We start from the raw sequence: 72,089 nt of genomic DNA, 5'->3' as shown, positions 1-72,089 counted from the left end.
CTTCTTATTTTAGCATGAGGACATGCTAAGGTTTAAGTGTGGGGAGGTTGATAAACCCTAATTTGACGGTTTATCTTGTATTGAATTTAGAGTATTTTGATGACCTTTTCTCGCATTTAACCTATGAATTAGCATGGTTTTGTAATCTCTCCCGTATTTATGCTTAAGTGTAAAAACATGCTTTTTAAGCCTTATTTGGATGAATTCTAATTCCACTTTGATTCCATAAGATGCCTTGATGTGTTTGCTAGTAATTCCAGGATTGAAATAGGCTAGGCATGGATCAAAGGGAGCAAGGGAGGAAGCATACAAGTGGAGAGAAGCATGAAAAGTCAAAGAAGTGAGATCAGTCATGCACGCGCACGCGCACAAGGCGCTCGCACGCACATTGCAGAATCGGCCAGGGACGCGCACGCGTACCGTGCACGCACGCGTCGCAGTCCGCACATGACTTCATTAAAGCAATACGTGCCTGGCGATTTGGAAGGGTTTCTGAACCCATTTTTGGCGCCAATTGCTGATAGAAAGGAATAAAAGGATCAAGGATTGAAGGGGGAAGAGAGAGTTCATTACCATTAGTCATAGTTTAGTTTTAGAGTAATTTTAGAGAGAGAAGCTCTCACTTCTCTCTAGAATTAGGATTAGGTTTAGGTTAATCTCTCTTCTTAGATCTAGGTTTAATTCATGCTTTGATTCACTTTTCCTTTATCAATTCTTAATCTTCCCCTCTTCCTTTTTCTAGTTATGTGCTTTAATAATTGTAATTCTTCATTTTGTTTTGGATAGATTGTTGTTTCTTTGTTTTCTTTCAATAATGCAATTTGAGGTAATTCATGATAATTGTGACTTCCTTGATTATTGTTGTTAATTCTTTGCAATAATTGTTGTTAGATTCTATTCTTGTTCTTAATTTACTATGCTTTTCTTTTGTGCCTTCCAAGTGTTTGTTGAAATGCTTGGTTGGATTTTAGTGTAGGTTTTGTTCCTCTTGGCCTAGGTAGAGTAATTAGTGACTCTTGAGTTATCTAATTCCCTCGTTGATTGACAATTAGAAGTTGCTAATTGATTTGAATGCCTCTAAAGCTAGTCTTTCCTTTAGGAGTTGATTAGGACTTGAGGAATCAAATTGATTCATCCACTTGACTTTCCTCCATGGTTAGAGGTTAACTAAGTGGTAGCAATGAACAATTCTCATCACAATTGAGGAGGATAACTAGGATAGGACTTCTAGTTCTCATATCTTGCCAAGAGCTTTGCTAGTTGTTAGTTTATTTTCTTTGCCATTTATATTTCTTGTCTAAAATCTTAAAAACCCCAATTATAACTCACAACCAATAACAAGACACTTTATTGTAATTCCTAGGAAGAACGACCCGAGGTCCAATACTTCGGTTTATAAATTTTAGGGGTTTGTACTAGTGACAAACAACTTTTTGTATGAAAGGATTATTGTTTGGTTTAGAAACTATACTTTACAACGAGAATTCATTAGTGAAATTCTAAACCGTCAAAAATGCGTTCATCAAAAACTCACTACAGCACCAATCATCACACCTCCAGAATGGGGACTCCCCTTTGAACTTATGTGTGATGCAAGTGATGTTGCAATTGGTGTTGTATTGGAGAAAAAGAAAGACAAGCTGCATCATGTCATATACTATGCCAGTAAGGTGTTAAATGAGGCACAAAAGAATTACACAACCACAGAGAAATAGCTACTGCCCATTGTATATGCATTTGATAAGTTTAGATAATACTTGATTGGTTCAAAAGTTATAGTGTATACTGATCATGCTGCTCTCAAGTATCTTATGTCTAAACAAGATGCAAAGCCCAGACTCATCAGATGGGTGCTGCTACTACAAGAATCTGACATTGAAGTAAGAGATAGGAAGGGGAGGGAGAATCAGGTGGCAGATCATTTGTCAAGAGTGCCACAAGAGGCCAATCAAGATGTACCACAGCAAGTGAATGAGAAATTTCCTAATGAACATTTTTTCCAAGTCCAACAAGCACTTTGGTTTGCTGACATAGCAAACTACAAGGTGGGAAGAAAGATCCCTCAAGAACTCTCCAAGCAACAAGTGAAAAAGCTACTCAATGAAGCCAGGAAGTTTTGTGGGATGAACCATTTTTGTTCAAAAGATGTCCGGATGGAATGATTAGGAGGTGTTTCCCTGAAACTGAGATGAGAGACATATTGTGGCATTGTCATGGTTTAGCCTATGGTGGATACTTTGGACCAGAGAGAATAGCGGCCAAAGTACTGCAAAGTGGATTCTATTGGCCAACTGTATTCAAGGATGCTAGAGAGTTCGTTCATCGGTGAAATGAGTGCCAAAGAGCTGGAGGACTATCAAAAAGAAATGAAATACCTCAAAATTTCATTCTTGAAGTGGAGCTATTTGATCTTTGGGGCATTGATTTTATCGGCCCTTTTTCTCTTTCATACTCTTTCAAATAAATTCTGGTAGTAGTGGAGTATGCCTCAAAGTGGGTGGAAGCTATAGCCACAACCACATGTGATGCACAAATTGTCCTTCAATTCCTTAAGAAGCACATTTTTACTAGATATGGAGTGCCTAAGGGTCTTGTCAGTGATGGTGGCAGTCATTTTTGCAATAAATAGATGGAGAAATTAGAGTAAACACCTAATTCGGTCCTTGTCCATTTTCACGAAGGACAAAGCGATCCCTGTCCAAAAAAAAAAAGGGACACTTCGACCCTCAACCTTTTTATTTTGGGACAATACGATCCCTCTGTTAAAAAATTATTTAAATAATAATAAAAATTGGTTTTGTGGGGGGTTTTATTTGTATTTTGTGGGGGTTTTAAACCTTCACAAAATTATTTTCAATAATATAGCTAATTACTACCACTACTACTATTACCTTCTTCATTTTCATTATTATCGCTCCTACTTCTATTATTTTTATTGATTTATCATCATCATTATCTCCTCTACTATCATCATCACTAATACCAATATTATCAACATTAAAATTCTCTTTTTTCATTTCTTATTCGATGTTATTTTCTTCTTTTAAAAAGTATTTGTACTACAATTATTATTTTTTGTGGCATCATTTTCATTGATAGTTTTTCTTCACTTAACCACCATTGGTGAAGGAATTTTTCAAAAATAAACTTATTAATAGTTTGTGGAGGTTTAAAACCCCCACAAAATACAAATAAAACCCCACAAAACCAATTTTTATTATTATTTAAATAATTTTTTTAACAGAGGGATCGTATTGTCCCAAAATAAAAAGGTTCAGGGTCGAAGTGTCCCTTTTTTTTGGACAGGAATCGCTTTGTCCTTTGTAAAAATGGACAAGGACCGGATTGGGTGTTTACTCGAGAAATTACTTCACAAAAATGGGGTGATGCATAAAGTAGCCACACCATATCACCCATAGACCAATGGCCAAGCAGAGCTTGCAAATAGGGAGTTGAAGAGGATTTTGGAGAAAACTGTGGGAACCACCAGGAAAGATTAGGCCAAGAAGCTGGATGATGCCTTGTGGACGTATAGAACAGCATTCAAAACTCCTATAGGAAGGTCCCTATTTCAGCTGATCTATGGAAAATCATGCCACCTTCCTGTGGAACTAGAACACAAAGCTTATTGGGCCACTAAGCTCCTCAATTTTGATCCTCAAGTAGTAGGAGAAAAAAGGTTGTTGCAACTCAATGACCTAGATGAATTCAGACTGGAAGCTTATGAGAATGCAAAGATATACAAGGAGAGAGCCAAAAAGTGGCATGACAAGAAAATTTTTAAAAGAGAGTTCAAACCAGGACAGCAAGTACTCCTATATAATTCCAGGCTCAAGATTTTCCTAGGCAAGGTCAAGTCTAAATGGACTGGCCCGTATTTGATCACAAAGGTTCTCCCTTATGGAAGCCATGAACTTCTAGATGAGGCTACAAAAGACACAATCACAGCAAATGGCCACAGAGCAAAGCATTATTTGGGAGGCCCTTGGAACAAAGAGAAGGAGGTTCAAGAATTAAGTTGACCAAGAATGAGAAATGTCAATCTAGTGACATTAAAAGAGCGCTTGCTGGGAGGCAATCTAACCAAAGGTAGTTTTCTTTTCCTAACTATTTCAATAAAAAAGGTTGAGTGGCTTTATCTGTATTGCAAGGAGCTAAGTTTGGTGTTTCACACCAAAACAATTTAAGGGAGAATGAAGGATGCTAAGTTTGGTGTTCCACCAAAAATCTCATTTGAAAACACATTTTCACCTTCTGCATAAATAGTTGCTAGCTCCAAGCAATCAGAGAAACTACTTAGCCATTGTCTGTTTTTTAGTTTTTATTTTTGTAACCTTCAGCAAAGGCACAAGGTTTCATATAAATGGTTGACTTGTTGCATAAGAGACATTGGCAAGGAACTAAGTTTGGTGTTTACACACAAAAGTAAGTTCAAAAGCCTACAAACAAATTCTGTATATTAACCATTTGCCTAAGGGCTTGGGAAACAAGCAACTTCTAAGGATTGTGTAGGAAAACATTTAACCTTAAGAAGGAATCTGCATCATCATCCAAAGGAGGTACAACAGAGAGAAATAATGATGACAGAAGAAAAGCTGAGAGACATTCCCAGGTTGTATTAACACTTAATCCTTTTTGCTGTGTTTTAACTTGGAGATTCCTATATGTCTTGCTGAAGTGTTCAATTAGGTGTAAGTGGAGATGTTTGCTAAGAATGCTAGCCTGCATAATGCTTGTCATTAGTCATTTGCTTAAATTCTGTTTTGTTCCCTTCTGCATGAATAAAAGAAAAATGTTTGAAATAGAGAGTAATTGTCCAATATTGTAGGAATTATAATGAAATTCAGTGGTGGTACTTGTTCGATTTAATGATTAGCTCAATAATAAAAGCTGTATAATAAGATGTTCTTTGTAGTGTGAATTAGGTTGCTACTATAAAACCTTTTATTAATGAGCATCCCTTGAGAATGAAGCAAAATAAGGAAGAAAAAGAAAGAGAAAAGCCAAGAATTGGCAAAGAAACAAACAATAAGGCTAGACACCAATAGCTTGGACCTTAGGACATATGCCTGTGGTGTTTTTTTTTTTTTTTGTACTAGGATATGCTTGGACAATTAGGTTCTGAGGAGTATTTCAAAACTTGGTAACTTGGATTAACTAATCCTGGATTACCAACCGAAAGTCCATAATCAAGAGCAACCTAGTTACAAAGCATTTAGTGATCCAAAGAGATGCTGGGCATTAATGTTCCTAGGAAGAAATTGTAAGCCAAGCGTCTGTGGTGAAGAAGTGTTGAGCAAAAATTGAGCAAAAAGGCTGCGACAACACTTGCCACCAAGCTTTCATTAAGAAATAAGCTTTCTAAGCAAAAGAAAGAAGGAAAAATCTAACAGGGATTAATCAAAGAGCAAGGCATTATAGCAGCAACCCTAGTGAACCATCAAAGAGACATTCCATATCAGATAGCTAAGAATAATTGAGCTGCATTTGTCTGCATAAAACCCCATGAACCAAGTTCAATTATCTACTAAATAAGGACATGTATGCTTCTCTATTTGATTTTATTTCTTCTCATGTTTAGTGCTTGCTTGGGGACAAGTAAGATTTAAGTTTGGTGCTGTGATGACAAGTCATCTTATGTTAGCCTTTCAAGCATTTTTCACTTGTTTCATTAGGTTTTATGCACTTTCTTGCACAATAAGTAAGTGATTTGGAGTGGATTTTCATGATTACATTAAATCAATCAACCATCATTTATTTGACACAAAATCATAGGGTTTAAGCTAGAATTAGTTGATTTTATGAATGAATTTGAAACCTTGTGAATTTAGTGATACTTTGACATGTTTGTGTGGTTGCTTGCAAGAGAAGAAAAGAAGCAAGGCCAAAATAAGGTTGGTGCTCAATCAAGTGAGCATTTGTGTGCCCCTCAACCAAGGAAGCAAGGCTCATCAAGGAACCAAGGGCCAACAAAGGGCAGCACTCACAAATTCAAGCGCTATGCTCACTCTAGTGAGCATTGTCGCGCATCGAGCCAAGGAAGGGAAGGAGCGCTCTAATAGCGCTCAAAGAAGTGAGCACTATGCTCACTTGAAGTGAGCATTTGCGTGACTCTTTGGCAAAGGGAGGCAAGGAATGCTCACACAACGCTCAAAAGAAGTGAGCACTATGCTCACTTTAGTGAGCATTATCGTGCTCAACCAAGAAAATAAGGGAGCGCAACATGGAAAAAAGGGGAAGCGCCAGGGATCGAAGCTGGGGACGCACTCAATATAAGATGTAGCACTCAAATATTGAGCACAACGCTCACTTAGTGAGCGCTACACTAAAAGCATGCTGGGCCAAGGAAAGTGAGCGCTATGCTCACACAACCAAGCGGAGCACTACCCTGGGAGCTGATCAAATGCACCTTGGTCCATGTTAATTGAACCAAGCCATCTTGGATCCATTTCTTCACAAATCAAAAAGGCCCACTCCTATCTTTGAATACAAAAATAAAAAGTATATAAATAGGAGTAGATTTGATTTAGAGAGGACCTTTACCTTGAACCTTTTTTTCCTGACTTTTAAACTTTTAGCTTTTAGCTTATTTTCATTTGGAATTTGGGGAATTGGGATTGAGATCTGGTTTTTCTCTCTATTTGTTCTTGTTTCTGCAAGTTCTACTTTCTCTTTTGAATTTTTGGATTGAGATTGAATAACTCCATTTTATTTCTTAATCTGAAATTCATCTTTGCTTTTTTTCTGCATAATTCTGAGAATTGAGGAATTAGATCTGAATTTCTTTTGCTATTTTCATTTTCAATTCTTCTACACTTTCTTTTCTGTTTGATCAAGGGAGTCATTGAGATCTAGATCTGTTTTCTGATCTCATTGCTCTTCTTTGATCTTCAATTTCTCTTTTAGAATTTCACAATTGAACTAAGTTTCTTTATGTTTCGTTGCTTTAAGTAATTTCCCTTTTCTGTTTGGTGACTGAACTGCATTTCTTTATTTCACAGTTTTCTAATTTACTTTAGCTTGCATTTTCTTGTTCAATTCTGAATTCCATCCCCCAAATCCCTTTAATCTTCAAGCAATTCAAGTTTCTCAACAATTTAGATTCAGTAATTTAGTTTTCTTGCACTTTAAGCTTCAGCCATTTATATTTCTTGCAATCTAAGTTTCAGTCATTCACATTACTTGCACTTTAAGTTTCAGCTATTTTATTTCTTTTGCACTTAACTATTCTATCAATTTCCCCTCTCCCTTTCATTTACATGAAATTTAGCTTCTTTCAATCACAAATCACTCAAATCATCAAATATTTGCTTAACTAAATTAATCACCTAACTAAAATTGCTCAATCCATCAATCCCTGTGGATTGACCTCACTCTTGTGAGTAATTACTACTTGATGCGACCCGGTACACTTGCCGGTGAGTTTGTGTGGAATCGCTTTTCCCTCATCAAGGGCGAATAGTGAGTTCAAAATTTTTCTCAAAATAGAATTGGCATTGCAAGTATAGTCTCAAACCCATAATCAACCAACATCAAAGTTTAAAATAAAGATAAGTCACAATCCAAAACAAAGAAAAACCGGGAGTTTTAAATCCCAAGTCGTTCTCCCTAAGAATTACAATTAAGTGTCCAATTATTGGCTATGAGGGAATGTGGTATGATGGAACTTGGCAAGAAATGTAAATGATAATAAAATAAAGATGCATGCAAAGAATTAAATGAAAAGTAATTAAAGCAACAAAAATGGAATTCAAGTGGCAAAAAGGGACCCTTGGCAAGCAATGGAAATTAAGGATTCCTACCATAATCATAGACCACAAACATGGTAATTGCATAGAATTAATCCTAATTAGTCAATTCTAACATCGAGAATAAATCAAAAGGGCATAATTGATCTCAATCCACAAGTCCTAATCAACTCACTAATTAACTTAGTGAAAGACTAGCGTTAGTGGAGACCAAACCAACTAACAATCCTAACACAATATCGAATGGACAGCTATAATTCAAGGTCACCTAATTATCTAATTCTAAGCCAAGAGTGTGAAAAAACTATACAGAAATAATAAGAGACATTTTATCAAACACCTAGCATGCATAAAAGGAAACTTTTGATAAATTGCAATAGAAATAAAATCTACACTACCAATTGCATGAGAATAATAATAGAAACTCAAATAATCATTAAAGAAATATAAAACATCAAAATTGCATTAATAAAACCAAAACTGACAAGCGTTCATAAACTGAAAGTGACAAAATTGAGAAAATAACAAAAGAAACTAAGAAGATCAAGGCAAGAGAGCATAAAAACAAAAATGAAACTATACTAAAACAAGAATCAAAGGCTAAAATTAAAGAGAACTTAGCTAAGAAATCCTAAATTCTAAAGAGAAGAGTGAGCTTCTCTTTCTAGAAAAACTAAGCTAAAACTTGTTAAAACCTAAACCTAATTGCTCCCCCCTTCATCCCTCTTCAATTTGGCTTGAAATAGCTTCAGAAATGAGTTGAATTTGGCTTGGAAAGCCCTAAAATCACCCTCAGCATATTGCAATTAATGAGCTCACGTGCCTGCACTCGTGCGTACGCACAACCTACCATGCGTATGCATAATTGTGCAGAGTTACATCTATGCGTATGCATGCATGCAACCGTGCGTATGAACGATTGCACAACTTCAAAACGTGCGTACGCACGCATCACTATGCGTATGCATAGATGCTGAAAACATTCAAACACCATTTTTTTCTTGGTTTTTCCTCTTTTGCATGCTTTTATTCATTTCTTCAATCCATACTTACCTTGGAAACTTGAAATCACTCAATAAATACATCAAGGCATCAAATAGAATTAAAGTGAATAAAATTGAGCAATTATAAGGCTTAAAAAGCATGTTTTTACTTTCAAGCACAATTTAAGAAGAAATCATGAAACTATTCTATTTCAATGAATAAATACAAGAAAAGTCAATGAAATCCACCTAATTAGAGCAAATAAATACCATGAAATATGGATTCATTAAGGAGCTGTATCATTTTTCGAGGATGAAAGTTATAAGGTGTAAAGGTGTCTCAAATATCAGGACGGTCTTCAAGATGATATAATGACAGCTGTGGCACCTCTGGAGATCAAGAATTTTGGTGAATTGGTCAACAAAATCCGAGTAGTTGAGGAGTGCTCCAAGAAGAGCTCATTGACAAGGGACTACCGTGGAGGTTTCTACAACAGAGAACGAGAAGATCTAAATTTCAAGAGGAGGGGCAACACCCCACAACTCCACCAAGGTCAAAACAACTATCGAGGGAATGGCAACCACCAAGGAAATAGGAAAGGGAAGCAGGTAAGGGCATACTCGGATGACTTGAGGTGTTTCAAGTGCAAGTTACCAGGGCATAAGACCATAGATTGTCCACGTAGGAAGGCTCAAGATGCCGGAGGAGCACAGTGGTAAGGTTGTGTCTTCACCCCACGGTAGGTGAAACTACTAGGTCAGAGACTCTGAATCGAGGTAAATACAAGATTAGTAATTAGAATTTTACTTAGCTTACGTGATACTGTAATGAACACATTCATTTATAGTCTATGATACTTGCCTTGCATGAAGTGGGTGAATAAATAAGTTCGTGAGGTTAAATTATCAAAGTGATGCAGTGGAAGTGCGGTGATTTTGAATGACTTTAAGGATATTATGAGGTGAAGAAAGAGTTTTAGGATATGAGATTATTTCACGGGTTGATGAAAGATCAAGAAATAAAAAGTGCGAGTATGTGGTTTATGTTACAATGGATTAACTCGAACTAAAGTTTTTAGATGTCGATTGTTAAAGATAGATATTATTGACGTAAAGTGGGTAGGATGTAAAATCCAGCAAAATACTAAACAATTAATTGACAACTAATAAATAAATTAAATGAGAGCAAAAAAGGATTAGAGATTTAATATTTATAATTTGGAGAAATAAAAATATTTAGGGTACGAATTAAAACGCTTATCTTAAAAGTTTTGGCCCAAAATTGGACCAACAGACTAAATAAATGAAATTGGGCCATACCGGGCCCAACCTCCCCCCCATATATATACCCACATTTAATGAAATTTCAGCCACCATTCTCCCCATTCTATGAGAGAGGTTCGAAATTGAGAGAAGAGAAAACCCTAACCATCCTCACCTTCAATCCATCATAACTTTTGCTACGGAACTCCGATTGACGAGCCATTTGTAGCCACGCATTCATCTCAGTTTTCTCTTCATTTCTATCGAAGTATTGTGGTGAGTAACTTGAACTCTCAGCCCCAATTTCTTATTCAATGATGAAATCATGTTTTTGTTTTGGGTATGAGGATTGTTGGTGATTTTGATATTATAGGGGTCCTCTAGCTTATGTTCTTGGTAGTATCCGTCACTAATTTCAGTGGGTAAAGGTAAGGAACCCTTTTTCCCTCTTATTTCATTAATTTATAAAAATTCTAGTTTTTAATATTATGTCAAATTGTACAATATGGTGTTAGATTAAGTAATTAGAAGCTTGGCTTGGTGGAATTTTGGAAAGAAAAGCTTGGAAGCTTAGAATTGCGATATTAAGGTACAAGTGGTAGTTTTTAGTAGGCATTATGTAAGATTATATGAAAACCTAGGTTACTTTCCCCTAGGATAAATTGAATGGAATTGATTGTTGATATGTTTGAATAATGGTTAGTACGAGTATTGAGTTGGTTGTTGTCTTTTAGCATAAAATTGAGAGTGAAAATAATGAGTTTTTCATGAAATTGAGAAGTGCTATACGATATTATTGCATTTAGATATTGTGATATATGTTGGTGCTATGTTGCATGAAAATGAGTATGTATGTTGAAATTTTAGTTGAGAATTAGATGTATAAATATTGCGATTTGTGAAAATTGGACCGGAGACTGTGATAGGGTGAGAAAATTACCTATGATAAGCTGAGGTAAGTGGTCTGAAATATTGTGTGAGAATGAGATATTTGATGATGATTGATTGTGAATTTGTTTGTTTGTGTGTGAATTTTGAGGCTGTCTTGCAAAATTGATCGAACGGGTGTTGAATTATTATAAAGGGTAGAGAATCGATAAATGTATGTTGACAGAGCTTAGAAGTGGTATTCGAACAATTTTGAACTAAATTGGAATTGGAATTGATGAAAATGGTTATGCAGAAATTTTTGGGTAAAAATAGATTTTTGACAAAATTCGACAGGCCAAAGCTTGACCCTCGGATCTCTAAATTCTGTGGAACTTGTTTTAAATGAAGAACGGGCAGAAAACAATTTTTATTGAAAAAGTTATGAACGTTTAAAAATCTAATTTCAAAACTCATGTCTGCAAAAGTTACAAAAAACTGAGGTCATGCGTGCGCATGACCCTTGTGCATGATAGGTGAAATGGAAGTGAGATGATTTCATGCGAATTTCATGCCACGCACAAAAACGGAGTTGCGCATACGCATGAGGCATGCGTACGCATAACCTGCATTTCCAGAACTGAATGTTTTTTGTGCGCATCTCATGCGCACGCACAAAAGGAAACTCGCGTGTATGTATGAGGTATCCGTATGCACGAATGTCCTGTTTTGCTAAAAATGTGATTTTTAACTAGTTTGCCTATTCCACTCTACTATTTTACTTCTGTAACCCCTATTTGAGATCTGATAACTATTTTCTATGATTTGGAATGAATCTTATGCCTCTAAACTGTTTTCTTAACGTTTCAAACTTCTATAAATCATATAATGAGTATAGAGGATAATGAGAATGAAATGATATGATTGAATGATGAAATTGAGTTGATTCAAGAGGATAATGAAGATGAGATGATATGATTGAATGATGAGGCTAAGTTGATTCGAGAAGATAACGAGAATGAGATGTTATGATTGAATGATGAGATTGGGTTTATATGAGTGAATTAAGAGAATGAGTTGCTATGAGTGAATGATGTGGCTAAGTTGATATGATTGAATGATGAGAATGAGTTGATATGATTATATGATGTGAATGAATTGATATGATTGGACGAGGAGAATGAGTTTGATTCATGTTTGAGCTTCTGGGATAGATGCAGGGATTATGGTTTCGTCCTGCTTGCTCCTAGTCGGTATTTGAGCTTCCGTGGTGAACACAAGGATTATGGTTTACTCCTGCTTGCTCCCGGTTGATATTCGAGTTTTTTGGTTGGAGGTGAGGACGGCGGTTTCATCCTGCTCACTGAGAGGCAAGTTGAGGATGAAGAATTTCCTCTCTTGTGTTTTGAGGGATGTAGGGAAGGTGGTAGGGCACTTATCCCCCTATTTATTTCTTTGCATTCTCATTAATTGTGTTTTGATGGATGTGGAGAAAGTGGTAGGGCACTAATTCCCTCGATGTTTGAAAGTGGTAGGACACTAATTCTCTCGATGTTTTTTCCTCACATTCTCTCTCTATTTGTAAGGTGGCAGGGCACTAATCTCCCGATCTATATGGCACGGCCTCACCAGGGAAATGTGGTAGGGCACTAATCCCCTGATAAGATCCCCTGGTGTTTGTCTCCAGGAGAAGGTGGTACGACACACTCCTCGGATTATAGACCTCCTAGAGATGTACAGCAAAGAAACAATATCCGGGTTAGTGATAAATCCCATTTTTAGGGTTTATCTTGTGCTTAAATTAGTAGATTTTACACATTATTCTCACACTTATTCATTGAATTCACATGTTTTACATTTTCTTTCCTAATTTTGGCATAGAAGGCGAGCGACGCGTACGCGTGACCAGGATTTTGTCAAGCAACGCGTATGCATGGGCGACGTGTACGCGTGATAAAGCGTCACGTGCTGCAGATATTAGAACTCATTGGGGGTGATTTTTGGGCTCTGTTTAGCCCAGTTCTAAGCCCAAAAACACAGATTAGAGGCTGCAGAGTGGGAGGCTGTCACTTTTCATTCAACATTCATTGACATTAGTTAGGGTTTAGATGTAGTTTTTTAGAGAGAGAGGCTCTCTCCTTTCTCTAGGTTTTAGGTTTATAGGTTTAGTCTTTCTCAATTTTAGATTTCTATTATACTTTAATTTAGTTTTTCTTCTACTTTTATTTATTCTAGTACTTTAGTTCATCTATCCCTCTTGTTGATTTCTCTATATTTCCAATTTAGTTTATGAATTCTCCATGTTAGATTCAATTTCCTTTTTAATGCAATTTGAGGTATTTCATGTTTATTACTTCTCTCTCCATTTGTTATTATTGATTCCGTGCAATTATTGGTCTTAGATTTCATATTCCCTTGTTAGTTTTCCATGTTTTTATTTTGTGCCTTCCAAGTGTTTGATAAAATACTTGGGAGGATTTTAATTTAGATTTTTATGTTCTTAACTTGGATTGATTATTTAGAGATTCTTGAGTTATCAAATGTCTTTTGTTGATTGGTAATTGAGACTTGCTAGTTGGCATAGGCTTCACTAAATCTAGTCTTTGATTAGGACTTGTGAACCTAAGATGATTTTGCTCACTTAACTTACCTTCATTGTTAGAGGTTAACTAAGTGAAAGCAAAAAGGCAATTACCATCACAATTTATAATGATAATTAGGATAGGACTTTTAATTCTCTTTCCTTGCTAAGAGCTTACTTAATTATTAGTTTATTCTTCTTGCAATTTATACTTTCTTGTTCCGTATTTTAAAAAAACCCAAAAATGTACTTTTTTTTCATAACTAATTATAAATACACTTCCATGCAATTCCTTAAGAGACAACCCGAGGTTTAATACTTCAATTAATTTTATTGGGTTTGCTTAAGTGACAAACATATTAAATTTGATTGGGGTTGAATTGTCAGTTTAGAACTATTACGGCCTGGCCCAGGCCATTCACGGGTCAACCCGACCCACTGATGACCCGACCCGAACGGTCGGGCACGTACAGCTCACTCAGCGACCCGGACATGCGTCCTTGACAGCTCTCCACTATAGCTGCGATAGGAAGCTTCGAGGAACGTGGGCCTGTCCTTGAAGGGCCCACCTCTGACACAGTATAAATGGGGAAGGACTCGACCTTCCCCTGAGGTACGTCACACACTGCCTTACCCTCTTTTTGGCCTGCACACTCGACTGACTTGAGCGTCGGAGTGTCATTCCAGGTGACACCCCCCTCCTCACCGAGAGCTCAGAACGTCGGTTTCCCCATCTCGCCCTCGCGACCCATTTCCAGATCACGCCCCAGCTATCCACACGAGGATCACTCCGAACCGTCTGGTACCCAACCAATCATATATTGGCGCCGTCTGTGGGGACTGAATGGAGATCGTGCCAGATCCAGGGGACCACGGACGTGTGGCGGGCCCCGAGGGGGCGGCCTCCGTTGCCTCCCCCTCGAGCGGTTAAGATCCCACCACGACGAACCGAGCCGCAGTTAAGAGCTCAAGAAAGGCGCCCCATCAGGGGAACTGGTAGCAACAGCGCCAGGATAATGCAAGAGCTGCACCATAGGGTGCGAAACCTGGAGCGCCAACTAGCAGATCAGGAGCATCATCAATAGACCTCCGACCCCGACTACACTCAGTCTCCCGAGAGTCAGGGAAGAACCTCCCACCGAAGTAGTCACTCCCGACGTACTTCCATCCCGAGATCGGAATCAGGGAGTATCCGGGAGAACATTGAACACCCCAAGAGGCGAAACGACACAATCATTTACGCCCGAGGTAGACAGGCGGGCGTCATGAGACGAGACCGCGAAGACTGAGAAGAGAGGTCTGGGGGAACACGGCAACCCGTCATCATGTGCGCCACCCCCATTCCATCGTTCTATCCTCGAGGTTCGGTTGCTAAAGCACTTTGACAAACCAATGGACATGAGGTATGACGGGAAACAAGACCCGCAGGAGCACCTCACGGCCTTTGAGGCCCGAATGAACCTCGAGGGAGCGGGAGACGAAGTAAGGTGCCGCGCTTCTCGGTCACCCTAGCAGGCCCTGCGATATGGTGGTTCAATAGCCTCTCGCAGGGCTCCATGGTCGGTTTCTCGGACATCAGCCGCGCCTTCTTAGCCCAATTCACCACCAGAATCGCGAAGGCCAAACACCCGATCAATCTGCTCGGTGTCACTCAGAAAGCCGATGAGACCACCAGAAAGTACCTAGATCGCTTCAATGATGAATGCTTGGAAATCGAGGGGTTAACAGATTCGGTGGCGAGTCTCTGGCTGACGAACGAACTTCTTAACGAGGACTTCAGAAAGCATCTCACCACGAAGCCGGTCTGGACGATGCAAGAGATCCAAATGGTAGCGTGTGAATACATTAATGATGAGGAAGTCAGCCGAGTGATGGCTGCCAACAAATGGCAGCCCTCCTATACTCAGCCCAGGCAACATGGCAACGGAGAAAGACAGAAGGAGCACGCCAGAGATGGCGGCCCAAGCAGGACACCTAGACCGTTTCCTCGCGTGGGGAAGTTCACCAACTACACTCCCCTCACTCTCCCCATCATAGAAGTCTACCAACAGATAGCTGTGAAGGGAATCTTGTCGAAGCCCCATCCACTGAAGGACCAGACTGGCGGTAACAAAAGCCTTTACTGTGATTACCATAAGGGCTACGGACACAAAACGTAGGACTGTTTCGACCAAAAAGACGCACTGGAACAAGCAATTAGTGATGGGAAACTAGCTGAATTCTCACACCTCATCAGGGAACCGAGGAAACGGGGGTCGCAACCAAGATGGGGAAGACAAGTCCCAAACGGCGAAGCGACGGCAAGAGCCAAGGGACGAGGACCACAGTCTCACCATAGTAAATGTAGTAACTGCAAGGAACACAGCCCCTAGATCAAGATCAGCACACAAAAAAGACACCAAAGTCTTGGCAATCTCCTCCCCACCTTCAAGCTCCAAAAGGGCCCCGTCCATTTCCTTTGGACCGGAAGACCAATGGTTCGACGAGATCCTGAAAAGCCCCCCATGGTCATTATGGCCCGGGTGGGAACCGGCCTCGTCAAACGGATTCTTATAGACACAGGGGCAGACTCGAACATTATGTTTTACAACGTCTTCGACGCATTAGGACTACGGGACGCCGACCTGACGACTCACCAACACGGTGTCGTAGGGTTAGGTGATCACTTCATCAAGCCAGATGGGATAATCTCCCTGCCGGTTTCCATGGGAGGAGAACAGGGATGGAGATCGGTTATGGCCGAGTTCGTAGTTCTGCGAGGCTCCACGGCCTACAACATCATCTTAGGAAGGAAGACCATCAACGAGGTCGGCGCAGTGATCAGCACAAAACTGCTAGTGATGAAGTTTGTCACGAACAACGGATCTGTGGAGTCCATAAAAGGAGAGTTGGAAACGACGGTCAAGGAGAAAGTCCAAAGAAGCATCAGGAGTGTTCCTCGCCGACCTGGACGCCCGGGTCGACGACAATCCTAGGCCTGAACTAGAGGGGGACCTAGAGAAGTTTAGGGTTGGGGACACAGAGGAAAAGTTCACGTTCATAAATAGAAACCTCCCGCATGAATTGAAAGAGCCTTTGGTAGAGATGATTAGGGCCAACGGTGACCTGTTCGCCTGGATGCCAGCCGATATGCCAGGCATAGACCCTCATCTCATGTCACACCACCTGGTCGTCAAGCCTAAAGCCCGACCAGTGGTTCAAAGGAGAACGAAAATGTCACAAGAAAGAGCAGAGGAGGTGGCCAGGCAAACGGCCAGCTGACAAACCCCAATTTGATGGTTTATCTTGTATTGAATTTAGGGGATTTTATCACCTTTTACCCACATTTATTCAATGAAATAGCATGGTTTTGTATATTCTCCTTTAATTGTGCTTAAGAGTGAAAACATGCTTTTTAGGTCTTAAAATAGCTAAATGTAATTTACCTTGATTCCATTAGATGCCTTGACATGTTTGCTAAGTGATTTCAGATTTAGGAGGCAAAGATTGGATCAAGGGAATGAAGAAAAAGCATGTCAAGTTGGAGAACTCATGAAGAAATGAAAGAACCGGAAAGCTGTCAAGCCGACCTCTTCGCACTTAAACGACCATAACTTGAGCTACAGAGGTCCAAATGATGCGGTTCCAGTTGGGTTAGAAAGCTAACATCCGGGGCTTCGAAACGATATAAGATTTGCCATAGTTGCTACACGTATGGTGGCGCGCGCGCGGAAAGTACGCGCACGCACCGTTGGTGCACGTGATCACTTCATGCAAACTCGTGGCTAGCGAATTTACAAGCCTTGTGGGCCCAATCCAACTCATTTCTAATGCTATTTAAGCCAAGGATTGAAGGGGGAATGAACATACTTTACCATATGTTAGTTACCATTAGTTTAGTTTAGTAGTTAGAATTAGTTTCTAGAGAGAGAAGCTCTCACTTCTCTCTAGAATTAGGATTAGGATTAGGATTAGTTCTTAGATCTAGGTTTTAATCTTTGCTTTCTTCTACCTCTACCTTTCAATTCTTTGTTGTTACATTCATCTTCTTCTATTCTTTTATTGTAATTTCCTTTATGGTTGTTCTTATACTTTGTTGTAGATCTACTATTGTTCCTTCCATTTTCTTCCAATTCAATAAGAGGTAATTCATAATAATTGTTCTTCTTTGCTTTTCTATTGTTGATCTCTTGCTTTTGTAGTTAGATCTCTCTTTAATTCTTGCATTTAATAATGTTTACTTCCATTGCACTTTATGTGTTTGTTGAAATGTCTCTTTTAGTTTTAGTGTAGATTTTGTTCCTCTTGGCCTAGGTAGAGTAATTAGTGACACTTGAGTTATCTAATTCCTTTGTTGATTGATAATTGGAGAGATTGCTAATTGGTTTGGAGTGCACTAAAGCTAGTCTTTCCTTGGGAGTTGGCTAGGACTTGTGGCTCAAGTCAATTCATCCACTTGACTTTCCTTTCTTTAGTAAGGGTTAACTAAGTGGTAGCAATGAACAATACTCATCACAATTGAGAAGGATAACTAGGATAGAACTTCTAGTTCTCATATCTTGCCAAGAGCTTTATAGTTGTTAGTTTATTTTCTTGCCATTTACTTTCATGTTTCTTATCCAAAACCCCAAAACACATCACAACCAATAACAAGACACTTCATTACAATTCCTAGGGAGAACGACCCGAGGTTCAATACTTCGGTTTATAAATTTAGGGGTTTGTTACTTGTGACAAACAATCTTTTGTATGAAAGGATTATTGCTTGGTTTAGAAACTATACTTGCAACGAGAATTCATTTGTGAAATTCTAAACCGTCAAAAATCCAATCGTCACCAGCCTCCTAGAAGCAGGTTTTATCCGAGAGCTAGACTAGTTGACCTGGTTGTCAAATGTTGTCCTAGTAAAAAAGTACAATGGGAGATGGAAAATTTGTGTGGATTACTCTGATCTTAACAAAGCGTGTCCCAAGGACAGCTACCCCTTCCCAACATTGACATGCTCGTCGACGCGACGGCAGGATACCGGTATCTTAGCTTTATGGACGCTTATTCCGGCTACAATCAGATACCGATGCACCGGCCTGACGAGGACAAAACACCATTCATAACGCCAAAAGGAATCTACTGTTACAAGGTGATGCCTTTTGGCTTGAAAAGTACGGGAGCCACATACCAGAGATTGATGAATAAGATATTCAGCAAACTCATAGGCAAGACGGTGGAGGTCTATGTAGACGACATTCTCGCAAAGACCACCAGACCAGATGACCTCCTGGGAGACCTGAGGAATGTATTCGTGTCCCTCTGACAAAACGGCAAGAGGCTTAACCCGCTTAAATGTGCCTTTGCCTTAGAGGCCGTAAAATTCCTGGGATTTATGATCACCTAAAGGGGGGTAGAAGCCAACCCCGAAAAATGTCAAGCAATACTACAAATGAAGAGCCCAGGCTGCATCAAAGATGTCCAGAGGCTAACAGGGCGGCTCACCGCACTTTCTCGCTTCCTCGGAGTATCGGCTCTACCCTTTTTCAATCTGATGAGAAAAGGAATAGTGTTCGAATGGACCCCTGCATACGAGGCGGTGTTCAAACACTTCAAGGAGATCCTGGCAGCACCCCCCGTGCTCGGAAAGCCCAAGGTCAGAGAGCCACTTTACCTGTACCTGGCCATAACGGAGGGGGCGCTCGCGGCAGTCTTGGTGCGGGATGAAGGAAAGGCTCTACAGCCAATCTACTTTGTGAGTAAGGCGCTACAAAGAGCAGAAGAAAGGTACAGTAAACTGGAAAGACTAGCACTAGCACTCTTGACCTCTTCTCGCAGACTAAAGTAATACTTCCAGGGTCACCGGATAGTCGTAAGAACGGACCAAGGAATCCGCCAGGTACTCCAAAAACCCGATTTAGCAGGAAGAAGGGTGACTTGGGCTATTGAACTCTCCCAGTACGACCTGCAATATGAGCCTCGGCACGCAATCAAGGCACAAGCGATGGCCGACTTCTTGGTAGAGGTAACAGGTGACCCCACCGAGGAAACGGGCACACGGTGGAGACTCATGTAGACGGAGCCTCAAACCAAAAGTCTGGGGGAGCCGGGGTCATCTTGAAAAGTCCTACCGCGGTCGTATACGAGCAGTCGATCAAATTTGAGTTCCTAGTATCAAACAACCAAGCGGAGTACGAAGCCCTCTTGGGGGGCCTGACCCTAGCCCGTGAAGTCGGGGCAACGAGGCTCGAGGTTTGCAGCGACTCACAGGTCGTCACCTCGCAAGTGAATGGGAACTACCAAGCCAGAGATTCGTTGTTGCAAAAGTACCTGGAGAAAGTTAGAGAAATGAGTGATCACTTCGAGGAAGTCACGGTCCAGCACGTCCCGAGGGAAAGAAACACATGGGCGGACCTCTTATCCAAGTTGGCAAGCACAAAACCAGGAGTAGGCAACCGATCTCTCATTCAAGGCATGCTAAAGGAACCAGCAGTTACCCTACACCTGGCAAAGGCAAACCCCTCCTGGTTGGACCCAATCGTCGATTTCCTCGAAAGCGGCAGACTCCCTGACAACGAGAAAGCAGGCAAAGCATTGAGAAGGGAGGCAGCCAAGTACACAACCATACAGGGACAACTGTTCAAAAAAGGACTCAGCCAGCCCCTATTGAAGTGCCTACATCCCGAGCAAACAGATTACGTGCTCAGGGAGGTCCATGAAGGATGCTGCGGCCACCATATCGAGGGCAAAGCCCTAGCAAGAAAGCTCATCCAAGCCGGGTACTACTGGCCATCAATGATGGAAGACTCCAAGAAATTTGTGAAAAAATGCACCAAATGTCAAGAGAACGCCAATTTTCACAGAGCACCAGCTTTTGAACTAAGCCTACTCACGGCCTCCCGACCCTTCGCCCAATGGGGAGTCGACCTCCTCAGACCTTTCCCGGTTGGCCTAGGACAAGTCAAATACCTCATAGTCGCCATCGACTACTACACCAAGTGAATAGAGCCCGAGACACTAGCCAGGATATCCTCAGCCAATTATAGGAAGTTCATATAGAGGTAGGTGATAACTCGATTTGGCATCCCAGAAATCGTCGTCTCGGACAACGGGACGCAATTCACTGACAAGAAGTTCATAGAATTTCTCAACGGCCTAGGTATAAAGCAGAAGTTCTCTTCAGTAGAGTACCCCCAAACAAACGAACAGGTTGAAGCCGCAAATAAGGTGATCTTACAAGGCCTCAAAAAACGGCTGGGTGACAAGAAAGGTGCATGGGCTGATGAACTCGCTTCAGTCCTTTGGTCTTACTGTACAACCGAGCAGTTGACCACGGAAGAAACCCCCTTCCGACTGACATACGGAGTAGACGCAATGATACCCGTGGAAATCGGCGAGCCGAGCCCGCGATTACTTCTGAAAGGGGTAGAAGAAGCAGTGGAGAAAGACCTGGTAGATGAGGCAAGGGAGATGGCCCACCTGACAGAAGTAGCGCTAAAACAAAGAATAGCCCTGCGTTATAATGCCAAAGTGCTCAAGAGAGAGTTCAAAAAAGACGACCTGGTCTTGCGACGCAACGACATAGGGCTTACGAACCAAGGGGAAGGAAAGCTCGCGACGAATTGGGAAGGACCCTACAAAGTCAAAGAGGTGCTCGGCAAAGGTGCATACAAGTTGGAAAAGCTCGCCGGTAGGGAGATACCGAGAACTTGGAACATAGGTAACTTAAGAAGGTTTTATTCCTAGCTCGAGCATGCCGACTTGGCGGCTGGACGAGTTTAGTGATTCATTACTGTTTAAACACTTACCATGACGATATCTCTGTTTAAATGTCGATTAATGTTTACTTAACAAATCTATTCTTCCATTTTTTGCTCAACTACACACCTTACGACAACGCGTCCCTCAAAATGAGCAATAAGTGGGACAACAACACGGCACCCCGGGATTGATCAACCCGGGAGCCAACCAAGTTAGAAAGCCATAATAAACGGCCCCGATAATACTAAAGGCAAAATGCGGCCTCGCCAAAGATACCAACATAATGGTAAAACGATTAAATGAGCAACGGGCAAACGGAAGCAACATACTAAGATAAACGGAAAATATATCCACAAATCGATCTAACGGTTAATAAAGTATGACATTTTCAAAAAGTTCTACAACAAACCCGCAAAAAATACAAGGTACAAAAGATCACTTCCTCGGCATGTCGACAATCTTGCCGTCCTTAATCGTCTTGAAAAAGCCGATCGCCGATGTATCGAAATCCGGAGCAACGATCTTTACCTGAGCCTTGAGAGCCTCTTCGGTCATGAATATCGCACTCTTTCCTTGCTCTCTAACCTCCTTATGCTTCTTCTTGAATTCCTCAGCCTCGTCCCCAGCAGTCTTAGCCGCCGCAATAGCCGTATCCCGTTCCTTCTCCAAGGCGACCACTCGACCTTGCACTGCACTCAGCTGGCTCTCCAGAGTCGTCTCCCGCTCGGTCAAATGAGACACGGAGGCATCAGCAACCTTCAACTTCTCCTCAGCAGTCGCGGCCTTCTCCTCGACGGTCTTAAGTTTCTCCTTCGCCTCGGACAGCTGCCCTTAGAGTGTTTCAACTTGAACTTTGAATTTATTATTGGCTGTGACGGTAAACTCGAGCTTCTGGCGCAGCGACACCATACCCGACAGCTCAAACTCAGCCTTATGGGCTATGGTTGTACCGCGAAGGAGAGTGCGATACATCCATCGTGCTTGTTCCGAAAGGTCAGTACCATGGAAATGTTCCTCCGTACCAGGAAGCAATTGGGAGTCTATAAACGTCCCAGCATCGAAGTTCCTTTCCATCACGTTAAGGACCCCTTTAGGACTAGAATGCGACCTTTGCCTCTTAGGCATCGAAATGACCCTCAACTCCTCATCCTCAGCCTGTTGAGCGGAAGACGAGTGCCCGGTACCAGCCACTTCCTCGAGAACAGGGAAATCACGCGTCGCACTGACAAGCTTATCCAACATGACGACGTCAGGAGGTGTGGGCGCCGCTTGCTCCCCCTCGTTCTCGGGAGGCACCACTGACTGCTCCTTGGCCTTCTCTCCAACATCTTCCTCCAAGAAAGTCTTGAACAAGTTCTCAAGGTGGGTCACTTCGGCAGACATCCCCACTGCAAACAAGAAACGAACAAATTAGTAACCAGCATACTAAGGCAAAACAAGCAACCATGCAAAAAAACGTAGACGACTCACGAATATAATCCCGGGAGACCTCCCGACTAACCATGAGAAGGTGGGGATTCACATGATTTCTCCCGAAAATGGCCCATAACACGTCGGCTATTTTTTGGTACACAGCCGACATCCCCTTGTAAGTAACCTTGATAAAAGTATTGGACCACGCCCCGAAACTCCAATACGTCGGGATGAGGCGTTCTCCCTCCAACGATAACCAAAAAGGGTGACGATCCTTAACCGGTCGAACCTTAAAATACTTGTCCTTGAACCCATGGTAAGAGTCCTCGAATAAGCTAAATATCCTCCGTCCCTGGGTAGATCGGAAGGACATAAACCCCTTCCTCGCCTTCCCTTCCTTGGAAGGGTTTGTAAGGTTAAAGAAGAAAAGGAAGACGTCGACGGACACCAGCAGCTCCAAATACTAGTATACCATCTCGAAACAGCGGATTGAAGCCCAACTGTTCGGATGCAGCTGTGACGGCGCCACGGAGATCCGACTAAAAAGCCCCATTTGAAAGGCAGAAAAGGGGATGCGAACCCCCACTTGGGTGAACATGGTTTTGTAGAACCGAGTCCAGTCGGTAACCCGGGGGGCATGGAAGTTGAGCTCGTATAACCGCTCATGAGGAGCAGGAACCTAGACGTCATAATTGGCCTCCTCATCAGTACCCCCGCAAAGGTATTCGACTTGACGGAACTCGGTGAGCTCCTCTTCACCCATCTGGTTTGGGGAGTCCTTGAGGTCGGAAACCACCCATGCATACGGGTCATAACTCGCGTCGGAGGTAGAAGCCCGGGTGACAACGCGAGGCATACCTACAGTGGGGGCACCACTCGATTAGTCTATGAGGTCGGGAGCTCGAAAAAACCCAGAAACTACACCTAACCTATTTTGCAACCCAAACTAAGCATGCCTAAAGCTAAACCCTTACAAAAACCTACCCTAAAGATGGTAACCCCCCTAATACACCTACTCGACACCAAACCAGAACAAGCAAACAACATGCATGTGGCAAGAAGCAATGGCAAAAGCAAAACAAACGCAGAACCAAAAACGAAGATACAAGCATTTACCTGGATAAGTTTTGAAGTATTAAGAAAGGAAGAAGAGAAGCAGATGCACAGGATAGCAAGAACAGCCCTCTGGAAGATTTGAGAATGCAAGGGATGAAAATGATCAAACACTAGAAATAAATGCGAATACAGAACGGTTTTAAAACTGCTACTCAAAGAAGCACAAAAAGACTAGGGGCAAATCGGTCTTTGCACGCAGAGTTTTTCAACCCATTATGAGCATTTAATGCTCCGCGCGAGGAACGAGACAATGAATGATCGTCCCAACAACGAACGGGCACGCACACGAAAGGCACGTCCCCTCCACAGACGGCCGACCTGGCGACAACGCAGAAGAGAAGATGTAACACGCCACCAACAGCCACGCGACTATTACTGGCGCGTCGGGGGCACTGTTATGGCCTGGCCCAGGCCATTCACGGGTCAACCCGACCCACTGACGACCCAACCTGAACGGTCGGGCACGTATAGCTCACTCAGCGCCCCGGACAAGCGTCCTTGACAGCTCTCCACTGCAGCTGCGAAAGAAAGCTTCGAGGAAAGTGGGCCTGTCCTTGAAGGGCCCACCTCTGACATAGTATAAATGGGGAAGGACTCGACCTTCCCCTGAGGTACGTCACACACTATCTTACCCTCTTTTTGGCCTGCACACTCGACTGACTTGAGCATCGGAGTATCATTGCAGGTGACACCCCCTCCTCATCGAGAACTCGGAACGTCAGTTTCCCCGTCTCGCCCTCACGACCCATTTCCAGATCACGCCCCAGCTATCCACACGAGGAACACTCCGAAACGTCCGGTACCCGACCAACCGAACAAGAACTATACTTGCAAAGCTACTATTTTAGTGAAAATCTTTTCCAACGATCTGTCCCCCATTAATTTTTGGCGCCGTTGCCGGGAAATTGCAAACGTGTGCCTTATTATTGGTTATTGTAAATATTTGTTTTTTGCTTGTTTGTTAGTTTTTGTTAGTTTTAGGACTTTGTTGCTTATTCTTATTAGTTTTGTTTTTATTTGCTACTATAAATTCTCACACATTTGGCTATGAGTTTGGTTCAAATTATGTTGTAGAGAATGGAAGCTAAAATGAGAACATGCATCAAGGAAATGACAATCAAAGATGGGAGGAGCCTCAAGCTTATGATCAACCATTTTGGCAACAACCTCCACCAACGTACTACGAGCAAGAGCCATTCCGTGGTGCATATGAAGACAATACCTATGGTGGACCTCCTTGTAGTTACCAACAAGCCCCACCATGTGCCTATGAACCCCCTACTCAACATAATTTTGAACCACCGTACTCACAAGCACCATGCTACCAAATACCCCCATATGACCCCAATCCTTACCCACCATACCAAGAGCCTTATGAGCCATACAAGCCATACATAGAACTACCACAATTCCAACCCAATTACTCCCAAGAACTACCGCCTCAATATACACCACCTCCAATGTATGAAAATTTTCAACCACAAGATAAATTTTCTTTTCCACCACAACCCTCCATAAGAGAATGTCCATATCCATCAACCCAAGAGCAATATGATCCTAATTATGTTAGCCAAGCGGAACAAAAGTCCAAGGATCGTCTCAAGGAAGCAATGGATCAACTTCAAGCAACCATCCATCAAAAGTTGGACCCATGGGACTCATGCAATAAACAAAGCATTTCAACAGATGAGTGTGTTGTGCAACAAGTGGAAAAGATGGAGAGTGTTGAACCGCTACATCCGTATCATTTTGAACCACCCTCTTATCATGAACTTTTTCTCTCAAGCAATGAACCCTCATATCCACTCCAATCTCCAATGGATGACACCCTTGGTGTTCTTCTTCAAAAGCAAAGAGATATGCAAATGGAGGTACTAGAATTCACGGCTGCCTTAACCGAGATAGTAAGTCAATTAGCTTTCCAATGTTTGGACACTCAAGGAACTCGCATGGCCACATGTGGAGAATCTAATGAAGAGCGTAGCATGAAGGAGAGATTAGGAACTCCAGTGGAAAATAAGGAATGTGATTTTATACTAGAACAATTGGAGGAAGCCGTAATTGTTGAAGAGGAAGAAGTTGTTGAAGACTTAGGAGATGCTGAACCACCACGGGAATCTAGAGTTGTAGAATATTCCTCCAAGAAGCTTGAAATCGATGTTGAGGAGGCTAGTGTACAACCTCCAAGGCATGTTCCTTATGAAGAATTGGATGGAATAGATCAAGAAGGAAGTTTCCTTGGTGATAATGATCATGAATCAAGCCCTCTTAGTGATGAATGTGCATCCACAAATGATCTCCATGAGTTTGAAGAACCCTCTCCAATAGGGTTGAAGAATGATGTGGAGATGGAAATCTTCCGAAAGGGATGGACGGGAGTTGAATTTGCTTTATCAAGATCGTTGGAGACTTCTCTACCTAGGTTACCAACTAATCCTTCAGTTGACTGGTTAAAACTTATCTCTATTCACTTTACAATCCCACTTGAGTATGGTATGCTTGAAACGGATGGACAACTTAGGAAGCTTTATGGAATTAAGCATAAGAGAATGATGTTTAGTGGTAGGAGTTGCAAATCAAGGCTCATCAAGGTTGAGATTTCAAGAGCTAGATGCAAGGGTTAGACTAGGGATAATTTGCTTGAATCTAAGAGAAAGGTTTATTACTGCACTGGGAATTCGGTTTGCTTGCCACCCAGTTGGAACAAGGATGATCCACTTTAAGACGTGTGTAGAAACAAGATTTGGGATCCCGGCATACAAGAGGATCAACTTTGGGAGCTCAAGACTTGTGAAAAACTTCATCAAAGCTTGATGAATTCACTCGGAAATGTTGGAGCTTATTAGAAGTCCAAGCAATGGTGGAAGTTTCAAGACGAGTTCAAGCACAAGCCACCATGACAAGGAGCTCACCGAATGTCCAACTTAAGGACTTTAACTAAAAGTGCTAGGTGGGAGACACTCCACCATGGTATATTCTTCTTATTTTCTCTTTTGTTTGCATTGGTAATGAGTTAAATTTTCATTTTTAGTTATTTTATTTAGTTTAAATTGTGGTTTTACTGGTTTAATCATGTTTGCCATTAATTTAATAGCTGGTATGTTTCAAAAAAAAAAGGTGTGATGCGTACGCGTGACCCATGCGTACGCGTCGATGCAAATTTCACTCTCTAGTAAAAAGTTCCAGAGAGTTGCGCGAAAATGGTGCTAGAATTGTGCGTTTAGCACTATTTCACCCGACGCATACGCTTGCTTCACGCATACGCGTCACCTTTAATTTTCACCACCCACGAGCACGCGTCAGTGACGCGTACACGTGGATTTGAATTCACTAACACCCCAGACGCGAAAGCCCTAACCCATTCGCGTACTTTTCTTCTTTCTCCCTCCAACGTCTCTCAGCCTTCACTCTTCTCCTCTTCCCTCCATTGGAGCACTCACCGCCGCCTTCACCAAGCACCGCCACGGCCATGCCCCTACCGCCGGCATCACCACCATCTTTCGTCCCTATCCCTTCTATTCTTCTTCCCCATTTCACTTAGCTTCACCTTCTCTGTACCCGAATCAGAGCCGTCCCTGTGCAATCCTATTTTTGTTTGTTGACACCGTGTCGCCGTCTTTGGGCCGGCATTACTTTTCTCCATTCTCCTTTCATCTGCCCATCTCTGTTCTGCTTCTCCCCAGGTTTCATGTTCCACCTGTTTCAACTTCTGCTTCTGTTTTTAAATTTCCTTTACCTAATTTTCATGTTAGTGTTAGCTGATTAGATTGATGTTTGATTGGATTAGCTTAGTTGAATTAGGTGGTTAGGTAGTTAATTGGGTTGTAGTGGATTTAGGTTTTTTTTAACTCATGCTGCTTTAGTATTAGTTAATTTAGCATCTGAAATTGGTTAAATCTGTTGCTGTTAATGAGTGCCCTATGCTATTCTAAGTTTTGCTACTGGTTTGGTTAATCTGAAATTGCTGCTGAGTTCTTATTTTAATTCGAATTCCATGGTTGGATTCTGTCATATGTAATTTCTTAGACCCATGCTGCTTGTAAGTGGAAGGGATTGCATTTTTCTCTCTGAATGTTACCCTGGATCATGATAACTTTGATGAATTTTGGAGTTTGTGCTATCAATGCTGCTTGCATTCTTGTACCAGTTACATCAATTTCTGAATGTGATATATGCTCAATGTGTGAGTTTAAACTGGGATTACTGCTGAAGCTTTATTCCTATTTTCACTTCATGGTTGGAATCAGTTATGAGTAATTCATTGAATTAATGCTACTGCAAGCATAATAGTTGTTGTTTAGAAATGATCATTGCAGGTTGAATTCAATAAAGAAATATTGATTGAGTCCATTATTTTTATCCCTTTCTGCTATCGTGGTGCTGTATTTTTGCTCTTGCTAAATTTTAGCTCACTTTTTGAATTCCTATGAAGCTATGTATATGGTTTTTGTGAGTTTAAGTGTATATGGGTTCATAGGAAAGTTAATTTGTTTGACTGCGCTTGCTGCACCTATTTGAATATGCATATTAGCTCATATGAAATTATAGTTTCTGCTTTGTCTGAAGTGTTTTGAACTCATATGAGCTGTATATTGCTGCTCTGCTACTCTAGCTTAATGTTATCTGAATCATATGAATTTACTGTTCGCTGTATCTGTTTGAATTTCTCTAAATTGATATGAATTGTTGTTTGCTACTGTTTTAATCTGGGAACGCTCAATTTACTACCGGAATGCTGTCAAATTTTTCGAAAATCTTTATGGTATCAATTTCCAATTGTGAACTGAATTTGGCACATTTTGACTTTACACCTACTTTATTACTGCCAAATTCAATTCATGAATTGGTCGGCTAGCATTTCCACCCCTTCTTTGCTTCCCTTTATCTGAAATACTTGTTTGATGGCAACAAGGAACTATTTGACAAAATTCTATGTCAAATAGAACCTTGATTGACCAATTGATTTTGAAACTCTTTTCTGTTTTTAATTTTGTTTTAAGTTCGGGTAATACCCTTTTTGTTTCTAGCTTCCTGTCTATTTGCTTATTTACTTGCTTTTCTTTCCTATACTTTATTTAATAATCTGTATCCTGTAATCTCTATTTTCAAGATGTTTGACAGAGGGAAAGGCAAGGCCAAGGCCACTTCCAGTAAGAAAAAAAGGTCACAGCCATCCACTGAGCCGGTGACCCTAGGCTTATCTGAGCGGAAGCTTAATGAGAAGGACAAGGCTGACCAAGCTACACCTTCTAACAACTCATATAAGTTTGCCAACCTATACTGTGAGCTCAGATGTACGCACTTTGATAAGCGAAACTTCATTGTAAAGAAGAAACTCGTTGTACCCTCCGATTTGAGGCAATTTTTTAAGCCTCAGATTGGGGATCGGGGTTGGGTATTTCTTGATAGAGAGCTAGTGCTAGTGAATGAATCTTGGGTTCAGAAGTTCTATTGCAATTTCTATCGAGCGACCCTTGATGCTGTTCATCTCAGAGACAGGCAGATTCTGATTATAGAGGAAGTTATTGAGGACATCCTCCATTTTCAGCCTAAGATCAGTGATAAGATGCCTTCCATCAGGCTAAGGAGGATATTAAATGCATGAGCTTTGATTGGGACGTAGTGCATTGTACGGTTGCCCTTCCTCATGCCCCTAGGGAGCAAGGATCCAAGAAAGAGACTCCGAGAGGCATTAAGTTCAATTATCTGACAAAGGAGGCCAAGCTCTGGTAGTAGATCCTATGCACCTATGTTACCTAGTACCCACGCTACTAAGGTCCTGACTGATATGATAGTTTTGATTTGGTGTGTCTTAGAAGGGAAGGAGTTGTACCTTCCGCGACTTATCAAGAGATGTATGTACCGAGCCACTATTAGAGGCAACCTGCCATTCCCATGTTTGGCCACACAGCTAGCTCACCGGGCTGAGGTACCCTGGGAGCAGGGCGATGAGGCACCAGCCGCTCACGGTAAGAAAAAGGTTATCCCTTGGGGAGACTGGTTTGGTGACCGCTCAGTAGCCCGACGGTGAGACCGAGCGGCCACAACAGCAGCAACTGAGCCGACTACTTCTTTAGCTGCTACAGGACTATCTGCACCATCTCGAGCAACACCTTCATCTGCATCACAGCCAGTCTACCGCCTTGTGCAGCGCCTTTTTGAGCGCATGGATCGGATGGAGCGGCACTTGTTGCGACGTTATGAGCAGTCTGAGCGTCGCAACAAGCGACATTATGCATACTTGAGGCTGATTCTGACTTCTGGACATATTGACATACCTTCTGAGCCTGACACATCCTCAGGGCACTCTGAGGAGGAGGATGAGCAGGAGGAGGCACAAGATGAGGCACAGCCGGAGGCTACACATCAGGGGTAGACTCAGCCTGGGCATCTGACAGAGTCACAGACACACACAGCTGCCACGGATCAGTAGGCGACGATCCTTCTCACCCAGCTTGATTGAGAGCATCGAGGACGATGCTTTGATTTAAGTGTGGGGAGGTCGCCAAACTATATTTTGGTGAACCATTTCATATTTTTATTTTATTTTGTTTTTATTTTTTGTTTATTTTTTGTACTTGCACATTTTTATTTTATTGTACTTTTGTTTATTTTTACTTTGTTACATTTTGTACTTTAGGCTTGTATATATCTTAGATTCTTAGTTTGAATTGCACTTTTAGTTTATTAGTTGTGATTTGGAAAATATGGATTATTGAACTTAGTTTACCCTTTTGCATATGAGAATTTGGTTTGATTGAAAATAGGGAGTAAACTAAAAACTTTTAGCTTTTCATAATCACAACATTTCATTTAGTATATATATAATAATAGATGTTGGTCAATTTGTTGAAATTTTCAAGAAACTCATTTTTCTTAGAACGGGCATTTAAGATTCACATTGATTTGAGTTAAAACTTTTTGAAACTTGCATGATGCATATATAGTTTGGAATATAGGTTTTGAGCTAAGAACACATAATCCGTGAGTTTTTGAGCTTAATTGCATGGTTACATTATTTAACCATGATTTTTAGTCTTGTGTATTTTCTTCTCTATGATTGCAATATATGTTTTGTTCCATTCTATATGTCAATTATTTAGTATATATTAATGCAATTAGGTGATTGAGGCTATTATTTGATTATAGCTCACTTATCCCAAATAGCCTACCATTTCATTTACCTTTGTTGCCACATTGAGCCTTTTTAACCCCTTTTTATTCTTTATATTACCACATCACTAGCCTTAAGCGAAAAAAAATAATTGTCCTACTTGAATCTTTGGTTAGCTTAAGATAGTGAGTGTGTGTCAAATAAGTGTGGGAAAATATGAGAACTTTGGTTGATGAGAATGTGTTTTGTTTTTATTGACAAATATTGAGAATTTGGGTGTATACTCGTGTGAAATTGTAGAAACTATATGCATTGATGTATTATGCTTTCATATATATATATATATATATATATATATATATATATATATATATATAAGAGAAAAAGAAAAAAAAGAGAAAATTGTTAAGTTCAATAAGAAAATCAATGCATATGTGATGGAATTAAAATTGATACATGAGTATGTGAAAATATGCAAAAGTGAGATTTTGGGTAGCTAGGCTTGATTTTAGAATTATAAAGAGTGTGTATGTATTAGGTGAGAACTTAGGTTAGTCAAAGATTCATATGATAGCTCACTTGGTCATACATATATCCTCACCCTTACCGTAGCCCCATTACAACCTTGAAAAGTCCTCATGATATTTGGAGTTGTACACTAGATAATTATTGATTGGCTAGATAAGAACAAAGTTTTGAAAGCATGATTAGAGGAGATTTGAGTGGTTTAACCCCAAACACCTGAGCGATTAGAGTTTATACACACATCCAGTGAGGGTTCAATTGCTCATTTTCATATGTCCATACATGATCATTGCTTGTCTTGCAAGTTATATGTCCATACATGATCATTGCTTGTCTTGCAAGTTTGTGAATTCTTTTAAGTAACTCAATTCAACTGGGACCACATATATGCTTATATATATATATATATATATATATAGTAATTGGAATAGCATGATGCATGTAGGTAGCTTGCATTTAGATAAGCTGCATCTCATACATCCTGCCATTCCTCTTCACTCTTTTTATTCTCTTGAACTTAGCATGAGGACACGCTAATGTTTAAGTGTGGGAAAATTGATAAACCCCATTTTTAGGGTTTATCTTGTACTTAAATTAGTAGATTTTACACATTATTCTCACACTTATTCATTGAATTTGCATGTTTTACATTTTCCTTCCTAATTTTGTGTTTTGATTGAAAACATGCTTTTTTGGCCTTAAATTTGCTAATTTTAATCCCCTCTTATTACCATTCGATGTTGTGATATGTTTCCTGAGTGTTTTCAGGGTTTCTAGGGGCAAGAATGACTTAGAGGATGGAAAGAAGCATGTGAAAGTGGAAGGAACACAAGAAAATGAAGTTTTGAGAAGCTGGCAGCAAGGCGCACGCGTGGACGACGCGTACGCGTGATTGGCGTAGAAGATGAGCGACATGTACGCGTGGAGCGACGCGTATGCATGACCAGGATTTTGTCAAGAGACGCGTACACGTGATACTACACGTGACAAAGTGTCACGTGCGATAAAGCGTCACGTGTTGCAGATATCAGTACTCACTAGAGCGATTTCTGGGCTCTGTTTGGCCCAGTTCCAAGCCCAAAAACACATATTAGAGGCTGCAGAGTGGGGGAATCAGGCTGTCACTTATCATTCAACATTCATTGACATTAGTTAGGGTTTAGATGTAGTTTTCTAGAGAGAGAGGCTCTCTCCTCTCTCTGGGTTTTAGGTTTATAGGTTTAGTCTTTCTGAATTTCAGATTTCTATTATGCTTTAATTTAGTTTTTCTTCTACTTTTATTTATTCTAGTACTTTAGTTCATCTATCCCTCTTGTTGATTTCTCTATTTTTCCAATTTAGTTTATGAATTCTCCATGTTAGTTCAATTTCCTTTTTAATGCAATTTGAGGTATTTCATGTTTTTTACTTCTCTCTCCATTTGTTATTATTGATTCCTTGCAATTATTGGTCTTTGATTTCATATTCCCTTGTTAGTTTTCCATGTTTTTATTTTTTGCCTTCCAAGTGTTTGATAAAATGCTTGGGAGGATTTTAATTTAGATTTTTATGTTCTTAACTTGGATTGATTATTTAGAGACTCTTGAGTTATCAAAAGTCTTTTGTTGTTTGGTAATTGAGACTTGCTAGTTATCTTAGACTTCACTAAATCTAGTCTTTGATTAGGACTTGTGAACCTAAGTTGATTTTTCTCACTTGACTTACCTTCATTGTTAGAGGTCAACTAAGTGAAAGTAAAAAGGCAATTACCATCACAATTGATAATGATAATTAGAATAGGACTTCTAATTCTCTTTTCTTGCTAAAAGCTTACTTAATTATTAGTTTATTCTTCTTGCAATTTATATTTTCTTGTTCCTTATTTTAAAAAAACCCAAAAATATACTTTTTTTCATAACCAATTATAAATACACTTCCCTGCAATTCCTTGAGAGACGACTCGAGGTTTAATACTTCGGTTAATTTTATTGGGTTTGTTTTAGTAACAAACATATTAAATTTGATTGGGGTTGAATTGTCGCTTTAGAACTATACTTGCAACGTTACTATTTTAGTGAAAATCTTTTCCGACGATCTTTCCCCCATCAATTTTTGGCGCCGTTGCCGGAAAATTACAAACGTGTGCCTTATTATTGGTTATTGTAAATATTTTCTTTTTGTTTGTTTGTTAGTTTTTGTTAGTTTTAGGACTTTGTTGCTTATTCTTATTAGGACATGCATACATAATTTGTATTTGAGTGTATTATTTGGGTGTGTATTTTGTATTTGGCTTGCCTTTTGAGATCCTTTATGCTGGTGGTGGTAATGCTGAGCGTTGTTTCTGATGAGATGTGGTGATTGAAGTTTGAGGAAAAAGTGAGAATAAATTGATAACATTGAAACTAAGTTTTGATATTGAATTATTGAAATTCAAAAACTATGATAATGAGAGAGATGATGGCTTGTATTAGGAAGAACTGAGATTGAGAGGTTACTAATATATTTGAGACTTAGTTTATTTACCTTGTTCGGATTAGAAAGAACCCTTGGCTTGAACCCTGTTGAGAATCCCGTAAGGGATGATGTTCTCACCTATTTTGGGAATCATTACTTTTCAGATGCAGGTCCTGACGCTTCTCAGTGAACGGGAGGTTTATCTGGAAGGACAGCGAAAAAGACCTTTTATTCCACTTTGCTTTTTGACCCCACCTAGTGGGACAAGACTTTGTTGTTGTTGTTGTTGTTGTATTCCACTTTGATTTTAGACTCTCTCCTTCTTTTTGAAAAATTTATATTATGAGCTTGTTCTAAGAACTTGCCTTTAGAGGCTTTTGATGTAATTTGGAGAGATAAGTCGTGTCTATCAAACTATTTTACTGTTGTAACTCTAGCCGGCCTAATCTTTGCGGGCTGAGACTAGTAGATACTTATATATATATATATATGTGTGTGTCTCTTTACTCTTATCCTTCCTTCGAGCTTTTAATTATCTATGTTTTCTGACGTGCTTATGTTTACCATCAAGTGTGAATGATTGGCGAATTGTCTTATTCCTTGAAGTTTTAAATCTTTTCACAGACTTCTAGTATAATATTCCTTTTTATACATAAGTATTTATATCACAGCTTGAGTTGTAGAACTAAACCATAATAGAATTATGACTTATAAGGCAATGAATGGTAGGGTGTTATAGCTGCTACGACTACCATTTCTCCTGGAACTCTATTGCGCCACCGCCATCATATGTGAAGGGGAGAAGAAGAAGCTATGAGATATAGATTTTGCAGCACGATGAGTTTATCTAAATGTTAGGGTTAATGATTTAGGAATTTTTTTATTTAGAGATTTTAGTTTTTCTAAATATTAAATTTTAATAATAAATAAAAGTACCTCATAATTATATAGCTTTGTGAGTTTTCCATTTTATCATTGAAATTTATTACCTCAGCATTTTTCGTTAACAGAAACGGAGATAGTTAACGTTTAGTTATTTTTGTCGGATTCTAAAATTATTTAGGGATCTTTTTGTTAATAATGTCTTTTAAGTATTATTTTGTCAACGTTTAAATTTTTCCAATACTAATTTGATAGTTATCTCATCTTTTTATTCACTTTCTTCTTCCTTTATTCTTTCAGAGAAGAATTAGGTAATTATAATACCATATTTGGTGCTCAATTATTAATGCTGGTTCAATTTTTTGTTTTTAAAAATTTCTTTTAGTGTTTGTTTGGGCGCCATTAGATTAATAAAAATGATCTTTTTTCAATAAAGAAGATTTTTTTATTTTTTAGCGTGTTTGGTAAATTTTTAGTAATAAAAATAAAAGCACTAGAAAAATAAAAAATATTTTTTTTTGAGAAGGTACAATTTATATCTTTTTAAAAGATCTTTTTCTTTAAAAAAATATTTTTTCACATAATAAATAAACAAAAAAATATTTTTATATTATTATACCCAAACATAATTGATAAATTAAAAAAATCTTTTTGCATAAGATATTAAAACATAAAATTACTTTTATTTTTTTATAAAATCTTTTAAAAAAGATAATTCAATTTTTTTTTTAAAAGTTCACTTAAACAAACCCTTAATCTACTTGATTCTTCAATATTTGTTACTCTGATTTTGATGTGCTTATTTTTATTTTAAAACAAATGCTTATCTTTTATTATAGTTAATGTAATTTAGTTAAATGTTTAAGTGGTTAAAAATAGAAGGAACATTTGAAAAATTAAATATATATTTTTTTTAGTGAGTCAATAAAAATCTAACATTTAAATATTTTTGTCAAATAAAATTTATTTTTTATTAGTATAATATTAATTTAATAGTTTGTGATCAATTTTATCAATATCTAAATTTTTTATGATAAAAAATAGTTATTTACTCATAAATTTATTAACAAACAGAGATAGTATAAAAAAAAATCTCTTATGGCAAATATTCAATTAATGTCGGAATTATAATTTCAAGAATGTCTGAGATCAGATCTACTATGTATAAAAAAAGGGGAGCATCTGAATTGAATTGAATGACTAAATCAATACTCTGATCAACGAAAGAAAGTGAAAAAAAGAAGGAAGGAAAAAAGAAAAAAAAAAGAAGAAAGAAAGAAACAGTTCGAATTGAGATTGAGGAAAGGTCACACTGATAGTTCAGTTCACTAACCTGGAGTTACTACCGATGAGTTTCTTCACTCTTGATGCTAATCGCGTCCTTCATATAACGTTCAACCCCCTTCTTTTTATCCCTCCTTTTTGTCTGGATTTGGAGATTAGGGTTTAACCCAATCCCCCCGGTAGATTTTGTCTTTTCCCTCTTTCAGTTTTCTTCTGTTTTTCATTCTTTTTCTCCACCTGGCAATAAAATCTGCGCGGGAACCAATTACCGGACGCTATTTCGTTCGGTAAATCAATTGAATCTTGTTCCCGCAAGCTCCTCGCTTAATTGAAACTACATTAGGGTTTTTACATTCGTTTCATATATATACGTATTTTTTTTAATTAATACATGAACATGGAGAGCACGCGTAGATCGTTCGATAGATCGAGAGAGCCGGGCGCCAAGAAGCCCCGATTGATCGACGAGCTCGACAGCAGTTCCAACCCCATTTCCCGACCGTTTTCTCAGCCGCGGCAACCGCCGTCCTCTGCGGTTACACCGTTGACTTCCGCCACCGCGAGGTTCCGAACTAACAGCGACAGGGACTCCGAAAGCAGCGACAGGTACCACCCGCAACCGCCACCGCACCAGGAGCTTGTATCTCAGTACAAGGCCGCGCTAGCTGAGCTCACTTTCAACTCGAAGCCAATAATTACGAACTTGACCATCATTGCAGGAGAGAACCTTTCTGCTGCGAAGGCCATTGCTGGCACCGTTTGTACCAACATTCTAGAGGTGAACCTTTAAAGTTTGCACTGTGCGCTTGTTTATGCTGTTTTTTTCACAATCTGTTTTCATGTATTGTGCCATTTTTAATTCTTTGGATTGAATTGAGTTGGTAAGAATCTAAGATGCAAGTAATGAATGGGAAGAGTTGCAGTCCTGGGAGTAGATGAGAAAAAGAGATGTTTTTCTGGTAGTTTTTTTTTTTTTTTTTTTTAAAGCATTTATGCTTAACCCAATTCAATCAAGTTTCATTTGTTAATTGTTAAGGTTTTCAGAGAATAAAGATCTATAGTTTTTCAATCAAGAGGTAAAAAGAAAAACTAAGAATTATCCTTTGCTTGGTGATGGCAGTTTTGTAGGAGTATCATTAAAAAGTAGTGCTCTACATTTTTCCTGATTCTCTTTTCATCACTTTGTATAAAACAGGGGGTTTACAAACTTTGAAAATTTTCATTTCTTTTTTATTTGTTGTTGGATATGGCAAAGGAAATGAACACTACTGTTTCCTATTATAATCAGTGCTCTGAAGTCTGGTTTCAATGAAATTTGCTCATACTTTTTAGGCTTTAGTTGTTACCCTTGTTTAGATATGGCTTGGCAGTGTTGTATCTGTTTCTTTGCTTATTAATTTTTTCCACAGTAGAAAAGCTGTCTCATCGCTTTAACGATTCAAATTTGTGTTAATGACTATCCAGGTTCCAAATGAACAAAAGCTTCCATCTCTTTATCTCTTGGACAGTATTGTTAAGAATATTGGGCGGGATTATATAAAATACTTTGCTGCCAGACTACCTGAGGTCAGATATCTGTTCTGTTTTCATTTTTGTTGACCTTTAATGCCTTTATCTAGAAACTACTTATCACTTTGTTTATTATATGATCTACAATGAATAGTCCAAATTCTGAGGTTATGAGGTTTTACACTATGTAGGTCACATCGAAAAAGATAGTTAGAATTCTTGCATTTCATTAAATATGAATATTCTGCTTGTTCTACTGGTAACTGTTATTCTCTTTGTATTTTTGCTGAGATATTTTTTCTAATTTTACAACCTATTTTTAACTAGGTACTTGCCCGTTACTCCTTTACATTTTAGGTATTCATCAAGGCATACAAACAGGTTGATCCACCTGTCCATTCAAGTATGAGGCATCTTTTTGGAACTTGGAAGGGATACTTTCCTCCGCAGACCCTTCAGATGATTGAAAAGGAACTTGGCTTCACACCTGCAGTCAATGGTTCGGCTTCTTCATCTGCTACACTCAGAAGTGAATCACAGTCACAACGCCCAGCTCATAGCATCCATGTGAATCCTAAGTATTTAGAACGACAGCGTCTTCAGCAGTCCAGCAGGGTGGGTGAAATGATTGCACCTAAAATGTATAAACGTTTGAAATGTTGGATTTGAGTGGAGTTACTCAGGATTGGACTACCTTTTTTTTGGGTGATCAATTGAATTCTCATTCTTGTTTCTTGGATATTAAAATTGAACTTGAAGATATATCATGCAACAAAATTCTGATCTTGATTACTTCTTACTGAGACACTTGAGACACAATGCAATAGTCCTGCATTCCACATCTTTGTAAATATGAACTTTCTAAGAAACTAAAACTCCTTTACTTTTTGTAAATATGAAATATCCTGACCTTTTTTCCTTTGGATATATTTTGGGTTTTATTGTTGTTTATATGGTTTAATATATTAATCTTGTTAGCTTGAGATAGAGGTAATCTTTTGAATACTTTTTCCCGTGTTGTATTTATGCATGTTTAGACCACCCGACATCTCCTCTTGACACTATACCTTAAAAAAATGATTCAAAATTCCAAAGAAGCCTTGTGATTCATACTATGTATCATGATTTGACAACTCATTCATACACTGTATTGCTTGGGAATATGCTTAGTTTCGAGTAGATATCATCTGTATAATTTAGTCATACATACCTCTTTATATCATATGTCAGGTACTTATTTCTTCTATCATGTCCATTTTCATGTCATGAAGATTAAAGGAGTAGCTAATGATACGACTAGAGCTATTTTGAACTCAAATGAGGATTCAGAGAGGTCAAGTAGAGTTTTGGGTGCTTCACGACCGTGGCTAGATCCTAGGATTAACATGCATGTATGTAGGGTAAATTTCTTTTCTTCTTATGTCTGGTATTCATTCTATCGATTGTCATATTTGAGTGTAATGGTTTATCTTGCATTCTAATCAGCGTATTCAAAGAGATGCATATAACAATTCTGTTCCTGAGAAGAGTTTAGCTGAATCCTATGGGGCCATAAAAAATAGTTCTGGTATTTCAAGTATTGGAACAACTGGCAGTAGGGTTACTGAGCTGGGACATGATAAAACTTGGTATAAAGCAGGAATCAGCGTGGCAGAGAACACGTCTAATCAAAGTAATGGTTTCAGTTTGAAGCTTGGTTTTTCGAATCGTGAAGCACCAAAGTCGATGAACTTGGGTGCACATCATCAGCCAACACAAAACTTAACTAGCATACAGAGCAGTGTAGTGCCAGGTAGCTGGAAAAATTCTGAGGAAGAGGAATTCATGTGGGATGAAATGAACTCTGGAATGATTGGTGATGGTGCAGCCAGCATTGCCAACAACATGAATACAGAACCATGGATGGGTGGTGATGATGAGAATTTGGTAAGCATGCTTGATTATTGCACTTTGCCACCTAAATTTATTCATCCAATTGCAGTTTATACATGGATGGTGTCCTTGTCCATCAATTTTGTTAATTTTTGCAACTTCAAGTTATCTTGTCTGATTGTGATTTTATGACAGATGACATACTGGCCCAATTTATATTAGGGTTTCACTACTTGCTTTTCATTAGGATCTTCATCTATGGGTTGGTTGTCTTAGGCTGTATCTAGGAGTTTTTATAGACAATGAAATGAAGTGGCTTGTTATATAGTGTAGTAGATGATGTCCTCCTTATGGTTGAATGTGTACCAGTTTAATAAAGGTTGGGAATGGAATGCATGATAAATTGACAATCCTTCCTTGATTCCCCAGTTTGTTGGGACAAATGTAGCCTTGAGCTGCAAGGGTGGAATAGGTGTCCCTAACTTGCCATTCTATTCTCTCCTTAAAATTTAAGTTTCTTCCAAATATAGTTTACTTGAGCTTGACCATGCCACTTCCTCTCTATCACCCCTCCAAAAGATACTCTTGGATAAATTAGTGTTTATTTACATTAGGTGTATTATCTTATGCTATGGGAATTTAAAAAGGAAAGATATCACGGGGGATAAGAGCGATCAATGAAAGTCCTCATTTTCTATAGCAGGGTTCATGACCTTGGGAATTCAGCACTTTGTGGATTTGATCACTGAAGAATTTGTTCCCAAAACACTGTTCCTCGGTCCTAGGTCTGTTTTACAGCATTACTATATAACTTTACCACCTTGTTTTATCATCAATTTCTAGTAAGTACTTAGAACCCCCTTTTAATATGATTTTCTCACATTGCCTTCTATCTTCTGTGCTATGTTAATTCTTATAATTGGAGAAGAAGGGTAATGAGACTCCATAAATATTTTCAATAGTGCTAAGAATGACAAGCTTATATGTCATGTTACATCTGACTTGTTTCCGTGTCCAGGATGGAGATCAATCCCAAATCTTGCACCATGATAGAGAAATATCTACTGCTAGGAAACAATCATTTGCATCTGGGGGGCATTCATCATTGCCATGGCAATTGCAGGAGCAGAGATCGAATGAAAAGTTGAATCTGAGGCCAGGTCACTCGGAAAAATTGTTGTCAGCTTTAGGTTGCTTACCAGCTAATACAAGTTCTTTGGTTGTCAGGATGCCAAATCAGTCTTCCATGCCAAATGCAACCAAAGATATGTCTGAAACTATGGGACAAAAGCAATTTGATTCCATGGGAACAAAACCCACTTCTGTGCAGTCACCTTTGCAGCAGCAGTCTGCATCATTGCCTGTAACAAAGCTCCACCCTCATCCAACACAAAATTTGTTGGAGCAAGACAATGGGAAGGCTTCTAAAACATCACAATTTCTGGGAGATCTGCAGAGACAATACATTAGAGATCAACCAGCTGCCCTTCCTCCCAATGCTCAAGTTGGTCGTTTGCATAGATCTAGAGAAAAGGATTTGCATGGTCCTTTATCTTCAGAGACTTCTTTTCTGCCAAGGCATCAGCAGCAGCCACTGGTCTCTTCCCAGACTGAAGTTATTGCAAAAACTAAGCCTCTCCACTCTAAAGTCTCTTTGGCCAGTGAAAGTTCAGAACAATCAAAAAGTAGTTTGTCAGCTGCAACTGTGCAGACTAGATTCCTCAACAAATCAATTACAAATAGTTTTCCTGGTACAAGTAGTAGTCTAGTTACAAAGAATCTTCCATCTGACTTAGGGGTTTGCCCAGCTCTATCAGGTAGACCCTCGTCTGCCACATTAATTTCTTCGGTATCTGCAGTTGCATCACCGTCAACATTAGTTCCTCCAGATGACGATTCTTCTATTCTGGATAACATATCACAAGCAAATACTGGACAGAAACCAAAGGTCTCTACAAAATTACCAACTTCCTCTAACATGAGCACTGTGTCAGCTCCAACCTCAACCGCTAGAAAAAACAATTCCTTGAATCCCATTGCAAACCTTTTAAGCTCACTGGTTGCAAAAGGTTTGATATCTACAGATTCGGAGTCATCGACTAAGGTACCAACAGAGGCATTGGTTCAATTGGAAGCCCGTACTGAAAGCATTACTGCCAGTAGCTCATTGCCAGTTCCTTCAGTTACTGGTTCCACAGTTCTCCCAGTAACATCCTCTAAAGTTGTGGAAGATGATGCAAAAGCCTCCCTGATCGTAAGTCAATCAACCAACACCAAAATAAGGAATATCATCGGCTTTGATTTTAAGCCTGATATAGTTCGAGAGATGCATCCCACTGTAATCAAGGGATTATTGGATGATAGTCAGCATCATTGCAGATTTTGTGGTATTAAGCTTAAACAGGAAGAACAGTTCAACAAACACTTGGAGTGGCATTTTGCACGAGAAAGAGAGCAACATGGTCTAATTAGAGCATCCAGAAAATGGTATGAGAATTGGTTTCTGTCTGAGCCTAGTGATTCTGTAGACGATTATTGCGAGGAAACAGACAGGAGTCCATTTGATGCTATGGTTCCAGCTGATGAAAGCCAGTGCTTGTGTGTATTGTGTGGTGATCTGTTTGAAGATGTGTACTGTCAAGAGAGGGATGAATGGATGTTCAAAGGTGCTGTTTACATAAACAACTTAGATAGAAATGGTGAGATGGAAAGTAGAAATGTGGGGCCAATTGTTCATGCTAAATGTTTATCTGAGAACTCAGTAGCTGGCGGCATCAAGATGGTAAGCCTTATGGAATGGATCTGTCATTAGTTTGTTCAAAATTACAATGTGTCTATTGGAGAAGTGAGTTTACAATTTTATGGTATGGTGATTGATTGGACCTTTTCCATTTTTCACAGGAACAGGACTGATTATTTACGCCTCTACTTTGATGGAGAATCATAAGTTTACTGAGGGACACAAGACAGGTTTACTCTACATACTAAATTTTGCTGTGATATGCATGCTACACTAGTTGCCTCTAACCGGTCTCTAAAGTGGTTAAACAATTTTGTGCTTATTATTCTGTTTCTTTTGTACTCGGGAAAAGGTGTTCAAAGTATATATAAATTGGAGAGTTTTTGTTTTGCGGCTCAAATTTTGCATCAGTATTGACATTATTTGTTTTATTTTATTTTATATATTGTTTCTGCTTTTGTTTCTCACGAATCAATTATATTTAAATCATGCTAAAATTAAACATTAGTCATTAGATATGGACTTCTATTGGAACTCTTGGTCAACGCAATCTTCTAAGATTAAGTTGTGACTCAATATAATGTTTGGAACACCCATTTCAAAAGAAAAAAAGAGCGAGTTCTAAAATTTACTCTGAAGTCCAAGTCCCATGCCTTTAATTAGTTGACAAGAACAACTGCAGGAATTAATGTTTGGAACATTGTCGTCACGGTTTTGATATGGTTTTAGGGAATGTTGATGTTTGGGCACTCAGCATTCGAACTAAAGGTTCATTTTAATTATTCATTATCAAGGCTTTATGATGCTGATATAAAATGGGCCTTTGTGACCATTGTACTGCTGAAGCATTCGTCGATTCTCATTGCATTCCTCTGATACTATTTAGCTGCATGAAATTGTGACTAATTAGGGCGAAAAAGCAGCTTTAATAGAAGGGTAAAACCATAAAACATTTCACTGTGGTTTTTAACTTCGGATGGCTGAGGAAGCAAAAAAGCCGCATCATTCGCTGTAACCGAACCCAACAATGAGAAGGCATTAAAAAAAAAAGGGTGAAGACAAATAGCTTCCCGCAGGTTCTTAGATATCTCCTATTTTAAAAGGTGAAGAACATTTTTGTCTTTATTTAGCTGCATGAAATTGTGACTAATTAGGGCGAAAAAGCAGCTTTAATAGAAGGGTAAAACCATAAAACATTTAACTTTGGTTTTTAACTTCGGATGGCTGAGGAAGCAAAAAAGCCGCATCGTTCGCTGTAACCTAACCCAACAATGAGAAGGCATTAAAAAAAAAGGGTGAAGACAAATAGCTCCCCGCAGGTTCTTAGATATCTCCTATTTTAAAAGGTGAAGAACATTTTTGTATTTTCAATTAATCCATCAACGAGGACTTTGTTTTTCGGTTAGAAATTTATTTGTCTTTACTTTTTCTCTACAAAAAAAGGTAATCGGTTGCTCCATCGGTTCCACTCGGGAGAAGGAATTGAACAGCGACTTCTTTTTTTTTTTTTTCACTTTTTTTGGGTGCTTGGGGCAATCAGATACCCTTTAAAACCAGCATGTGAAACCCACGATGATATGCACCGTATGAAAAATGCCTCTAGAAGATTCGCATAATTGGTTTCTTACTCTAATGATACTTAATAGGATAGGACATGAATAGCTATTATAATTTATAAAGTATAAACACAACGGAAGGAACCAAACTTGTTCGTTCAGTCCAATCTCATCTTGCAGTGCAAAAATATTATGGGAAGCAAGTGTACCGTGGTTTTAGGTGTTTCAGTATCTTTAACTATTGATTTCAATTATAAAATTAGTTTTAGTCATTAATCTCAATCATAATATATATTATGAATATTATGATTGAGATGGATAACTATAAACAATGAAATATTTAAAACCATAGAACATTTGAAATGTTTTCTACTTATCGCTTTGTTGAGGTACGAAGGTGTTTCATTACATTCAGAAAGAGTATAACTAAATAAAATAAGGTATCAAAATTGATTATGAAAGATTATAATATTGAGAAATCTCAACATAAAAAACATTAAAACTAACTTGTAACTAAGAATGATAATAGGTCTCTATAAGGTCCGTCTTTCGTCCCCATTTACTAAAATACCTCCTATTAACTAATACTAATCAAATTGTGTTTCAAACCATCAACTAAGAGAACATTATCTATTGAAGTTGAAGAATTTTTACCAACTTTTCTTTTGCGCACTCGGGTTCCAATCTTAGCGGCCCAATGATGAGCAGATATTTTATACGCTTTTTGGTATCATTTTTATATAGTTTTTATTATGTTTTGTTTATGTTTTATTATGTTTTCATACGTTTTAGTGCAAAATTCATATTTTTAGATTCTACTTTGAGTTTTGGTGTTTTCTTATGATTTCAAATTCATGAGCTTTGGAAAAAGTCTAATTCAGAGACAGAGAAAGGACTGTAGATGTTGTCAGATTCTGACCTCCATGCACTCGAAGGAGCATTTCTGGAGTTATAGAAGTCTAAATGGCACGTTCTCAATGGCTATGGAAAGCTAACATTCAGGGCTTTCCAAAAATATATAATATTCCATACTTTGTTTAGGAAATGAAGGTCCAAAACTGGCGTTCAACGCCAGCTACCAACCCCCAAAAGGGAGCAGCTAGTGTCCATCGCCCAAAAGAGAGTCCCAAGCCAGCGTTCAACGCCCCTAAGGAGTACTAGCTCGTGGAGACACCCCAAACTCAGCCCAAACACTCACCAAGTGGGCTTGGAAAGTGGATTTTCGCACCTCTAAGTCTAGTATATCATATTTCTATAATACTTAGTCATTAGATTAGTATTTAAGGAGGAGATCACCCATGTTTAGGATCTTCTACCTCAGCTCTTGGACACTCTACACGTTTTACATTACTTTCTATACAGTATGAGTCACTAACCTCCTAGATTAAGGCTAGGAGCTCTGCTGATTCTTATGAATTAATAATATCACTATTCTATTTCAATCTATGCTTGATTCCATTCTAAGATGTATCTTCCTTCTTCATCCTAAATGAATTGAGAGTGTAACTTGACCGTCATCCCTATTCTACATGGGTTCTTGCGAGTCCTTGACGGGATAGTACTGAACCACAAACTTGATTATACATCTTTTAGACGGCTAATCCACGACTTCATTAGAGACTTCTCGAGACATCAGTTTAGCCGAGGTACGGGGCGATTAGGGCCTCTGTGGTATAGGCTAGAATCATTGTAGCAACATTCTCTGATCCAGAAGATCCGAACTTGTCTGTGGCGTTTTAAGTAGGATCACCAAGGGAACGGATTGCTAGAGCTTCATCCTCGCTCACATTGGATGACCACTGTCCCGGCGTTTGACCTAAAGCAGAGGAGATTAATGACCACTGACCTGGCGTTAGTCGCTTACAGCCTACCATGGAATGAATCAATTAGAAGTTGGAGTAGATGGTGAGAAAAGTTGATCCAGAAGGAAGAAGTATCTCCAAAGCCTCAACCGTTATCTTACCACTAATTTCACACCTATCTCGTAACGTTTCATTTATTTATCTGTTTTATGCATTTTTCACAACAACAATCATCTTTGTTATCTGCTTGACTAAGATCTACAAGATAGCCATTGCTTGCTCAAACCAACAATATCTGTGGGATCGACCCTCACTCACCTGAGGTATTATTTGGATGACCCGGTGCACTTGCCGGTCTATATGTGCGAATATTGCGGAATCAATTTCGTGCACCAAGTTTTTGGCGCCATTGTCGTGGATTGTTTGAGTTTGATAAACTATCGGATTATTTTGTTGCTTAGATTAGGTACATTTTACTATTTTGTTTTGTGTCTTTTATTTTCTTTTTCAAAAACTTTTTCTAAAATCCATCTTTTCTTTGTCTTTTGTTTGAGTTAGTGTTAGTTTTTAAGTTTGGTGTCCTTTGTGTGTTATTTATTTTCTTTAAAATTTCGAAATTGTTCTTTAGTGTTCATCGTGGTATTCAAGTTGTTCTAGTTTCTTTTCTTGTTTTGACCTTAAAATTTTTAAGTTTGGTGTCTTTTGGTATTTGTCTTCTTAATTTTCGAAAATTAGTGTCTTTGATCTGAAAAATTTTAAGTTTGGTGTCTTTTATTTGTTTTTCTCTTTCTTATTAATTCGAAAAAAATAAAAAATATCTTTTCTATCTTTATTCAAATTTTTGAAAATCTTGTTCCTTTCTTATCTTGATTTAAAAATTTTTAAGTTAGTATTTTCTTGTTAGTAAAGTTTGAATTTTGATTTCAAATCTTATCTTTTCAAAAATCTTTTTTCAAATCTTTATCGTATCTTATCTTTTTCAAATCTTTTTCATATCTTTATCTTATCTTGTTTCAATTTCAAATTTCAAAATCAAATCTTTTTCAAATCTTTTCAAAATCTTATGTTATCTTGTTGACTTTTTCTTTCCAACTTTTAAATTTCAAAATTTTTAAAATCAAATCTTTATCAAATCTTCTATCTTATCTTATTTTCAAATCTTTCTTAATTAGTTACTTGTTTTTATCTTATTTTAATTTTAAATGTTTGGTATCTCTTTAAAACTATCCTTTCTCTTTCTTCTTTTTCAAAACTTCCTAACTAATTTCTCTCTCTTCTATTTTTGAAAACTTCTTCTCTCTTTTTCTGCCTTCTTTTTCGAATTACATGAATAAAATAAAAACAAAAAATATTTAAATTTTAAAATCTCATTCTTCTTTATTTTCAAAATAGTGCTACTTCTCTCCCCCTCTTTGTTTTCGAATTCTATCTAATCTTCCTCTACCTTCATTCTTTTTCTCTTCTTCAAATATCTCATAGGAAGTTCTCTATACTCTGACATAGAAGCTCCCATTCTTTCTTCTTTCATTGTTTTCTTTTTCTTGTTTATGAGCAGGAATAGAGACAAAGAACCTCTCTTTACTCCTGACCTGATCTTGAGAGAACCCTAAGAAAGTGTTTGCAAGAGACTAGAGCACAACACTCCGGAGGAAACCTCACAGAGGTATTCAAACAAGAAGCTGAAATCATAGATACGGCAGCCAATAATAATGATGGAGGAGATGCAAGGAAGGTTCTTGGTGACTTTATTGCACCCACTTCTAACTTCTATGGAAGAAGCATCTATATACCTGCCATTAGAGCAAACAACTTTGAGCTTAAGCCTCAATTAGTCTCTCTAATGCAACAAAATTGCAAATTCCATGGACATCCACTCGAAGATCCACTTCAATTCCTATTCGAATTCTTGTAAATCTATGATACTATTAAGACCAATGGAGTGGATCCTGAGATCTACAGGCTTATGCTTTTTCCTTTTGCTGTTAGAGACAGAGCTAGGATATGGTTGGATTCTCAACCTAAAGAAAGCCTAGACTCGTAGGAAAAGTTGGTCAATGCTTTCTTGGCCAAGTTCTTTCCATCTCAGAAGATGAGCAAGCTCAAAGTGGAAGTTCAAACCTTCAGACAAAAAAAAGGTGAATCCCTCTATGAAGCTTGGGAAAGATACAAGCAACTGATTAGGAGATGCCCTCTTGACATGATCTCAGAATGGTCTATCTTAGATATCTTCTATGATGATCTATCTGAGATGTCCAAGATGTCACTGGATCATTCTGCTGGTGGATCACTCCACTTGAAGAAAACTCCTGAAGAGGCATAGGAATTCACTAAAAGGGTTGCAAACAACCAATTCATGTACACTTCTGAGAGAAACCCTGTGAACAACGGGGTGACTCAGAAGAAAGGAGTTCTGGAAGTTGACACTCTGAATGCCATATTCGCTCAGAATAAGATCTTGACCTAATAGGTCAACATGATCTCTCAAGACACCTCCTATGAAGGAGATGCTTATGATCCAGATCAACCCACAATGGGGGAGGTGAATTACATGGGAGAATCCTATAGAAACACCTACAACTCCTCATGGAGGAACCATCTTAACTTCTCATGGAGGGATTGATAAACCACTATTTTATGATTTATCTTGTGCTCAATTGAGTGGTTTTTATCAACTCTTTACCCACTTATTCATATGATTTGCATGTTTTACATTTTCTTTCCTGATTCTGTGCTATGATTGAAAACATGCTTCTTTGGCCTTTATTTTCTTTTATTTAAATCCTCTCTTATTATCATTCGAAGCCTTGATATGTGTGTTAAGTGATTTCAGGAATTACAGGGCAAGAATGGCTTAGAGGATGGAAAGGAAGCATGCAAAAGTGGAAGGAATACAAGAAGTTGAAGAAATTGCTGAGCTGTCCAGCCTGACCTCTTCGCACTCAAACGGTCATAACTTGAGCTACAAAGATCCAAATGATGCGGTTCCAGTTGCGTTCGAAAGATAACATCCGAGGCTTCACAACGATATATAATTTGCCATAGTTGCCTCGAAGTTAGGCAACGCGGACGCGTGAATGACGCACACACATCGTAGCTGCGAATCTCAATCCACGCAAACGCGTGGACGATGCCTCCGCGTCACTTTGCCGCGACCTGTACGAACCAGAAAGCGCTGGGAGTGATTTTTGGACTGTTTTTGACTTAGTTCTTGGCCCAGAAAACACATATTAGAGGCTGAGAGTGGAGCAGAATCAAATCATTCAATCATTGCTCACAATTTTAGGTTTTAGATGTAGTTTTTAGAGAGAGAGGTTCTCTCATCTCTCTTAGGATTTAGGATTAGGATTTCTATTAGGATCAGGATTGTTCCTTCATACCAGGTTTAATAATTTATGTTTCTCTTCTATTTTTGTTTACTCTGGAGCTTTTATTTGTATTTGATTTATGTTGCCCAATTGGCTTATGAACTTTTCCATGTTAGAATTGACATCTTCATTCAATTTGAGGTATTCCAGATATTTATGATTTTAATTTAGTTTTCTATATTCTTGGTTCTGGTTGATTAATTGGTGACTCTTGAGTTGTCAAACTCATCGTGATTGATAATTATTATCTTTGCTGATTAATTTAGATTCCTATAACTCTAGTCTTTCCTTAAGGAGTTGACTAGGACTTTAGGTGTTAAATTAATTTGTCCACTTAACTGACCTTCATAGTTAGAGGTTGACTTAGTGGGAGCAAAAGTATAAATCTCATCACCATTGATAAGGATAACTAGGATAGAACTTCCAGTTTTCATACCTTGCCAAGAGATTTTTTCATTATTAGTTTATTAATTTCTACAATCCATTTCTCTCTTTCAAAACCTTTTCAAAACCCAAAAACATTGTTTTCCATAACCAATAGTAAAACACACTTCCCTGCAATTCCTTGAGAAGACGACCTGAGGTTTGAATACTTCGGTTTATAAATTTTATTGGGTTTGTTACTTGTGACAGCCAAACGTTTGTGAGAAATGTTGATTGCTTGGTTTAGAAACTATACTTGCAACGAGAAATTATTATAACTTCTAAACCATCAATCTTCAGTTCTTCAAAATGGCGCCGTTGCCGGGGAATTGCAAACGTGTGTCTTATTATTGGTCATTGTAAATATTTTTCAAAAAAAAAATCAAATTTTAAAATTTTTATCTTATCTTATCTTATTTTGCAAAATTCAAATCTTTTTCAAAAAAAGATCATATCTTTTTCAAAATCTTATCTTATTTTTTTTCAAAAATCATATATTTTTCAAAATATTTTCTTATTTTTTTATACCTTTTTTAAAATGTTTTCTTTTTGTTAGTTTTTGTTTCTAATTTTATCCTACTACTATGAACTCTCACCCCTTTTGCTATGAGTCTGGTTACAACTATGTTGCAGGAAGAGGAAGCTATAACAGGAATATGCTTCAAGGTCTAAGCAATCAAAGATGGATGGAGCCAAGAGGATCTGATCAACCCTTTAGGCAACAACACCTTCCAAGATATCATGGACAAAGACCACTCTGCAATGCATACCAGGATGATAGATATGGTAGACCCCCTTGTAGTTACCAACAAGCCCCATCATATGCCGATGAACCACCTCCTCAACATAGCTTTGAACCACCACCCTCACAAGCCCCTTTCCACCATTCACCTCCAGATGACCCTAATCCTTATCCACCACACCAACCAACATATGAACCATACCCAGAACCACCACCTCAATATTCACCATCTTCATATCCTTATCAAAAAGAACCACTTCCATATTATGGACCTGTTTTCCAAAAAAATGAACCCTCCTATCCATCCCAAACCTCCATGGAGAGCACACTTTCCTCTATCACTAGTCTCACCTCTACTCTTCAAGCACTTTTATCCCGCATGGACCAACCCTCTACCCCCAATATTCAACCCTCAAGTTCCAATGCACTTCCATTTCAACCACATAATGATCCACCCATCCCATCACCATCATCCATGGAAGAGCACCCACATCCACCAACCCAAGAGCAACATGATCCCAATGATATTATTGACATGGAACAAGAGAGAGAGGATCATCTTTGCGAATCCATACTTCATAAGGAACTAGAGGAGGCACTAAAGGCAAAGTAGTAGAGACCTTTGCAGATAAAAGAGTAGTTGAAGGGCGTTATCATAGAAAAGAAGCCATCAAGGAGGAATATGATTTCATACTTAAACACCTGGATCAAGCGATAAATCTATTGCCTTTCCGACATTCGGACATTCAAGGAACCCCCATGGCTTCATATGCAGAATCTAATGAAGAACGTAGCATGAAGGAGACACTAGAAACTCCAGTAGACAATAAAGAGCGTGACTTTATACTCGAACAAGTGGAGGAAGCCAGAATTATTGAAGAAGAAGAAGTGGTTCAAGACTTAGGAGATGCTGAACCTCTATGGGAAGGTCAAGTTATAGAGCCTCCTTCAAAGACGTTTGAAACTAATGTTGAGGAAGGTATACAACCTCCAAGGCATCTCATGATTGAAGACTTTAAATGGGATGATCAAGAGATGGATTCGATCATTGATGAATTCTTATCTACATTTGAATCCTCTCCCATTGGACTTGACATGGAGATGAAAAAAGAAGAAGCACAACCTCCCATGCCCATGGTGAACATTGAAGAAGATATTGAATTGGAAGGGATCTACCCAGAGGAAGAGGTTGATATTGAAGAAGATTAAAAGAGGTGGACGTTGCCAAAGAAGAGTACAAGGGAGTGGAGCTTGCAAGATCATTAGAAACACCTCTCCCGAAGCCATCACCGTCCAACACAACGTACAAGTGGGTAAAATTCTTATCTTTGACCTTTACTTTCCCACTTGAATATGGGCTTCTAGAGATGGATGGTCAACTTAGAGCTCTTTGTGGCATTAAGAGCAAGAAGAAGATGGTTAGTGGTTGGAGATGTCAAGCAAGGTTCGACATGGTTGTATGCTCCAAGTGGACATGCAAAGTTTGGTGTAAAGCCCAACTGAATGGGTCTAGGAAGTTGTTTGGCCACTTTAGTGAGAATTCAGATTGCCTGCCACCTGGTTGGAACACTAATGATCAATAAGAAAATGGGTGCAAAAGCAAGGTTTGGGACCCCGGAATTCAATCTAGAAATCAATACTCTTGGGGCCTTCTCACTTGCTTTAGCTTGCTTGAAGGCTTTCTACGCCTAGTTTGGGATCCCGGAGGCTGTGGGAATTCCAAACACTGGTGGAGATTCTTGGATGAATACAAGCACAAGCCGCAATAACAAGAAGCTCACCAGAATGTCCAACTTAAGGACTTTAACTAAAAGTGCTAGGTGGGAGACAACCCACCATGGTATGATCGTTCCTCTTCCATTTTAGTCTGTTTTTGAATTTTGATTGAACCTGAAATTTTTGCATGACATTCATTGCATTTTGCATTCTGCATACTGCATAAAAAAAAATTTTGCATGCGATGTGTCCGCGTCATAGGTGCGTTGGGAAGAAAACAAGATTGAACAGAGAGTCACGCGAAAGCACGGCAGGAGGCGTGCCTTTGGCACAAATTGGTCCATGTGACCGCGTCGATGATGCGTCCGCGTCATGTGGAAAAAACGCCTCCCACGCGTCCACGTCAACCACGCGAACGCGTGCCTCAAAATCGACGTAAAAAGGGTGTGTGGCCGAAAGTTGAGCTAGAATTGGGCTGGACTCGTGCTAGAAGCACAAGCCTTACCATGCGTACGCGTGCCCCACGCGTCCGCGCCATTTTCAAATTTAGGCCATTCACGCGATCGCGTCAACCACACGATAGCGTCACCCAAAGTTTTGGCAAAATAAGTTTTTCACCAGAGAGTTGCGCGGCCGCGAGGCTGCACTCGCGCTGAAGGCACGAACCACTTCACGCGAACGCGGGCCCCACGCGTTCGCGTCACTTCATTGAAGCGCTATCATGCGACCACATGCCCCACGCGCTCGCGTCGCCTGCGCCACACAGCTTATCGAAATCAGCCAAATATCTTATCTTTTCTTCCCCAAATCTAAATCCTTTCTTTCCCTTCTTATTTCTTTCTTTCTTCCCTTCTTTTTCTTTCTTTTTCTTTTAATTGGTGTTGAAAATTTACTTGAGTCATTATTTTCCATATTTTTCTTGTGAATTATTCAGGAATTATTTTGACAATTATATATTACTTTTATAGGGTTGCTTGCATGTTCAATTTAATACTCTATATACCTTATTAAACATGCATACTAAGTGTTTGTGAAAAAGCCTGTATGGCATTGTGCATTCTTCATTATTCTACCCTTCTACTTTAATGCCTGTTTTTCACAAAACCCTTCCAATATTTTATTAATTAAATATGATTGTCAATACAAACGTTATTGTTATTTTCTCACGACTAATAATACATTATGGCTTTTAATGCTTGATTTATGCTACTCATGCCTTTGCCAGCATGCCAATAAACATCTTGCATCTAATTGCCTCAATTTATCATGCCCTGTTTCCATTGTTGTCCTAATTTCATGGAGTCGCAACCATGTGTTAACGACATTCTTCTTTACTTTAGCATGATTATCACTCATACTGCCCTCCTTTCTACTCTATCCCTTTGACTTCATGTCCCTTTTTCTTCTCCCTTTTCAGGATGGCCACCAGGAAGGGTAAAGAGAAAGACTCTACTAAGAGCACCAGCTGAAGAACCACAACCCCCGCCCACCTGTACAACTTTGCATGCACTGAGGATAGTGCATTCTTTAAGTGTATGGAGGTCGATACCGATCTCCGTGGGTTAGTACCTTCCTGTCTCAATATCAACGTTTAAATTAGTTGTTGCATTTTCATGTTTGTTTGATTTTGTGCATATATTACCATTACTTGGTTGAAGTAATATTTTCTTTTTCAATAAACTTTTTACAGTATTTCACTAATTTAAATTAAAAACTTTTTGAAAAACTTGTTTGAAGAAATATTATTTTGGAACATGATTTAGAGTTCGAACGCACAAAACCAGTGAGATTTTGAGCCTACTTGATTGGTTACATTTTTCCAACCAATATTTTATTTTTGGTGTGTGTTTTTCTCTCTAAAATTGTGATCTTTGTCTTGCTTAATTCTATATTTCCATTATTTGATGTATGCATGGACTTATATGATTGAGGCCTTGTTTCACTGAGCTTACATACCCATATGGCCTTACCTTTTATTATCCTTTGCAAACCAATGTTGAGTCTATTTTACCCCTTGTTCTTTACTTTAGCTCATCACTAACTCTAAGTGGAAAACAATAATGTCCTTAATTTGAATCCTTGATTAGCTTAGACTAGTGAGAGTGCTAATGAATTAAGTGTGGGAAAAGTGGGTTTGGAAACGTTTGGTTTGGGAATTGAGTATGTTAGTCTTTGTGTGAAAATGTGAAAAAATGTTAAGAACATGTTTATGCATTCAATACCTTAATCATATGCATTAAAAAAATTTATTAAGAAAAGAAAAAAAAGAGCAGAAAAATAAAAAGGGGACAAAAATGACCCAAAGTAAATGGCAATAGCAATGTATATGTACTGTACTCAAAACTTGGAATGCATAAATATGTAGAAAACGCAGTTAATGGGTAGTTATTGATTTTATATTACATGGATTGTCCTAAGATAGGTGGAAAGTTTATGTTAATTAAGGATTCATATTTTAGTCCACTTGGCCAAATACAATCCTACCTTGACCCTAACCCCATTACAACCCTTAAAAGACCTCTTGATTTGTGTATTGGTGCATTAAATTTTTTGTTGATTGTTAGATGAAAAGCAAGCTATAGAAAGCAAGATTAGTGGAGAATTGAGAGAATTGACCCTAGACACTTGAGAGTTGGAATGATATACACTACCATTAAGGGTTCAGTGCTTAATTCTATGTTCCCTGCTTTCATGAGCTATCTTCTTCTTGCAAGTTATTTGTACTTCATTTTTATGATTTGAATTAGTAAAATCCAGTTCATGTCTGTTCTTGGAAGATTTATTTACCTTGACCAAGTAGGTAGAAATATTTTGCATTTAGTTGCATTCATATAGATAGGTTGCATTTCATACATCCTACCATTCCGTCTTCACTCCTTTATAGCTTCTCTTGAGCTTAGCATAAGGACATGCTAATGTTTAAGTGTGGGGAGGTTGATAAACCACTATTTCATGATTTATCTTGTGCTCAATTGAGTGGTTTTTATCAACTCTTTACCCACTTATTCATATGATTTGCATGTTTTACATTTTCCTTCCTGATTCTATGCTATGATTGAAAACATGCTTCTTTGGCCTTTATTTTCTTTTATTTAAATTCTCTCTTATTATCATTTGATGCCTTGATATGTGTGTTAAGTGATTTCAGGGATTACAGGGCAAGAATGGCTTTGGGGATGGAAAGGAAGCATGCAAAAGTGGAAGGAATACAAGAAGTTGAAGAAATTGCTGAGCTGTCCAGCCTGACCCCTTCGCACTCAAACGGTCATAACTTGAGCTACAAAGGTCTAAATGATGCGGTTTCAGTTGCGTTGAAAAGCTAACATCTTGGGCTTCACAAAGATATATAATTTGCCATAGCTACCTCGAATTTAGGCGACGCGGACGCGTGGATGACGCGCACGCATTGCAGCTGCGAATCTCAATCCACGCAAACGCGTGGACAACGCCTCCGCGTCACTTTGCCGCGACCTGTACGAACTAGAAAGCGCTGGAAGTGATTTCTGGACTGTTTTTGACCCATTTCTTGGCCCAAAAAACATATATTAGAGTCTGGGAGTGGAGCAGAATCAAATCATTCAATCATTACTCACAATTTTAGGTTTTAGATGTAGTTTTTAGAGAGAGTGGTTCTCTCCTCTCTCTTAGGGTTTAGGATTAGGATTTCTATTAGGATTAGGATTGTTTCTTCATACCAGGTTTAATAATTTATGTTTCTCTTCTATTTTTGTTTACTCTGGAGCTTTTATTTGTATTTGATTTATATTGCCCAATTGGCTTATGAACTTTTCCATGTTAGAATTGACATCTTCATTCAATTTGAGGTATTCCAGATTCCTATAACTCTAGTCTTTCCTTAAGGAGTTGACTAGGACTTTAGGTGTTAAATTAATTTCTCCACTTAACTGACCTTCATAGTTAGAGGTTGACTTAGTGGGAGCAAAAGTATAATTCTCATCACCATTGATAAGGATAACTAGGACAGGACTTCCAGTTTTCATACCTTGCCAAGAGATTTCTTCATTATTAGTTTATTAATTTCTACAATCCATTTCTCTCTTTCAAAACCTTTTTAAAACCCAAAAATATTGTTTTCCATAACCAATAGTAAAACACACTTCCCTACAATTCCTTGAGAAGACGACCCGAGGTTTGAATACTTCGGTTTATAAATTTTATTGGGTTTGTTACTTGTGACAACAAAAGGTTTGTAAGAAAGGTTGATTGCTTGGTTTAGAAACTATAATTGCAACGAGAAATTATTATAACTTCTAAACCATCAATCTTCAGTTCTTCAGGGATCAACATAAGCCTCAACAAGGCTTCAATAATAACCAATGTGGAAGAACCCAGAATAGGTTCAACAATAAACCAGCATTCCTACCTTCTCAGTAACAGATGTAGACTTCTAAGCAGAGCCTTTCTGACTTAGCAACCATAGTCTCTGAACATTCTAAGACCACTCACAATTTCATAATAGAAATTAGGTCCTCCATAAAAAAATTGGAGGTACAAGTTGGTCAACTGAGTAAAAGAATCCTTGAGACCCCTTCTAACAGTCTTCCTAGTAACACTGAAGTAAATCTAAGAGAAGAGTGCAAGGCCATCACTGTAGAGGTGGAGGCGGAATCTAAAGGAGATGCACTGGCATTGAACGCCCAAAGAGGTACCATCACTGGCGTTGAACAACAGTGAGGAGGTCCCTACTGGGCATTCAATGCCCATTATTGAGCTAGTCCTAATGTTGAACGCCAGAAAAGAGGTCCTTATTGGGTGTTCAACGCCCAAAGAAGCACCTTTACTAGTGTTGAAGGCCAGTAAGAATGGCCTTTCTAGGAGTTCAATGCCCAAAGAGACACAATTCCTAGCGTTGAACGTCACAATAGGAGTAGTTGGATGCCCAACATTCACTAAGGATCCTCCTATTGAAGAACTGATGGAACCCAAGGTTCATGAGGAGCCCATTGAAGTTCCCTTGAATGCTTGGTTTAAGATCATAGAATCTGAAGGCTACTCTTCCTCTGATGAGGAAGAGAAAACTAGGGAAGAACAAGTTGCTCGGTACCTAGGAATTCTGATGAAGCTAAATGCCAAATTATTTGGAGCAGAGACATTGGAGGAAGAACCTCCAGTGCTCACCAAGGAACTCAATGCCTTTGTTCAAAAGAAACTACCTCAGAAGCTACCGGATCCCGGACGCTTCCTAATTCCTTGCGCTATAGGCACCATTATCTTTGAGAAGGCTTTGTGTGACCTAAGGTCAAGCATAAACCTCATGCCACTCTCTGTAATGGAGAGACTGGGAATATTTGAGGTACAGGCTGTAAGAATCTCACTAGAGATTGCAGACAAATCAATGAAAAAGGCATATGGTCTGGTAGAGGATGTCTTAATAAAGGTTGAGAACCTTTACATCCCTACAGATTTTATAATCTTGGACACCGGAGAGGACGAGGATGAATCTATCATCTTTAAAAGACCCTTCCTAGCCACTGCCAATGCCATCATTAATGTAGCTAAGGGAGAGCTAATTCTACAGTTAGGGGAAGATCACATCTTGTTTAAGATGCCTAACCCTAACTCTCCCTCTGACAAAAGAGAGACAATTGTGTAATACCTAGTGTTCCAACCCTCTCTCTCAGTGCAAAGCTATACAGAGCCCCCAGACACAAATTCTAAGTTTGGTGTTGGGAGGTTATTGATGAGTCCATATTTGACGATATATTTTAGCTTGAATTGGATGGATTTCATCACATAAACTCACACTTATTCACCAAAAAAGCATAGTTTTATGTTTGATTCTTAAAGTGAGCCTAAATATGAAAACATGCGTTTTTGTGCTTAAATTGAGCAATTTAATCCCACTTTTATTCCATTCGATGTGGTGATATGTTTGTTGAGTGATTTCAGGTCCTAGAGGCAAGAATGGGTTGGTATAAGTGGAAGAAAGCATTCAAAAAGGGAGAAAACATGAAGGAAACAAAGGAGAAAAGCATCTCAGCCTGTGCGCACGCACATGGGTCAAAATTAGGACCTGTGCATCTGCACACCTTCTGTGCCCACGCATAGGGTTCAAAATCAGGACCTGTGCCCACGCACAGGAGGAAAATCAACATCTGTGCCCATGCACAGACCGTGCGTTCGCAAAGGTACCAGTGTGTGCCTCCATTAAAATTGCATGTGGACTCGCGTTTTGGGGGCTTTTTGGCCCATTTTTGAAGGTTTTGAAGCATATTTAAAGGGGGAAGCAACACTATATCATACCATACATTACCATGTTTCATAGAAGAGTTTTTAGGAGTAGTTTTAGGGTAGTTTAGTTTTAGGTTTTTCTCTCTTAGGGTTTTAATTAGGGTTTCAATGTCGCATTTTATACTTCAATTTTGTTCTTGGATTTTGCTATCTCGTTATAAGTATTTCTTTAATTCCTCTTTTATTACACTACTTGTTCTACACTTTCATCTATTTCAATCTCTCTTGTCAATTTACATAGTCATGCAATTTTGGATTCCTAGTTGCTAATTTGATGATTGATACTTATTTTATGCTTGTTTGAGTTTCCTTTATTGATTTTGATCATCTATGGTTCATAGTTTACATCAATTTACCAATTTTGCCATGCTTTATGTTTATGCCCTCTATGTGTTTGATGAAATGCCAATTTTGATTATGGGATAATTTCCACCCTTTGGCTTGGGGAAAATAAGTTTATGGATTACTAGAGCCATAATGTCCAACATTTAGTGATAATTTTGGGGTTGTTAATTATTCTTGTTCCCACTAACGCTAATTTGTCGCTAAAGTAATTAGCAAGCAAGCTAGGACTTGTGGGTTAATAACACTTATGCTCATTTAAATTACTCTCCGATGTGAGGGTTGACTTAGTGAGATTAATCCATCATGATTATCATAGTTGTGGTTATGGCAAGGAAGGAATTCCATAACTCATCCCAAGTCAAGGTTTCATTTATGTTTTGAACCAGTTTTCCATCACTTTGAAGCTTTACTTGTTCATATTACATACATAGTTCTTTTGTTCTTTTATTGCTTTATTACTTGCAATTTTGTCTCGTTCTTTTATCTCTTTGTTGTTTGCTTAAATCATTGAAAACCTTGACGTGGCGAAAATTGGTAGATTAAGACTTATTTAGAAAAATGGCGTTGCAAGTATAGTTCTTAACTAGCAAAGATCCACTTGTCAATTTAGAAAAGAGTTGTCACAAATTTTAGAAATAAAATACTAAGAGTATGAGTCCCAGGTTGTCTCCCAACGAGTTGCAGGAAGATGTGCTATTTTATTAATCAGAGGTTTTCCAAATTGGTTTTGAGTTTGATAAACAGAAAATTAAATTAGAGAATTTATGTGATTCAAATAAAAATCTTGATTAGGAGAAGATTAATCGAAAGTTCTATCCTTGTTGGAATTTTCTCAAGATCAATTAATAATTAGTAGTTGTTTCTACTTAGTTAACCCTCAACGAATGAGGGAAAGTCAAGTTAAAAGTCAACTTCTATTCACAAGTCCTAATCCTCTCCCTTGGGAAGATTAGAGTTAGTGACTAACAAGCTAACCAACAACGGACCAATTACAATTGAACTCTTGGGTATTCCAACTCAAGGTTCTCCTTTTAATCAACTCCCAATGAAGTTGGGGAACTACTCCATTATCATAAATGTAGACTTCACAAAATTAAGAGGGAAAATAAAAAGAGACATGATAAACAATAATCAAAGAGATAAATTAAAAATAAAAATATTCTTGTATTAATGAACTCTAAAAATAATCCAATGTCAACTCTGGACAAATTAAGAATATGGAAGAGTAAATAGAAAGTAAATAAACAAACTAGAATGATCAGTTCCGGAGGTAGACTCTTCTCAATAACCAAAGCCAAAATCTTCAAATCCTAAATTATGAGTATATAGAAAAACCCAGAGGAGGCGTAGAATCAGATCTAAAAACTAGAAATTATGCGAAATGAATGTTCTCTTTTGTCTCTGCATGTTTCCTGGCTCTAATATGCATTTTTGTGCCGAAAACTGGGTTAAAATGCGGCCCAGACTCTATGCCAGTGACTCTGTAATTCTGCAGATTGCGCACGTCACGCGACCATGTCATCCATGCGTTCACATCACTGAGTGTTTTCCGTGCCACGCGTGCGTGTCGTCCACGCATTCGCGTCACTCGTGCAGCTTCCAATCCACGCGCTCGCGTCAGGCACGCAAGTGCGTCACTGTGATTTCCTCCATTTTGTGTGGTCGCGTGAGCCATGTGCCCCCATCACTTCTCGCTGGTCGTCTCGTCAATTTCTTGTGTTCCTTCCATCTTTGAAAGCTTCCTCTCCATTCTCTAAGCCATTCCTGCCCTATAAAGCCTGAAACACTTAACACACAGATCACAACATCGAATGGTATAAAGGAGACTAAAAATATACAATTAAAAGATCTTTAGGAAGCAAGTTTTCAATCATAGAATATTTTCAGGAAGGAATCGTAAATACATGCAAAACATATGAATAAGTGGGTGAAGACTTGATAAAACCACACAATTAAACACAATATAAATCATAAAATAATGGTTTATCAACCTCCCCACACTTAAACATTAGCATGTCCTCATGCTTAGTTGAAGGAGATAAATATGAATGAATAGGGACATGTAAGACTCATGCAATGCAATACAACCTATATATATGAATGCAACTATATGATTTTGTCTATCTGATTAAAAATAAATAAGTTCTCTAAGACAAAACATGGAGCAGATTTCACTAGTTCAAATCATATAGTAAAAGCAAGTAAATTTGTAAGAAGACAGCTCGTGAAAGCAGGGAACATAGAATCAAGCATTGAACCCTTACTTCTGGTGTGTGTGCACTCTAATCTCTCTAGTGTATAGGGTAATCACTCTATCCTTCTCTAATCATGCTTTCAAATTTTTGTTTTTCACCTAACCAATGAGCAACATTTAATGTATCAATGCAAACATCATGAGGTCTTTTCACGGTTGTAATGTGGCTAAGGTAAGGGTAAGGGTGTACATATGGCTAAGTGAGCTTATACATTAAATCTTTAATTAACCTAAGCTTTCACCTAACATACATATACTCTATATAACTTCAAAATTCATACCTAGCTACCCAGAATTTCCTTTTCACATTCCATACTCATGCATCAACCTTTATTTTAATTTTATCATATGTGCATTGATTGTTGACCTTTAACTTATCATTGAGGTAATTTTGTCCCCTTATTTACTAAAATAAATATTATTTATTTATTTATTTTTTATTTTTATTTTAAACATAGCTTATCAATGCACATAGATTTGTAATTTTTCTTTTATGGTTTCACATGAGTAGGTACCTAAATTCCCATTATTTTATCATGACATATTCCTTTATTAACCTTTTTTCCCACAATCTTCCCAAACTCAATTAACACACAATTTCTATCTTAAGCTAACCAATAATTCAATTGGAATATTTAATTGTTTTTCTGCTTAAGGCTAGTAATGTGGTAAAATATAGAACAAATGGGATTAAAATGGCTCAAAGTGGCTAACAAGGGTAATTAAAAGGGTAGGCTTATTTGGGATAAGTGAATTAAACAAACAATGGCCTCAATCATATGCATGCATATAACACATTAACATTGGACATATAGGATAAAACAAAATTCAGATTGCATTCAGAGAGAAGTAAACACACAAGAAAACATATTTATGGTTACATAATGTAACCATGTATTTAGGCTCAAAGTCTCACAGGTTGTGTGTTCTTTAGCTCAAAAACCATGTTCCAATTACAACTTCAAACAAATTTAACATAAAGGTTTTGTTTTAAATTAGTGAAAAAAAAAACAAAAATTTGGGTCTTAGAAGAAACTTATTATCTTTTCGATCAAGTAGAACATGCACGCAAATAATCTTATTATTATGCAATCTATCCTATTCTAAAAAAAGAAATTGGTGTTAGGGAAGAGATATTACCTCCAGAAGTCAGGTACTGACCGACCTCCCCACACTTAAGGCTTTGCACCATCTTCGGTGCCATCTGTCAGGAACAAAGGTGGGCTGGTAGCAGTATCTCCACAGTCGGGACTGTCATGGCTCCCTGTGCTGGTAAAGGAAGTGGAGTCCGGAGTGTCTGGGTCTTTGTCAGGTCTATGATTGCCTGTGAGTAGCTCCTTGAGATGTTTGAATCGGTGCTGGTGGTGGCGCTCTCGTAGCTTCGTCTTTTGTTCTTGCTGGTCCAACCTCTCCAGTATTTGATGGAGCATTAGACTTGTTGAAGGTGCTTGTGGTGTGGAAGGAGGAATGTCTGCAGCTTGTTCTACGGACTGGCTGGTAGTGGTTGTTGGTGGCCTGAGATATTTCCCGTTAGGGACGTATTGATCATCCCTTGGAAGCATGGCTTTGGTGTCTCCAACTCTGTAGGAGGCTCCGGCTGCTGAAACAAGATCTGAGACCAAGGCGGGAAAAGGTAAGTTGCCTGCAATTTATACGTGTCCTATGGCATTTCGGATATGTCTTGGTAGGTTTAGGGGCTAGTCTGTGAGGATGCACCATAGAAGAACGGCCATATCTGCAGTGAAGGAGGACTCATGAGTGCTCGGAAAGACATAATGGGACATAATTTGTGCCTATACGTGAGCCTCCAAGGTAAGTGTGGAAGCCGATATTCCCTTAGGTCGGGAACGATTGTATCCAAAAATCCATCTGCTGCCAGGTTGTGTGATAACTCTGAGAACAACGTCCTAGTCAAATTGGTACGTCTGGCGCTTGAGTGCGGCTTTTTTAAATGCGTCCAGTCCTTCTGGAGTAGGGGGAGATCTAAAGCTCGTTGAATGGCCTCTTCTGTAATGGGGACTTGCTTCTGATGGACATATACAGACTACAGGGTTGGTAGGTGGAAATTGGAGTAGAACTCAATTACCCATGAAAGATTAACCTGCCGTGGCTGTCTCTGTAGGAATCGTCAGTGTCTTTGCTCAATTCGCGGCTCAACAAAGTTAGTAACACAGGTCGGGAGGATAAGAAGGTATTCGTTGTTGTAACTCCTTTCTGCCAGGATGGGGAACATCTGCTCACAGTAGCGGTTGGGAAATCGCGCAGTGTCCTTTGCTGGGAAGGTTTTCTCTTTTTCATTGACCTTTATTATCCTCTTAATTCTTTTTGTTGAGGGCTTAACTGCAGTTGAAGATGGCTCTGCCACTAATGCTCTTTTTGTTCCTCTCCTTGCTGTTGATTTGGGGGTAGCTTTCTCCTTGTCTTTCTTGGTGGCCATCCTAAAAAAGAAAAGAGAAGGTACGTTAAAACGTCAAGGGTTAAAGCAAGGAAGAGAACGGGAAAGGTGGTAATCAATGCACAGTAAAGAAGAAAGATGTTAACACATGGTCATGACTACATGTGAAAAGTCATCAATGGAAATATAGCAAGTGCATGTGAGGACAGTTAAATGCAAGGTGTTTATTGGAACGCCGACAAAGGCATAAGTAGCATAGATCAAGCATTCAATGTCCAAGTTAGATTACCAAGTCTTCCAAACTAACAATATGTTTGTAATAATAATTATATAACAATAATCAAATAGAAAAATGGTTTTGTGAAAAGCAAACATTTAGAGTAGTAGAATAAAAGAAATCTAAAAAGAGTGCACAATGTCATACGGGCTTTTTCACAAACACATAGCATGCATGGTAAATAAGGTATAGAAAGTATTAAATTGAACATGCAAGCAATCCCATAAAAATAATATATAATTGTTAAACAAGTCCTTAACAATCCACAAGAAACATATAAAAATAATGATCCAAATAAATTTCCAACACCAATAGAAAGAAAAAGAAAGAAAAAAGAAAACATGGATAGTGAAAGTAGAAAGAAAAAGAAGAAGAAAACATGAAAATAAGAAGAAGAATGAAAAAGTAAGGAGGGAAGAAGAAAAGAAAAACCTTGATAATAGTGGTGAGAAAGAGGGAGTAGAAGGGAAGAAAGAAGGAAGAAGGAAGAATGGGGGGAAGAAATAAGAAGGGTGGAAAAAAGTAGGGTTTGGAAGAAAAGATAAGATAATCTGGCAGATTGGAATAAGTTGTGCAGCGCATGCGACGCGGACACGTGGGTCATGCGTTCGCGCGGATAGTGCTTGCATGAGGTGATGTGGATGCGTTGGTCACGCGGACGCATGACATGATTTATGCTAGTGGCGCGAGGGCAGCCTCGCGCTCGCACAACTCTCTGTTCGAAACTCATTTTGCCAAATTCTAGGGTGACGCATTCGCGTGGTTGATGCGATTGCGTGGATGGCCAAAATTTGAAGACGGCGCAGACTCGTGGGGCACGCGTACGCGTGGTAGGACTTGTGTGTCTAGCACAAGTTCAGCCCAACTCCAGCGCAACTCACTGCCATACACCCTTTTTACATCGAATTGTAGGGCCACGCATTCGCGTAGGTGACGCAAATGCGTGGGGAGGCGATTGCGCACAAGACGCGAACGCGTTAGTGATGCGGTCGCGTGGATCCAATTGTGCCAAAGGCACACCTCCAGCCACACTTTCGCATGACTCTTTGTTCAATTTTCTTTTCGTCCCAATGCACATGCGACGCAGACGCATCGGCGATGCTGGCGCATCGCGTGCGATTCCCTTTTTTATGCAATATGCAAATGAGATGCGAGCAATAGGCACTAGTACGGAGAAGATTTATTTAAAAAAGGAAATTAAGGAGAGGGGAAGGAACGATCATACCATGGTGGGTTGTCTCCAACCCAGCACTTTGCTTTAACATCCTTAAGTTGGACGCTCCACTAGCTCAGTCTTCTACTGTGGGTGGATCGTCCAAGAGGAAGATCTCCAATTCCTGGTTTTTCGCCATCTTTTCGCCATGAAATTACTTCAAGCGATGTCCATTGACCTTTATAAGTTCAGAGCTTGAAGGATGGCTCAAGTGAAAGACTCCGTATGGCTCCGCCCTCTTTAGTCGATAAGGACCGTCCCATCTGGATCTCAGCTTGCCTGGAATGAGCCGTATTCTGGAGTTGTAAAGAAGGACTAAGTCCCCAGGTTGGAACTCTCTTCTCTTGATGTTCTTATCATGCACAACTTTTACCTTCTCTTTATACAGCCTGGAGTTTTCATAAGCTTCTAGGCGAAAGTTCTCTAATTCTTGCAGTTGCAACTTCTGTTCAGCTCCGGCTTTCTCATAGTCCATGTTTGTGTTCTAACTTAACTGGGAGATGACATGCCTTTCCATAAACTAAGCGAAAAGGACTCATCCCAATTGGTGTCTTGGATGCTGTCCAATATGCCCAAAGCGCATCTTGGAGCCTGGTGCTCCAGTCATTTCTATGGGGTTTGACTATCTTTTGTAGTATGCGCTTTATCTCTTTGTTAGACACCTCTGCTTGCCGATTAGTCTGGGGTTGATAGGTTGTGGATACTTTATGAATTATCCCATGCCTATTCAGTAATCCTATTAGTCTCCTGTTACAAAAGTGAGTGCCTTGATCGCTCACGATTGTTCGTGGTGATCCAAAGCGACAAATAATATGATTTCTAACAAAGGAAACAACAGTGTTAGCATCATTAATATGGGTAGAAATTGCTTTCACCCATTTAGAAACATAATCTATATCTAACAGTATATAAAGGTGACCATTAGAATTTGGAAATGGACCGATGAAGTCAATGCCCCAAACATAAAAAATTTCACAGAAAAGCATAATTTGTTGAGGAATTTCATCCCTCTGGGATATATTGCCAAATCTTTGGCAAGGAGAGCAAGATTTACAATGGTCAGTAGCATCTTTGAAAAGAGTAGGCCACCAGAATCCACAGTCTAAAACTTTTCTAGCAGTACGTTGAGGGCCAAAATGTTCCCCACCCTCAGATGAGTGGCAGGCCTCTAAAATGGACTGGAATTTTGAGTGAGGTACACACCGTCTAATTAACTGGTTAGCACCACACCTCCATAGATATGGATCATCCCATACATAATATTTGGACTCGCTTTTCAGCTTGTCTTTCTGATGCTTAGTAAAATTGGGAGGAAAAGTGTGGCTAACTAGATAATTAGCTACAGGTGCATACCAAGGAACTACATCAGATACTGCCTGTAAGCTATCAAATGGAAAATTATCATTGATAGGAATGGAGTCATCTTTAATGTGCTCAAGGCGACTCAAGTGGTCTGCCACTAAATTTTGGTTACCACTCCTATCTTTAATTTCCAAATCAAATTGTTGCAACAGTAGCATCCAACGTATTAGCCTTGGTTTAGACTCCTTTTTAGCTAATAAATACTTTAGAGTTGCATGGTCTGAGTACACTACTACCTTAGCACCAAGTAAATAGGCTCGGAATTTATCTAGAGCAAAAACAATAGCTAGAAGCTCTTTTCAGTAGTAGTGTAATTAGATTGAGCAGCATCTAAAGTCTTAGATGCATAAGCAATTACAAAAGGACAGTTACCTTCATGCTGAGCTAGTGCTGCTCCTACTGCATGGTTGGATGCATCACGCATGATTTCGATTGGTTGACTCCAGTCTGGTCCCCTCACAATCGGAGCTTGAGTCAGGGCGGTCTTCAGCTTATCAAACGCTTGTTTGCAATCTTCATTGAACTCGAACTCAATGTCTTTCTGTAGTAGTCTGGATAAGGGTAGTGCTACCTTACTGAAGTCCTTAATGAATCTCCTGTAAAAACCTGCATGGCCAAGGAACAATCGAACTTGCCTCATAGAGGAGGGGTAAGGTAAACTAGAAATAACATCCACCTTTGCTGGGTCTACAGAGATACCAGTATCAGAAACAACATGTCCTAGAACAATTTCTTGTTTCACCATAAAATGACACTTTTCAAAATTTAAAACAAGGTTTGAACTAACACACCTGTCCAATACTCTAGATAAACTATCCAAGCAAAGGCTAAATGAATTACCATATACACTAAAGTCATTCATAAAAACTTCCATATAGGTCTCAATGAGATCAGAGAAAAGACTCATCATACACCTTTGGAAAGTAGCTAGTGCATTGTATAAGCCATAGGGCATTCTTTTATAAGTATAAGTCCCAAAAGGACATGTAAAAGTAGTCTTTTCCTGATCTTCAGGAGCTATATGGATTTGAAAATAACCTATATAACCATCTAGAAAGCAGTAATGAGATTTACCTGATAGGCGATCAAGCATCTGATCAATGAATGGCAAGGGAAAATGATCCTTGCGAGTGGCTTGGTTGAGACGCCTATAGTCAATGGAAACTCTCCATGCGTTCTGCACTCTTGTTGTTAGAAGTTCTCCTTGCTCATTTCTTATTGTTGTGACTCCAGACTTCTTGGGCACCACTTGTACTGGACTTACCCATTCGCTATCTGAGATGGGATAAATGATATCTACTTCAAGTAGTTTGGTCACTTCCTTCTTGACAACTTCTAAGATGGTTGGACTCAATCTTCTCTGAGGTTGACGGACAGGCTTTACTCCTTCTTCTAAGAATATTATGTGTTCACAAACTTGAGGGCTGATGCCTACTATATCCGCCAAGCTCCATCTAATTGCTTTCTTATGCATCCTCAATACACTAAGCAGTTGTTCTTCTTGTTGGGAAGTGAGCTCCCTCGCAATAATAACTGGAAACTTCTGCTTGTCCTCAGGGTATACATACTTGAGGTGTGGAGGAAGGGGCTTTAATTCTATTTTCTGCTCATGGTTTGGCTTTGGATCATCTGGGGCTGGTGAAAATGGTAATGAATTTTCAGTATGTTCAGAGGGTGTCCCCACACGTGGATCTTGCTCCATGTGAATCTCTTCCAATTCTTCCTGGTGAGTTGCAGCTATAATTTCATCAATGATGTCACATTGGAATATGGAGTGATCTTCGCGGGGATGATTCATAGCTTCATCCAGATTGAAGCTCACTGTTTTGCCATCTACCTCAAAAGAATAGGTTCCTGAAAAGGCATGCAGCTTGAATTTCGAAGTCTTCCAAGCAGGATTGACGAAGGCTTTCCTGAGTCATTTTGGGGCATCTACAAGATATAGAAGTCAATGGGAAACATGAGCCCCTTAATGCTCACTAACACATCTTCAGCAATTCCAACCAATGTAATAATGCTTTTATCTGCTAACACAAAACGAGCTGTCGACCTTTTTAAAGGAAGGAGCCTTAAAGCATTATATATAGACAAGGGCATAATACTCACGCATGCTCCTAAATCACACATACAGTCAGAGAATATCACACCTCCAATGGTATTGTTAACCATACATGGGCTTGGATCACTACATTTTTCAGGTATATTTCCCATTAAAGCAGATATAGAACTACCTAAAGGAATAGTTTCTAATTAATTAATTTTATCTTTATGTATGCATAATTCTTTTAGAAACTTTGCGTATTTAGGTACTTGTTGAATAACATCAAAAAGGGGAACAGTTACCTCAACCTTTTTGAAGATTTCTACCATTTTAGGATTAAGTTCCATCTGCTTTCTGGATTTCTTAGCAAGTTGTGGAAATGGAATAGGAGTGGCGTCTCTTACAGCTTCAGCTTGCTAGGGTTCTGCATTCTTGGGTTGGGCTGCTTCTGCTTCAGCCATGCCTTATGTTTCATCTTCTTCTTTAACATCCCCTACCTTAGCCGTGTCCTCAGCTAGGGCGTGCTCTAGCGGGCTTGGCTCCTCAGGATTCCTCCCTCGTAGTGTGGTGCCAGACCTCAAGGTAATGTCATTGATGCCACCCTTGGAGTTGGGTAATGGTTGAGAGGGGATTCCACTGGAGCTCGAAGACTGGTTGTTGGAGTTATTTAGTGATCCAATCTGTGAGACAAGAGCTTGCAAGGTAGAGTTCAGACCATTTAAAGTAAAAGTAAGGTTATTTTCCATGGCCTACTGTCTCCGATCAATAGATTGTAATAACTCATCATTAAACGATGAAGAGGGATAAGTGATCTGAGGGGTTTGCTGAGATGCTAGAGGCTGCCTTAGATGATATGCTCTGTAGGCCTGATTCTGATTCTGCTGTCTGAAGTTGTTATTGTTATTCCACCTCTGGTTTCCATTGTTATCTCTGCTTCCTCTGTTATGATTGTCCCTCCAACCCTGGTTAGAATTATCTTTCCAACCTTGGTTGGAATTGTCCTGCCATCCATGGTTGTAGCTGCCACCTTGATTGTATCCTTGATTGGGACGGTCATAGAAGTTATGAGTGGCTGCCACAGTGTTGTCTTCCTGTTGGAGCTGTGGACATTCATCAGTATAATGACTATAATCAGCATAGATCCCGCATACTCTTTGTGGAACCAACTGTTGGATTTGCTGTGGTAGAGAAGGCTGAGCTTGCTGAGCTTGTTGTTGACTCAACTGCATCTGCTTCAGTAAGTTGGTCATTTCACATATACTCTGAGTTAGAGCAGTAGTCTCTTTGCTAGAGGATACCTCTGCAACAGCTTTTGAGTGGCCTTGCTTCTGCCTATGATTCCTAGTGGATTCAGCTAAGTCGCTGATCAATTGCCATGCTTCATCAGTGGTCTTGTACTTTTTCATAGACCCATTGCTAGCACCTTCCAATGTGGTCTTATCTTGAGGCTTCATGCCCTGTGTGAAGTAGCCGAGCAACACTAACTTCTCAATCATGTGGTGGGGACATGCTTCCAGAAGATTGTTGAAGCGCTCCCAATATTCGTGGAGAGTCTCGGATTTGCCTAGAACAATCATGGAAATTTCCTTCCTCAATCTATCAGTAACTTCAGCTGGAAACAATTTCTCCAAAAGTTCCCTTTTAAGCGTATCCCAGTTAGCAACAGTCGCTCTAGGTTAGGCATAGTAGCACTTTCTTGCCTTTCCCTCGAGAGAAAACGGGAAGGCTTTTAACAGAATAGAAGTTTCATCTGCACCATTGCGCCTGACAGTAGAACAAGCTGCCTGGAAATCCCTAAGGTGCTTGATAGGCTCTTGAGCAGGTAAGCCATAAAACTTAGGCATCAAGTTGAGTAGTGCAGTCTTTAGTTCAAAATCTGCAGCCACCATTGGGTGATGCACCTGATAGGGTTGCAGTGTAAAATCAGGAGCTCCAGCCTCCTGGATAGTGACTCTCCTAGGTGCTGCCATGTCACCTGCGCGTAAATCAACCGAATCTGTAGAAAGGGAGCTTGTCTCTTCCTTAAGTGAAGTTTCAGATTCGTCCTCGGAGAGGACTAACCGACGCCGAGCTTGCCTTATACGTGAAATAGTTCTTTCAATCTCAGGATCAAATACTGGCAAGCTTGGATCAGGAAGTGAACGCCTCATCCAATGAAAGAAACATGCAGCTCATAGTAGCAAAATAAAAAGAGAAATGCAAATAAATAAATTCCAATCAATAATTTAGCACTCTATTGCAACTCCCCGGCAACGGCACCAAAAATTGATGTGGCGGAAATTGGCAGATTAAGACTTATTTAGAAAAATGGCATTGCAAGTACAGTTCTTAACCAGCAAAGATCCACTTGTCAATTTTGAAAAGAGTTGTCATAAATTTTAGAAATAAAATACTGGGAGTATGAGTCTCAGGTCATCTCCCAACGAGTTGCAGGAAGATGTGCTATTTTATTAATCAGAGGTTTTCCAAATTGGTTTTGAGTTTGATAAACAGAAAATTAAATTAGAGAATTTATGTGATTTAAATAAAAATCTTGACCGGGAGAAGATTAATCGAAAGTTCTATCCTTGTTGGAATTTTCTCAAGATCAATTAATAATTAGTAGTTTTTTCTACTTAGTTAACCCTCAACAAATGAGGGAAAGTCAAGTTAAAAGTCAACTTCTATTCATAAGTCCTAATCCTCTCCTTTGGGAAGGATTAGAGTTAGTGACTAACAAGCTAACCAATAATGGACCAACTATAATTGAACTCTTGGGTATTCCAACTCAAGGTTCTCCTTTTAATCAACTCCCAATCAAGTTGGGGAACTACTCCATTATCATAAATGTAGACTTCACAAAATTAAGAGGGAAAATAAAAGGAGACATGATAAACAATAATCAAAGAGATTAATTGAAAATAAAAATAGTCTTGTATTAATGAACTCTAAAAATAATCCAATGTCAACTCTGGACAAATTAAGAATATGTAAGAGTAAATAGAAAGTAAGTAAACAAACTAGAATGAATAGTTCCGGAGGTAGACTCTTCTCGATAACCAAAGCCAAAATCTTCAAATCCTAAATTATGAGTATATAGAAAAACCTAGGGGAGGCGTAGAATCAGATCTAAAAACTAGAAATTATGTGGAATTAATGTTCTCTTTTGTCTCTGCATGTTCCCTGACTCTAATCTGCGTTTCTGGGCCGAAAACTGGGTTAAAACGCGGCCCAGACTCTATGCCAGCGACTTCTGTAATTCTGCAGATCGCGCACGTCACGCGACCGCATCATCCACGCATTTACGTCACTGAGCATTTTCCGTGCCATGCGTGCGCGTCGTCCACGCATTCGCGTCACTCGTACAGCTTCCAATCCACGCGCTCGCGTCAGGCATGCGAGCGCGTCACTGTGATTTCCTCCATTTCACGCAGTCGCGTGAGCCATGTGCCCGCATCACTTCTCGCTGGTCGTCTCCTCAATTTCTTGTGTTCCTTCCATCTTTGCAAGCTTCCTCTCCTTTCTCTAAGCCATTCCTGCCCTATGAAACCTGAAACACTTAATACATAGATCACGGCATCGAATGGTATAAAGGAGACCAAAAATATACAATTAAAAGATCTTTAGGAAGCAAGTTTTCAATCATAGAACATTTTCAGGAAGGAATTGTAAATACATGCAAATCATATGAATAAGTGGGTGAAGACTTGATAAAACCACACAATTAAACACAATATAAATCATAAAATAATGGTTTATCAAACCCCTCTTTGCTTCTCACAACCAAAATTGTATGCGCTCATTGGCATTAGTTCCTAGGGAGAATGACCCGGGGTTCTAAATACTCTCGGTTAATATTTGCTTTGAATTGTGACATCTTTAGGATTATAATTTGATTGATGATCAATGGTTGGGTTTGAACTATACTTGCAACGTTAGTCCTTTTTTATTGTGAAAATCCAAACCTATGCTTTTGATCGTCTATCAAATTTTGGCGCCGTTGTCGGGGAGCTAGCGTCATGAGTGCTATATTTTGGTTGTTGTAAATATGTGAATAGTGTGAATAGATAGTCTTTTTGGGTTGTTTGCTTGTTTTTGCTATTAATTAGGATTTTGCTTCTTTTGTTATTTGATGTCTTTTGTCTTTATTTTCTATTTCATCTATGAGTTATCACCCTCTTGGTTTGGAGTTTGGTTGTGATCATTCTGTAGGGTTTGATAACTTCAATTGTGGATTGCATCATGGGTTTGGAGCATCAATTTTGGGAGGAGCAACCTCCTCCATATAACAATAAACCATTCCCTTCCCAAT

General features: G+C 39.0%; 2 protein-coding genes and 1 non-coding gene across 6 annotated transcripts; 2 read left to right on the top strand and 1 right to left on the bottom strand.

The window, feature by feature from the left end:
* Window positions 1-15,916: 15,916 nt before the first annotated feature.
* On the top strand, window positions 15,917-16,417 carry LOC140173673 (uncharacterized). Its single transcript, XM_072198183.1, has one exon. It carries the CDS (start codon window positions 15,917-15,919, stop codon window positions 16,415-16,417), a length of 501 nt encoding a protein of 166 aa, XP_072054284.1.
* Window positions 16,418-35,765: 19,348 nt separating this feature from the next.
* On the top strand, window positions 35,766-42,455 carry LOC112696636 (polyadenylation and cleavage factor homolog 4). 4 transcript variants are annotated; one of them, XM_072197024.1, is made up of 7 exons: window positions 35,766-36,712; window positions 37,399-37,500; window positions 37,771-38,058; window positions 38,715-38,834; window positions 38,929-39,369; window positions 40,334-42,097; window positions 42,217-42,455. In XM_072197024.1, exons 3-7 carry the CDS (start codon window positions 37,849-37,851, stop codon window positions 42,226-42,228), a joined length of 2,547 nt encoding a protein of 848 aa, XP_072053125.1. In that variant the 5' UTR covers window positions 35,766-36,712; window positions 37,399-37,500; window positions 37,771-37,848; the 3' UTR covers window positions 42,229-42,455. The 4 variants fall into 4 exon arrangements, with proteins under 4 accessions (XP_072053125.1, XP_025605248.1, XP_025605247.1 ...); XM_025749463.3 differs by having other exon boundaries at window positions 38,715-38,843; XM_025749462.3 differs by having other exon boundaries at window positions 35,768-36,712; window positions 37,801-38,058.
* A 5,053-nt stretch (window positions 42,456-47,508) lies between these two features.
* Window positions 47,509-47,612, bottom strand: LOC112699794 (small nucleolar RNA R71). The gene has a single exon (XR_003152732.1). It is a non-coding gene; the product is annotated as a small nucleolar RNA R71 (small nucleolar RNA).
* Between the last annotated feature and the right edge of the window lie 24,477 nt (window positions 47,613-72,089).

This window comes from Arachis hypogaea, chromosome 6 (assembly GCF_003086295.3).
Source record: "Arachis hypogaea cultivar Tifrunner chromosome 6, arahy.Tifrunner.gnm2.J5K5, whole genome shotgun sequence".
In the NCBI taxonomy this organism is placed as follows: domain Eukaryota; kingdom Viridiplantae; phylum Streptophyta; class Magnoliopsida; order Fabales; family Fabaceae; genus Arachis; species Arachis hypogaea.
Note: the sequence above shows the minus strand (reverse complement) of the source record. Positions and strands in the feature narration are given on the sequence as shown.

Excerpts from the sequence above, each read along its gene's own strand:
- LOC112696636 (XM_025749461.3), top strand. The coding sequence starts at position 36,326 with ATGAACATGGAGAGCACGCGTAGATCGTTCGATAGATCGAGAGAGCCG. Across the intron at positions 37,501-37,800 it reads TTGCTGCCAGACTACCTGAG|GTATTCATCAAGGCATACAA; the intron begins GTCAGATATCTG and ends TTTACATTTTAG. Across the intron at positions 38,844-38,928 it reads TTAACATGCATGTATGTAGG|CGTATTCAAAGAGATGCATA; the intron begins GTAAATTTCTTT and ends CATTCTAATCAG.
- LOC140173673 (XM_072198183.1), top strand. The coding sequence starts at position 15,917 with ATGGTTCGACGAGATCCTGAAAAGCCCCCCATGGTCATTATGGCCCGG.